A 72,089-nucleotide genomic window follows, 5' to 3' on the forward strand; every position below is an offset into this window, starting at 1 on the left:
TTTATGAGTTATTTTGGGACCCATGAGCTTAGGATGTTATTTTTGGGGCTAAATCACCAAGTGAGACCATCTAGATGTTATATGAGTGTCAAGGTCTGAACTTTACGTGATTATCATGCTTGGGAAGGTCAGATCTATGGATTTAAGGAACAAATCTGATCTCAGGAGGTCAAAGGATTTTGTGCATGGCATGAACTCGCCGAGTCTGAAGAACAACTCGGCGAGTAGGGTTAGGGTTTCCCGTAAATCACTCAGTGAGTAGACTTGCTGAGTTGGGGAAATAACTCAGTGAGTCAGAGGGGGATTAGGGGACTGGAGTTCAAGGCGGAACTCGTCGAGTTCTTCTTGAGACTCGGCGAGTTAAGTCGGGGTGGCCCCGCGATTCATGCCAGGTGTGACTCGTCGAGCAAGGGGAGGAACTCGACGTGCCAAGCGGGACTAAAGAGTAAGTGGACATGTGTAGACTCGCCGAGTCGCCTAAGTGCACTCGACGAGTCGGGTCAAAGTTTGACCGTTGACTTTTGTTGACTTTTAGGGTTTGGTCAACAATGTGGCCTTTAAGCCAAGAGAGGGGTAAAATGGTCTTTTACCCTTCTGAGGGTGCTAAGATAGGGTTGAGTATAGTATATTTATGACAGTATTTACTTTATGTGATTAGGCGGAGGCTAGATCGTATTTCTACCGAGTCAGAGATTTACCAAGACATCTGAGGTGAGTCTTCTCACTATACTTTACCTAGTGTGGTAACGGAATTATGTGGCAGAGTATTTTAGAGTTATATGCCAGTGTATTTGCATGTTATTATGTGTTGTGATTTATTGTGATATGTGAAATGCATGATTCAGAGTTTACAGAGTTAGGACCAGTGGGTCCACAAAGTTATGGGATAAGAGGGTCCCACAGAGATATTCGACCAGAGGGTCAACAGAGTTACAACCTTGAGTGGCTGATATGTGTTTATGTGGTATTTTGGGGAACTCACTAAGCAATTATGCTTACAGTGTTATGTGTGGTGTTTCAGGTACCAGCGATGATCACGGGAAGGCGCCGGCATGACTCGTACACACGCACACTGGAGTTCATATGTTTGATCTTGGGGTTTTGTATTGGGATGAAGTTGATACAATGTTTTGAAAAATGAATGTGAATGATGCTTTATGTTTTCTTTATAAAAAATTGTTTAAATTTTCCGGTGTTACAACATACAATATGACATAATACATAGAATACATTTTGGCAGAATACATAGATTTTATTCTAGCAGAATACATTCTGACAGAATACATAGAATACATTAAAAAGTATCGTATTCACTGCTAATATAATTTAGATTCCAAATATAGTATAACGGGGGACATAAGAAATTGGAATTCAAAATGACAAATTGAACCAAAATAATACACAAACAAATTAATTATCTTTTTAAACAATTACATAAAACATGTGTTGCTTGTAATTGTGACAGAATCCATACGACAATGTTAAATTCTTTAGATTCTTTTCAGACATTTCAACAAACACTTGTTACGCATGGTAGTGTCATGCTTTCAAAAGCATTAAAAAGGATGTATTGCTTCACCTACACCAACCTTCATATTCTAATGTGGTAAAAAAAAATAGGATAAAAAGGACCCACCATATAATGCAAACAAATGTACTTGTTCTCTAATTATTATAACATTATGCGAGAAGTATTATATGTGTTCATTTAAACAATCGATAATACAAGAAATAGAGAGTTCACTGTATATTGCTTTTTATCAAACTGCTACATCTTGTTTGCATTATAATTTTTATTTTCTTTCGTGTGAGATGTAAGAAGAATAAGTGGTATTGTTGACGGTAACCAACATCCAATTGGGAGTAATAAGATACCAACAATTTAACAAAATCATTGATTACTTTTTGGAAAAAAATGAATTACGTGATAAAATTGATGGAGTAGAAGAGGCGTGAAGCAGAGACTTTAATAAAATCAGTTTTTTCCAGAAAACTTGGTGATTAAATCACATCAACGGAGGAGGTGGAGAGAAATCGGGAATCTTAGGCATTGCTGGAGAGGAGGCATCGTCCGAGGTTTCCTGTCGTCGGAGGGGAGAGTCGTTGGAGGGAACGATGTTCGCTGGAGGAAGAGGCGATGATCGATACAGACGAAAAAGAGGGTGATATCTAGGGTTTTAAACTGATTTCCATTATTTAAAGGAGGCATTAAATGGTTTATTATTTTTTTACCGTAATTAGATATATACTAAGGTTTACCATTATACCATTTTTTAATTTATTTAATGATTTATTATTTCCTGAATTCTCATTGGTGCATACATGCACACAATAGTTGCTAGAAATATTTGAACCTAACTCTCTCTCTCTCTCTCTCTCTCTTTCTCTCTCTCTCTCTCTCTCTCTATATATATATATATATATATATATATATATATATATATATATATATATATAAGGTTGTAAAACTCGCTACTCGGCACCTGTTCGGCCGACTGCCGAGTAACGAGTACTAAGGGAGTACATCCGATGTGACCCATACTTCTTCTTCACAAACATGATTGGCGCACCCCGAGGAAAACTACTCATTCAGATGAACCCCTTATCTAACAGCTCCTGCAGTTGTGTAGAAAACTCATGCATCTCTGGTGGAGCTAAACGATATGGTACTTTGTCTATCGGAGCCACACTAGGAACCAAGTTGATCTGGAACTCCACCAGCCTCTCCAGAGACACTCCAGGCAAATCCTTTGGAAACACATCCGGGTACCCCCGCACAATCAACACATCATCAACCGACATTTTATCCTTCTCCCGGGTGTCCATAACATATGCGACAAACCGGAACAACCCTAATGAAGCTAGTTCCTGGCCCTAACGGCTGAGCATAGGACCGGTCCGTGCCGAGCACCCTATGGACCACCAACTCTCCCCCACTTGGGGTCCAAACATGTACCATCTGATGCTCACAATCAATCATCGCCCCAGTGGGGCTTAGCCAATCCATCCCGACTATAACCTTGTTCCTGCACAAAGGAATGAGAACCAAGTCGACCAGATACCGCTCGCTAAACATCTCTAGAACGCAATCCCGATGAATCCTCAATACCCGGACATATTGATCATGCACGATCTCAACCTTTAATGGATGGTCCAACTCACTCGGAGCCCCAACAAACCTCTTGTTGAGCGCAAGAGACACGAAAGATTGGGTAGCCCCCGAATCAAATAATATCAAAGTAGAGATGTTGTTCACAAGGAACGATCCTAAAACAAAACACACAAATATAAGCAGAGAAATCCACATAAATAAAAATTTAAGTAGAAGAGATATACCCTCCACCACATCTAGTGCAACACGCGTCTCCTCGGCAGTTGGTCGAAAAGTCCGGCTCCTCACAATAGGCGCATCCGCCTTGTCCTGGCGGCTATCAGTGATCCGTAGGGTTACTAGAGCTGGTACTACTACTTGTCCCCCTGATGCTAACCTTGGACAGTTGGCCTTCTTGTCACCCCTCTAATTGCAGTGAAAGCGAATCATATCTGATGTCTGAGTGGTAATGATAACAACAGTACAATCCTTGCTAAAGTGTCCTATCTTGCCGCACTTGTAGCATCCCGAACCACCCGCTCTGCAAACCCCATCATGCGACCTGTCGCATTTGCAATAGCGGCTCCGACCCTACTAACCCTTCGACCTAGAGTCGAAACCCTTGGGTTTCTTCGCTGAAACCCCAACCATTTGCCCAGGATCTGCTTTCCTCTTCCTTATGTGCTCCAGATCAAGCTCTCGATCCCGCACCGTGGATATCATGTCATCTAGAGTCGAACAGTCCGAAAAACTAATGAACTCTCTGATGTCAGATTTCAGCATATCATGGTATCAAGTCTTCCTCGTCTCCTCATCAGCTGCATATTGGGGTACCAAAAATGCCCTATCTCTGAACTTGGTGGTGATCTCCGCTACAGTCTCATGTGCAAGAAACTCCCTGGCTAACTGTTGCACCTCAACAACCGATGCAATCTCTGCTCGAAAGTGGGTAACAAAATTTGGCCAGGTCATGGTCTCAATGGTTGGGGCTCCCAAAGCATAGCTGACCACCTCCTACCAATCTCGAGATTGCTCCCTCAAACATCCTGTAGCGAACCTGACTTTCAACCCCTCGGGACAGAAGCTCGTCATCTGAGCACACTCAATGTTAGCTATCCAACGCATGGATGCGATGGGGTTCTTCACCCTAAAGAAATATGGTGCCCCACATCCCTTGAAATCCTTGAAAGAGATTGTACAGGCCTACGAATGGCTAGCGGCCAAATCGGACCTGAAGGCCCAAAGGCAATCCTCCATCAACTCGATGATACCCTCCTTGATCAACTCAAACATCATCAGGGTCACATCAAGGATGCCTCTAGTAACCTCATAAACAATTAGCAAACATACAAGAAGGTTCATGAAGGGTTTTAGAATACTACAACATCCTATGGTGTACAACCCTAAATGCTTTGGATCTATGTTTTCTCTAATTATACATGTAATATTGTTTCCAAAGAATTAAGCCTACAACTACCATGGAAATGACATAATCAACATAAATGAGAGTTATAGAATTACCTCTTTGTTGTAGCTTGTAGAACTTCTTGAGTTTGGCCTTTAAGAACTTAGTGCCCCAAGTGTTTCACCTCAAATGGAATCACAACACACCTAGAACAAAGGAGTCTTTTGAGAGAGTATTTTTTGCACCAAAAGCGGCTCAATGATCTCCAAGAACACTAGTCTACGATTTTGGATGCTAAGGGGTTCTTATATAGTGTGGCAAGATTAGGGTTACACCATGTAAACCCTAATGTGCATAACCTTCCATATTCCTTAGGCTTCATGGGTTTAAACCTCCATGGATCATCCATGGGTTGTCACATGGGTTTAGCCCAACCTAAAGAATCATGGATCATTGGCCCACACCATAAGAATGAATGATTTACCAAATCAATCCCCATATATTTAATTAGTCTCTTTTGATCACAAAATTAATTCCAAATTAATTCTTGATCAATACTAATTAAATATTATGATTTCATATTAATATATTAGAACTTATAATATATTAATAAATCATGAATATCCTCTTCTCAAAAGTCCATCCTGTCAAACTGTCTTGGTTATATGCAACCCAAATGGACCATGCTACTCTCGGGTCAAGTACATACCAATTATAGTTATGGGCTTAGACACTTAATCCAACAGTTCACACTCTCAAGTTCCCTAGATTCATCGTGGTCTTCCAGGCCTTGAGTATAAAGCATGTGCTTTCAGTAGTACGAGCCCAATACTACCTTCCACACCTATGTATACCCTCCTCAAGGACTACCCCGACTCCTCCAAGTCACTCCTCCCCACTGATACATTCCTCAAACTATAAGGCGTCCTACACACCAAAGCATCTCATAGGGACTCCCTGAGACTTCCTTCCTCACCCCTCTCTGCTATCAGTTGCAGAAGAAACTTCCTCAAATACTACCTAACTACTGCATGAACACAATTACATTCTACTAGTACTAGATAATTCTTCGAATGACAAGTCCCACACTACAAAGGTTGGACTCAAATAAGAGTTGCGCAATTAAACCTATCCTTCTAAAATTATCCAATCACAATAATATGCAATCCAACACATTCATCCACTAATTAGCTAGTATCAACAGAATTTACTAAAGCAAAAAGCATGCATCATTCGAGCATCAGGAAATTCAACTCAAGACATACCTATACAGGTCATCCTAACAAGTAACTGATCCGATACTAGCATGCAAATCTAAAAGCTCATACAGATAGGCACCTAAAGGCATCTCTCCTAGAATTCTATCATGAATTTCTGAGCAGATCCTTAGCCCTAATCTAGCATGCAATTCTCATATCATAACATAAAACATATAACTTGTATGGGTAGTTTGGGAAGACTTACTTGAGCTCGGCTGATTGCACGCATCACACCCATTTTCTTTTATTAAAATCCTTAGATTAAAATGTTTCTTTTTATGGAAAACCTACCAAACCCTCGACTTGAGTCCAGGAACGCCCGAGAGTATGCCTGAATCCCTCAAACAAAGGCTCTGATACCAACTTGTAACGTCCCAAAAATACGGATAAAAATCTGTTTTTGAATTCATTCAAATCATACGATATTAATATCAAAATAGTCAAAAGAGTATCATAAGAAAATGTAATCAGGGTACAAATTCTCAAAATATCTAAATGTGGAAACCATAGTGTGATGCAGTGTGATTAGGCCGAGCCTTTCCCTTTCGAACTAGAAGTACCTGAAACATAAACTGAAAATTGTAAGCATAAAGCTTAGCGAGTTCCCCCAAAATACTACATATTAAACAAGCATACAACCAAGCATATCTAGGTGCTTTCCTACCCCTTCGGTCTGTCTCAACCGGATACTATCAAGCATATCTGGGTGCTTGCAATCCCCTTCGGTCTATTTCAACCGGATACTGTCAAGAATATATGGGTGCTTGCCTACCCCTTTGGTCTGTTTCAACCAGATACCGGGTCGATTTCACCCCCTACTACTACCACATAATATCATAACAAGAAGCACAGATTCATCAAGCAAATACAGACGTAACTGAAAATTGTCACAAAGACAATCATCACACTACATCATAAACTAGTGGGCCAACATTAATGCCTTCGACCCACAGTTACAGTGAAAGAAACCTCACCTCAGACTGTCGGATGACTCGCGAAATCCTCTCCCTAATGCACAAGCATAAAATCCTAATTATAAATTAGGCCACATTCTAATCTGAATGCCCATCCCTAATTTCTAACTTAAGGCAAAAAGGGCTTCTTTACCCTTGCTTTATTGTGCCTCCCTCCATCTAAGGCCCAAATCTATATAAAGTCCAAAAAGGCATCCAAGCCCAACTACAAGGACCCTAAGGCCCAATATGTCCCAAGAACACTCAACATGGCCTTAGGCCCAAAAATGCCCTACTACAACAGGTAGGTCTGAGGCCTAACCTAAACAAGTCCAAAGCCCAACCAAAACATGAACCCAAAGTCTTCTAAGTCCATAGATTGCGTACACATGACGTACATGGCTCGTACGCCCAACGTACGCTAATGACAATCCAGAGTCGGGACACTGACCCAGTATGCACAACATACTGTAGCGTACGTCCAACATACTGGCTAGTCAGTCCCATTTTCATTCCCAAGTCTTAATGTATTCAGCGTTAACGTCCAAAACTTAGACCCAAGCTCATAATAATGTTTTAAGCCATAAAGTTGCGAACTTTATGCTTTTGAATGCCTTGTTGGGGCTCAAACTTTGAATTAAGCCCTCTAACTCACTTAGGAGGTCACTTACAAATGCATGGTTTAGTCTTAACCTCCAAGATATGGTTTTTATGACTCCAAACACTTCTAAGAGTCCAAAAGGATAACTCAAATGGCCTGGAGTAGCTCATACTCCAAGAAACCAAGTTATAGGACCAAAAGATGCTAAAATCTACTCTAAACCTAGATCTAAGCTTAGAATGATCAAGGTTCAGACTTTATACCCTCAATGGGTTAGAAATGGTGCACAAATTATGGATCTACAAGCTCTTTCTTCTCATTTGCTGCCTCCCCAACTTCATTCTCCTTCAAAACCACTAAAGAACACCACAAGCACTCAAGGCAAGCTCAAAATGCACTCAAAGAGGCTAGGGTTCGAGATTTGCACTAAAAGGACAATATAGGTTGAAAGGGTAAAGGACTTGAGGGACTTAAGATCTTTAACTAGGGTGTAACCCCTAAAAATTAGGGTTTGCCCTTGGCTTGAGTATGCCCAATGTACGTATGCATACGCCCATCGTACGCCAGGATCACCCCGATATTGCGCATGCAAGGAGTACGCCATGCGTACCTTGTATACACTCAGCATACTCACAAACCCTCCATTACCTTTTTAATTGAATTGAAAAAGATTAAGTCATTAACTTCATACCTGGCGACTTGGGTGCTACATTTATTTTTTTAGCATTTTAAGAGTTGTAAACTATCTTAATAATTTAATATTAACTTATTTTTTAATTTGATTTTACTTTTGAGTCTACCTTCATTGCCCCAAATGGAAAAGTACTATTAGATTTAGATATACAAGAAATGAAAAAAAATGCTCAATATCGCTTTAAAACATTAGTGTTCCATTTGTTATATTTAAAAAAAGAGATATTAAGTAAACTAATCATTATAAATGAGTTTTTTTTTAAAGAAAATAAGCATTTTTTGTTTTTGAAAAATGAACACTTACTCTTGATTTCCCCATTCCGGATTTGATCTTCAAATTTCAGAGTTCTTTTTTTGTTTTTTTCCAAATGTTTTCCAAAAAAATCTCTAGACTTATGTCCAAAATGTTCATTTTTGTTTAATGTCACAGTTTTTCAATCTAATGTCTGATTTCATGTCCTAATATTGTATTGTATATAGTTCATATTATTATATTTATTTAACTTTTTGTTAGATTTAAGTAAAAAATTATTTTTTTGCTAAAAATTTTGGAACTAATCGGATTTCAGATTTGTTCTTGAAATTTCAAAGTTTTTGATACAAGTAATGTTCACTTATGAGCAGCTGTATGTTGCATTGTCTAGAACTAAAAACACAGATGGATTTAAAATATTAAGTTTAGGCACTAACAGTAAACTTAACAATATAACATCTAATGTTGTATTCAAATAAGTATTTGGAAATTTGTGATTTAATTCAATTCTTTAAAATATGTCAGTAGTTTCTTTTATTAATATAAATTGAAGTACATATTTATTTATCATTTCGTTCTTATTTATTTCAAAATTTTACTTTAAAAATGTTTAATGTTTACATCTTTATATTTTAACATTTTTTTAATCAACCCGTGTAGCATACGAGTCACACAACTAGTAGATATTAAAATATAATGAGGCGTATAAATGTCATTTTACAAACATCTAACGGAGCATCTTAGATGGTAACACCTCAAGGACCACACATGCAACATTTAAATACCACAAGTACGGGTGTCAAAAAAACCCGTACCTGACTAACTCGAACCCTAATAAGGCAAATAGGGTCGGGTTTAACAGTAAATAGTGTGAGAACGTAAAAACACTATGTTTATGTTATTATTATGTAATGAATGTTGTATACGTGTATTGTTGAAGTAATTATAATATGAATATTATCGTTTGATTATTCATATATTCATTAGAATGTTATTATTCTATTATAAATTTATATATGTGTATTTTGTAGTAAATTCTAATTTTAGTTTTAATTTGTGAATATTCATTTACTCATTGTTGAATAATCACATAAAATTGTGGATATAAAATTCATTGCAGAATAATAACATAAAAATAGTATTTTTACATTTTCACACTATTTACTATTTGTATTTGAACCATATAGAGATAAGTTCAAGTATTCTAACTACATATTGTGTGGATGTAGGAATGATTATGGGCCAATCATTCCAAACGGGTAATTTGGTTATGTTAGCTAAGTATTTATAGTAATTGTTAAATAAATTAATATTCCATTTAAATTGAAAATCAATTTTACTTCATACATCGTTCTTCTTTATTAACCCTAACACGATTCCTCCACCGCCACCATAGTATCACCATCGATCCACCCCTCAATGTAACGAACCAAAGAGGTCGTAGGAACTATTGCCATCATCGCCACCAACACCATAGCCAGACTAATATTAAATGAGAAAGGGTTTGAAAAACCCTCTTGACGGTCACGGTAGCCTGAGGAAGAATAAAGCTACAGGGTCATTATGGATGCGACTGTGGTGGCGGTGAGGCGGTGCAAGGAGCAAGAGATGGCCACGGTAGCCTGAATTTCATGAAGCTCATCCCCATATCATACATTTGTCAACAACTTGGACCCTTCCCTTAACTATCCCAACATTTAATCGAGGTAATTTCTTATTCCCACGGTAGCCTGTGTTCTTTGTAACGATTCTCGTAGAAATGTAAGTAAGGTGTTCAAAACCAACAATCTTAAAGAATATCGACTTCATAAAGCTTCTAATATGAACTATTATGCAATAATGTAACATTGTTATTTTTTATTTTAGTATATTCTGTCAAAATTACTATAGTTTGTTTTTATTATTTGTCATATTAAATCATTCTCACATATTTTATTTTACATAATACGATTTGCAGTTATTTTCATAGAATGTGTGGAGGGAGTGTGATGATCAAAGGCTTCAAGGTATGCTGCATGAGATGAAGATGAAGAATGGTCATAATCTTCCAAAAAGAATACACTATTAATCGTTGTATTCTGACCGAATAATCGATGATAGAACAATAAGATATATATAATAGTATATTATGATTGAATATTCAAGTAGAATAAACTATATATTGTTTTTTTTTTAAATTTTTATTAGAGAGTGTTCTATTATAATAACTTGTTATTCTTCAAAAAGTTCTATCAATCAAAATATATATTCTGACACAACATTTATTATTGGTTCAATAATATTGTGATTTTTGAATATACTCATAAACATATTCTGTCAGAATGTCCGAACTAAAAGAATTATCATCCGTAAAATCAGATTTTTAAAATTAATAGAATCTATGATCCCTTAAAATATGCAATTTTCCTTTATTAAATTTATCTTAATTGACTAAAATACCTTTGCAATTAAATTAGATGGCATTTATCAATTAACTTTAATTTAATAATATGTGTGACATCCCCATTTTTACGGTCAGAAAAGACTGATTTTGTTTATGCTTTATAAAAATCAGAGTATCCTTTTTAATAAAAATGTTAATTGTTCCCAGAAAAACATGATAAAAATGTTATCAAAGCATTTACGAAGAAATATATTTTTATTCTTTTTCAAAACATTGGGATGTCATCATCAACACAGAAACATAAGCATAAACAGAATTTATATTCATTTACACTAGTGATCTATATTTCTTTTAAACCTCTCAGTGTAAAGTAGCTTCATATCGACACTTGTGATACAAATAAGCTTGAGTAGGTCAGGTTGGGAAACTTGGTGAGTACATAGGGATTTCAATCCCACAATGTTATATCATATATATAATTTAGAACTCACAAAATATACAATTTCACCAATTATATAAGCAACTCTTACCCCCACCCTATCAATCCTCATAACAAGACTATCCATACTCTCGGACCTTAAAATTTACCTGTTTACTTAATCCATACTACCGGATCTAATCCATACTCTCGGATCAATAATTATGCCTGTTCCATACTCTCGGACTAGGGACAATTGTCTATGTCTAAATCCATACTCCCGGGTTAATGACAATTAACTATGTCCTATCCATACTCTCGGACTAAGGACAACTGACTATGTCTTAATCCATGTTCCTGGATTAATGACAAACAACTATATCATATCCATACTCTTGGACTAAGGACAATGACTATGTCTGATCCATGCTCCCGGATCGATGACATATTTAAAAGTTCTATTGTCTGTGTATAACTCACTCGTACTCATAAGAAGATATTACCCAATATTCCTCATAATTAATTTAAGTTTACTCTTTATCCTAAATCACCATATATAATTAGGTATGTTCTTTAACATGTATTTCAGGAAACATCAAAATAACTCGCACATAAACATATATTTAATACTTCAATCAATACTTGTATTAAAATCATGTTAATGAAAGGGAGTATGCACTCACTTGTTAAAGTGATGATTCCAAACTTGGGCAGCGCTTCGCTTCTAACGATTCTATTTTCCTTCGATGAAACCTAGAATTATTATTGCTAAGTTTTAGTCTAATATTTATTGCGACTAATTATTAGTCTAGATTCATCATTATCAGAGGTAGGGTCCGTTTGGTATATGAAGTATACTGTTTGGAAATCCCACTTTAAACACCTCACTAAATCACAGCCTAGACATCATCCCCGTAAATAGATCAATCAGTACAACGACTTTGAATCACTGATAAATTTTATTTATAGGTTCATAATAACAATACTATATTTAAATCTAAACTATACTTAAAGTAGGGTAAGCATATCTTACCTACGAGGGGGTTTGGCTAGGAGCCGACTTTGCAGGGGCAGAACTTACGAGCCGAAAGCTCTTCTTCTCGGAGTCTTTCGGCGCTCCGGGACTCGCCTCTAGCACTTAGAAGTTGCTAGGGAATGGGGGAGAGGGTTTGGCGGTAATGGGAGAGAAAGAGTATGAAAGGTGTGAGTTTTGGGGGTGATCTACACCTCTATTTATAGGCTGTTTGGGCTGATTCATGTCGTGAACAAGGGTGCTCACGTCGTGAGCCTTGCATAGGCTCTAAGGTGAAGTCCGGTGTTGACACGTGGCGCCAGACGCAGGTAAAACAACCAATCTTTAAAAAGTCATAAATTTCGCATACAAACTCTGTTTTTAACGTTCTTTATATCCATGCGTAGGTATAGACAAGATCTACAACTTTCTTTTTGACTCCATCGGCTAATTCCTGATCGATTTTAAATTTAACAGTATGAGAATATGATACTGTTAAATGACTGCGTAAAATTCATAACTTCTATATATAGACTCCCTTTTCGTCTGTCTTTTTATCGTTGAGCTCCTATTAATGAGATCTTCAATTCTCATTTAGGTTGCGTTGGCCAAAAATCGATCAATCTTAAATTCGAATTTCAGCTTGTGCACTGCTATGCCAAATCTTAGAAAAAACATAACTTCCTCATACGAAGTCAGATTTGGACGTTCTCGCTCTCGTTTTAACGTATACTACAACTTTTATTTAGATCTCTAAGGCTAAAAAGTAGTTCATCAAAAATTCACTTTTTACGTCGTGCCGGTTTAACCGTAAAACTTCGACGGGTCATAACTTTTTCGTTATAACTCGGATTTCGGCGTTCTTTATATGTACAAAACCTTTGTGACATATTCTACAACTTAGTTAAGATTATTTATGCTAAATAATCTTCTATCGAAAATTCATTTTCGACACTTATTGTCTCTAAATTGACTAGCTCGAATCTGCGAGCGTTACAATATGTATTAATCATTTTCTTAAAATAAGTTAAATGATTGACCTACAATAATTCCTATATCCACACAATAATTAGTTAGAATACAATAACCTAAGTCGAAATATATATATATATATATATATATATATATATATATATATATAGGGCTAGGTTATAGTGTGGATGGACAACTATTGTGCGGACGTGTGGACAATGTTATTATACGAGAATTACTAAAAGAATAAGTTGTTTAGTAATATGAATACATTCAACATCACACGATTATTGTCATTTCCATGCATCCTCACTAATTCTTATTCATTTTTGTTCTCACGCATCGTTTTTCACTCATTTTCATTCTTACAGAATACGACTCAATAAACATCCTGACAAGATTATGACATAACGAGAATAATAAAACAAAAATCTATATTAACCTTATAGACGATTTAATTGGTGAGAATGTGTGATAATGATAGTAGTTATATAAGACTGAACGTATCCACATTATCCAACAACATATATTCTTTGTAATTCTCACATAATAACACTCTCCACGCGTCCACACAGTAGATGTCAATCCATATTTGAACCAATATATATATATATATATATATATATATATATATATATATATATATACACACACACACATATATATATATAGGGTCGGGTTTATATAATTTCGCTTAATCGGGTCCGATTAACACGTTTAAGTATCAATCCGTTTAAGTTCTTTTTTTTTTCAAACTTACCTTATTATATCTTACTAATTATATTTGCTTATGTAGCTTTGAGGGAACAAGAAGTTGCAAGTTTATAGTTTGATGATCAAAGATTAAAAATAATGGAAGATTATTTTGACAATTAAATAGTTATTTTGGATGTAAATATTTGATTTCAAACTCATTTTATTTTGTCGTTAAAATATTAATCTTGTAACATCCCAAGTTCGGAAACAAGAAGTTGAAGGGTTTAAAGAGTAAATTCGAAGAAGGGACTCGACGAGTAGGTACGCTTACTCGCCGAGTGGGAGCGGGTTTGGATCGCGAATTAAGTGACCAACTCGCCGAGTCGGAAGAGCTGGACTCGATGAGTTGGTGCTGTAATGGGAAAACCCTAGTCTTAAGGTTTGCACCCTATTTAAAGGACTTTATGTCCTTCTCCCAGCCTCCTAATCCACCAGAGAGGTTCAGTAAACCCTAGCTCGTGTGTATAAGGCCATTGGAGGGAGATTGAAGCTTTGAGAGGTGTTCTAGTGGAAGAAACTTGAAGATCAAAAAGGGTTTGCATCAAGAAGTAGTGTAGATCCAGAATCTACTACAGTTTTGGGCACATCTTGGAGGTAATGAGCTGTTACCTTTCCTTTGCTGCTTCTAGATTTATTCTTGAATGAGATTTGGGGGCCATTTTGGTATGATTGAGATCCACTTCGGGTTTGGAGTTCAGATATGAGGTTCCTACTTCAAATCTAGACTTGTATTGGTCCAGAATGTCATAAAGCTTCAGTCTTTGAGTTGTTGGTGAAGCCCCTTTGTCTAAAACCCAAGCTCTAGTATGTTTTGGGCTTATATCCCCTTTGTCTAAAACCCAAGCTCTGCATCATGGTATTTAGGATGCTGTTAAGTTAGTGACATGGTTAAGGTCGGTACCCGGTATATAGGGTAATGCTATGCTAGTGACCGGTTAGGTCGGAATCCTGGTTAGGATGTTGATATGCTATGTGATTTGTTAGACTCTTTGTTTGGTTAAGGATTTGTTATATGATTAATTGGTTTATGTGCACATGGTTGTTTGACGGGGGTTGGGTTGAGGTGGATCCTGCTTTGTGCTGTAGGCCAACATACCCAGGGCGGACCGGATATCCCGAAGGCCCAGCGAGTGGTCTGGATAGGCTGAAGGCCCCACAAGGGCGGACCAGACGTGCCGAGGCTCGGAGAGTGGACCAGACCGACTGAAGGCCCGGTGTGGGGGGACTAGTCATACTGTAGACTCAGAAAGTGGACCAGGTGGATTGAAGGCCCGGTGCGGGCGGACTAATCACACTGTAGACTCGATGTACATGGCTAGACTCGGAGGGTGGACCAAGTGGACTGAAGGCCCGGTGCGGGCAGACCAGTCACACGGTAGACCCGATGTGCATGGCTGTTCTATTTGTGATATGTTATGAGTATGTTTATGTGTGGTTGGTATTTTGGGGGTAACTCACTAAGCTTTCGGGCTTACAGTTCAGTGTGTTGTTTCAGGTACTTTAGGAGATCGTGGCAAGGCGAAGGCGTGATCGTACCGCTCCTCATGTTTTATAATATCTGTGATATGGTTCTAGGAAATACTCTGATGTTTAAACTATTTTGAAAGCAAATGTATGAACTTAATGGTTTTTGAGTGAATTAAAATGTTTTAAATTGGCTCGAATTTTATGGGTGTTACAAGTTGGTATCAGAGCCTTGGTTTGAGTGAATTGGAGGAACATTCGTGTGAATCTAGTCTCAAATCAAGGAGAGATTTTCGAAAATAGTTTTCAAAAGGATTTCAAAATAAGTAAAGGAGGACGTAGAGGGTACGATCAGCCAGAGCCAGTAAGTAGACCCCAAAATATCATACAAGTTATCTGGTTATGTGATATGTTAGAACAACATGCTAGTACTAGGCTAGGGATCTTCAGGAATTGCATGATAGAATTGCCTGATTATATGATGCCTGCTAGCCTAGGGTTCCTTTGTATGAAATTGACATCATTACTGTAGTTATTTAGTGTATGCATCATGGTTATACATAATTAAGATCTTATAGCCTGAGAATATTTGATTTGGCCTTATGTTCTGTTCTTGTATGATTGGGAGCTTAGGGTAGGATTGGATATTCGAAAGTCTATAGGGTCTAGCGTTATGTATGACTAGCATACACTCGTGCTGCAGGGTTGGTGAATGTTTCATGGATGGGAGGGTTGCGTGAGACCAGTAGGTCGATTATGAGATAGTGGTGCCCCTCTAGGAGTGAGGATCGAGTGTTCGTTATGTATATGCTATTGTTAGGGTGTTGTGGTGATACTTGATACACATATGGGTAGGTGTGGAAGGTAGTATTGGCCCGTACTATTGAAATCATAGGACCTATACGCGTATCAAGGAAGTCACAACCCCTAGGGTTTGTTGGGAGCTAGTTCTCGGGAATATTATGAGGAATGCCTAATATTTTGTGGCGTATTTTCAGTATGGCGATTATGAGACGTCTCGGGGTAGGATCCGATTCGGGATCGGGATCAGGAGAGGGTGGTTAGGAGGGATCAGTACCACCCGAGGTCATTGGTCAGATGAGTACGGATGAGTTGGATGCCAGGATTCATGAGATCCTGCATGATGAGGTTGCTGCTATGTTATGAGCTGAGTTGCCGGAGATGTTCGGGTCAATCAAGACCGCCATGGTTGAGTACTTTGATGAGCGCTATGCAGCTCTTGCGGAGGCGGCTTCCGTAGCAGCTACAGCGGCTGTATCAGCGGCAGGGGGAGGAACCGGTCGAAGTTTTCAGTATCGGGACTTTGATAATACGAAGCCCCTACTTTCGATGGAGTTCAGGATCCGATCGTTGCTATTAGATGGTTGTCAGACGTGGAGGGCTGTTTTTTCTTGTGTTCATGCCCTGTGGATCAGAGGGTGAGGTGTGCTCTGAACCTTTTGAGGCTCGGGGCGAAGGATTGGTGGAGGCTGACTACATGAACTTATTCGGATGCGCAGCGGGCTGTGGTTACTTGGGATCAGTTTCGGGAGATGTTCAGCACTCGTTATGTTCCACAGGTTGAGAGAGAGAGAGAGGTTGGCTCAGGAGTTCTTGGAGCTGAAGCAGGATTCAGAGTCGGTGACAGAGATCACCAGGATGTTCACTGAGAGGGCGATGTTTTTCCCGGAGTTTGCTTCGGAGTAGGAGATGTCCTGATATCTGAGTATGCTCAAGAGGGACATCAGGCAGTTTGTGTCCACGCAGATGTGTGATACCTTGTTAGAACTGTAGGAGGCCGCCAGGCGGTGGGAGTTAGAGATGGAGTTGTAGTTGCGAGAGCAGAGGCAGGCCCCGGTGCAGTCGTAGCCGGCGCCGAAACGGTCCAAAACCGTTGACTCTAGGGTTGGAGGTCAGAGCAGCCGCACCTGTGAGAAGTGTGGGAAGGGTCATACCGGAGTTTGTAGGTCCGGTGGTGCGTGTCGCAAGTGTGGGAAAGAGGGGCATTATGCGAGGGATTGCCGTCAGTCGGTCCCGGCTCAGGATATGAGGATTTGTTATCATTGTCATCAGGTTGGACGCTTGAGGCTCCACTATCCATAGCTTGTTGCGAGACCAGTGCAGGCTGCAGCACTGACCCCTTTGAGGATTATGGGTGGAGGTCAGGGTGGAGCGGAGCCTCCGAGGGCTCAGGGACGCGCTTTCCAGCTTACAGCAGAGGAGGTCAGGTCAGGGCCGAATGCAGCTGTGGGTATGTTTCCATTCTGATATCTTGTTATTTGCGGATTATGTGGTATTGTAAATTTGTTCTCTTCTTTTTGTATGCTTCATAGTATGAATGGGAATATAGGTAGTTAGGGGTTGTAGTTGGTTAGCGATCAAAAGGATTCTAGGTTGGAAGATAAGGTATATGATCTCGTTGCTTGGAATACCAACTGCGTCGCGACAGGTGTTCAGTTGAGATTCGAACTTCCTTGGAGTTTGGGATGTGCAATGTCGGGGGAGTGACCTGTGGAGGTTACTCACTCCGGAGGGTTTTGTTCCAGGAGAAGAGGGGGAAACTTTATCAAGTAAAGTCGATCGTGTTATGCCGATTTGTCAACGGAAGTTAGTAGCGGGTACGCTAAGTGGGGAGAATTGGGAAATTCTCTGGTGAAACAGCAAGTATCTAGAGTTGGTTAGCTGTTTAGATTTATCAGTGTTGTTAGCCGAGAGTGTGGCATGATGGGAGCAAGTGATAGACAAGTGGGGCAGGGAACAGACCATGGTTTCAGGGAAGGTAGTTGGTCGATGTGAGGCCTGGGTTTAGGCCACGGAAAGGATTCTGGGAACGGAATGGGAGTTCGGAACCCCTAGAGGGCTAGAACAGACTACATGGGAGAGATTCTCGGGAAGAATGGTTCAGGGCGACGTACATCGTTTTTAAGCGGTCCGGATAGACTAAAGGCCGAGAGGCATACCAGTCAGGCCGAAGGCTCGGGGAACGGTCCATACAGGCTGAAGGCCCAGGAGGGTGATCCGGACATGCTGAAGGTTCTCAGAGTGGTCCAAATAGGCTGAAGGCCTGGAAAGGTGGTCCAGTCATGCTGAAGACTCTGTATGTGTTAGTGGATCGATATGAGGAGATTAAGTAAATATGTCGCCATGCAATAGTAAGCGATATGGTCTGGCCCCAAGTATTGATCATGATGATGGAGTTGATTGGAGGCCGTTCGTGGGCCTAGTTAGTTATGTGATCGGATTCGGAGTATATGGGAGTTCGAGAATAGCAGTTGCTCCACATGGATAGTGTAGAGTGCAGTTTAGCTCAGTGGCACTTATAGGTGCGGTAAGGTATGTTGCTACTCCTAAAGAGTTGGCCGCCTTTGAGGCCCACGAGCGTGATGCTACGAAAGTTCACTGCATCATGCTGCCCACCATGAACCTCGAACTCCAAAAGTCCTATGAGGACATGTATCCATATGAAATGCATCAGGATTTGTTGGACAGGTATCGCTAGAGCGCGAGGCAAGAGCGCTATGAGATCATTACTAACATGATCACCGCTAAGATGGGGAGTGGAGAATCCCTAACCTCTCATTTGTAGAAAATGCAGAGGTATGTTGATCGTCTTCTCAAACTTAATGTTAAGTTTGATGAGGATTTGGCTATCGACATAATCCTCCACTCCTTGCCCTCCTGCTACAACCAGTTTAGGATGACCTACCACATGAACAAGGAGGAGGTCTCCTTGATCAAGCTCCAAGGAATCTTGAGGACTGCTGAGAGCAACCTCAAGGACAAATCTGTTGCACCATCCCCTGCTGTGTCCGTTCCTGTGATGGCAATAGGTCAAGGAAAGGGTAAAAAGAGGAAGGCTCCATGTAAGAGCCACCATAAGGGGAAGCCCCGTGATGGTTCGTCCTCAAGTGGGACCAAAGCAGGCCCTGCTAAACCCTCATCCGATCCTAAGGAAGCAGAGTGCTTCTATTGTCACCAAAAGGGCCACTGGAAACGAAGTTGCCCTCAGTATCTACAAGATATAAAGGATGGGAAGATTAAGCCCACCTTTGCAGGTATGTATTCTATTAAATCTAATAACTCATCATTTTCTACTTCATGGTTTCTTGATACAGGGTGTGGTTACCATATTTGTTCTGATATGCAGGGCCTAAAAAGAAGTAGGGAGGTGGAACATGGAAAGATGAACCTGATTATGGGAAACAGAAGATCGTTGCCTGTGACCAAAGTTGGTGTTTATTCTTTAGTGTTGAGTAATGGGTTAGGGATAGATTTAAACAATTGCTGTTATTTGCCAGATATGGCAAGAAACATTATTTCATTTCATGGGTTGTTTAGACAAGGTTTCATATATTCTTTTGATAATAGTAATGGTTCTATTAATGTTTAGTTGAATGGTGTCTTTTATTTCAATGCATTACCTTGTGATGGGATTTACGAATCTATGATGGTTGTTGATAATTTAGGAAATAATGTTTTGAATATTGATTCTTCTACTAGTCTAGACAAAGCATGCTTGTGGCATTGTCGCCTTGACCATCTCAACAAGAAACGCATAGCCCAACTCCAAAAGGATGGAGTGTTGGAGTCATTCGACCTTAGGGACGATGACACGTGTGAATCTTGTTTACTTGGGAAGATGGCCAAGTCACCCTTTATTGGCACTTATGAAAGGGGTGATGGTCTATTGGATATCATACACACCGATGTGTGTGGGCCCTTTAGATCCACCACAAGGGATGCTTGCCGCTGCTACGTGACTTTTACAGATGATTATAGCAGATATGGATATATCTACTTAATCAAGAAAAAGTCGGAAACCTTTGAAAAGTTCAAAGAGTTTAAGAATGAAGTGGAGAATCAGCTGGGTAGGAAAATCAAGATGCTTCGGTCAGACCGAGGAGGAGAGTACCTAAGTCTTGAGTTTCACGACTATCTAAAGGAATGCGGAATTGTCTCGCAATTGACGCCTCCAAGGACGCCACAATTGAATGGTGTGGCTGAGAGACGTAATCGGACCTTGTTGGACATGGTTCGTTCTATGATGAGTCGGACTTAGTTGCCAATAGCTTTCTCGGGGTATGCCTTAGAGACTGCCGCCCATATCCTTAACTTAGTTCCCACCAAGAAGGTTACCAAGACTCCTCACGAAATGTGGACATGGAAGGCTCCCTCGTTGGCACATATTAAGGTTTGGGGTTGCGAGGCTTTCGTAAGACGAGAGACTCACGACAAACTCAAACCTCGTAGTGAGAAGTGTTACTTCATCGGCTATCCGCAGAAGTCTTTTGGCTATCTTTTTTATAAACCAAGTGACAATGTTGTCTTCATTGCTAGAAGAGGAGTTTTCCGAGAAAGGGAATTGATAAGCCAAGAAGACAGTGGGAGGCAAATTAAACTTAAAGAGATTCAAGATCAAAGCGATGAAGGAACCTCTGACACTGGCACTCAACTTGAGGAGGAAACTCTTGTTGACGAGTCCTTACCTCTTCGACGTTCCACTAGGGCTAGTGTTCCACCCCAGTTGTATGGATTTCATATTACTACTGAAGGGGATACATTTATTACTGATAGTACACTTGTAAATTTGGACGAACCTAGCAGCTACAAGGAAGCCATGGCAGGCCCGGAGTTTGCGAAATGGAAAGAGGCAATGGACAGCGAGATTTAATCCATGTACGACAACCAAGTTTGGAATTTGGTTGATCATGTACCGGGTCGTAGGACAGTTGGGTGCAAGTGGATCTTCAAGAAGAAGACGGACATGGATGGGAAAGTGCATACTTATAAAGCGTGATTGGTTGCGAAGGGATTTACTCAAACTCCCGGAGTTGACTATGATGAGACCTTCTCATCAGTTGCGAAAATAAAGTCTATTAGGGTAATGCTTGCAATAGCTACGTTTCATGATTATGAAATATGGCAGATGGACGTGAAAACCGCTTTCCTTAATGGATAGTTAGCTGAGGATGTTTATATGAATCAACCAGAGGGTTTTGTCGATGCGAAGCATCCAAATAGAGTATGTAAGCTTGAGAAATCCATTTATGGATTAAAACAAGTGTCTCGCAGATGGAATCTTTGTTTTGACGAGAAAGTTAAAGAGTTTGGCTTTCTGCGAAGCGAAGATGAATCTTGTGTGTATGTCAAAGCCAATGGGAGTATAGTGAGCTTCCTCGTATTGTATGTCGACGACATACTACTCATAGGAAACGATGTCCCAACCTTGCAGGAGGTCAAGTCCTGGCTTGGGAAATGTTTTGCTATGAAGGACCACAGAGAGGCTGCTTATATTATGGGAATAAGGATAGTAAGAAACAGGGAAAAGAGACTGATATGACTCAGTCAGGATACATACTTGGACAAGGTACTAAAGCGTTTTAGTATGGAAAATTCTAAGAAAGGGGAGTTGTCAATCCAAAGCAATACCAAGCTGAGTAAGACTCAGAGCCCGAGTACAGAGGCAGAGATAGCTGATATGAGCCAAGTACCTTACGCTTCCGCAGTAGGCTCTATCATGTACGCTATGACTTGTACTCACCCTGATGTGGCATTTGCTTTGAGCATGGTCAACAGATATCGGGGGAACCCTGGTACAGCCTATTGGATTGCAGTTAAGAATATTCTTAAGTACCTGTGGAGGACCAAGGAATGGTTTCTAGTCCTCGGTGGGAGTGATGACTTAAGGGTACGAGGGTACAGTGACACTAGTTTTCAGAAGGATCGGGATAATTAACAATCCCAGTCGGGCTGGGTCTTTACCCTAAATGGAGGAGTAGTAACTTGGAAAAGTTCCAAGCAGGAGACCATAGCTGATTCAACGTGTGAATCAGAGTACATTGTGGCGAGCGAAGCGTCAAAGGAGGCTATATGGTTGAAGAACTTCATTGGAGACCTTGGAGTTATGCCATCCATAAAGGAGCTGGTGGAAATTTTCTGTGATAATGAAGGAGCGGTTGCCTTGACCAAGGAACCGAGAGACCATGGTAGATCTTGACATATTGACAGAAAATACCATTTTATCAGACATCAGGTAGAAGAGGGACTCCTCATTGTGAAGAGGGTGTCATTAGAAGAAAACCCAGCAGATTCCCTTACGAAGGGACTAAGTAGGGTCAAACACTTGCAGCACACTAGGAGCATTGGGCTGAAGGATGATATAAGTTTGGATTAGATAGGAAACATGTAATAGATAGTTTATACTTGACAATTGATGAATAAATAAAATTGTGTTATTTATGAGTAAAGTTACTATCTTGTGTTGGTTATTTATCTATTGTTTCAATTTTGCATGTTTTGACTTCCTGAATGATAGGATTATTCAAACAGTCCGCAGTCGGTCATATTTTGGAAGTAGATATGAATGAAGACTGTAATGAATTGTTTGTAGATTGTCTAAAGGTTTTGGGCATAGCAAAGGTTTGCTACAAATTTCATGAGTGCTTATGAATATGATTTGAGCATTGGAATAAACCCGCGTTTGCTGGTATCACTTCGTGGTGTTTTTCCTTAAGTGATCACAAAGCGATAATATCATATAGTCTTAAAGTTCATGAGTGCCTATGTCAAACAAATCAGAAATCGAGGAACAAATTCTGGACAATAAGCATTGTCAGCATGATATCCAGAACAGAGGATTATACGATCCCATATCTGAAGGACAAGTTGATCAAAGTTGACAGCAAAGTATAAGAGCTACGATTGCTAATCGGATTCTAAAGTCATATGTGAGATATAGTTACTAGACTTATCCAAGTGGGAGACTTTTGGAATAGTGTCTAAGCCCGTAACTATATTTGGTATGTAGTTGACCCGGTTGTGCATGGTCCTTTTGGGTTGCCTTCTCCGAAGCAACTTGACAAGGTAATTTAAGGAGAAAGAGAGAATATTATGATTTATTAATATATTATAAGAATAATATATTAAAGGAGAAATCATATTTATTTAATTAGTATTGGTCATAAATTAATTAGGAATTAATTTGGTGACTAAAAGAGATTAATTAAATAAAGGGGTATAAACTGTCAAATGTGTGATAGTTAAGTTTTGGGTTGAGGAAACCTAATGGACTTAAGGGAGAACGAAATTATGATGAGGGTCCATCATATTTTCGTCCAAGGCCTTATGCCAGAAGGCTCCTTGGGCTGCTTGGTGGCTAAGCTGTCCATTAGGGTTTAGACTGAAACCCTAGTAGCCTGCAAGTATAAATAAGACCCCTAGGCTATGGAAATCGGCTACACTTCATTCTAAGGGAACCCTAGGGCCGATTTCTAGCATCTCTCACCCTCTCTCATATTGCCTTCTTGCTTGTGGGGTTTGTGAACCATTAGAGGAGTTACAATTATGACTCTAAGCTCAAGATCAAGAAGATTACAAGGATTCAAGCTACTTGAAAGAGGTAAACCACTTAGATCTGTTTTCTTTATGATAATTTCGAATTATATATGAAAGATCTAGTTTTGTAAGTCTTGGATTCAAAGCATGTACAATAAAGAAACCTAGATCCAAGCATTAGGATTTGTATGATCACATAGGATTGTTTCTTATGCTTAAAACCCATCAAATGGATGATCGAAAGTGCTTCAGTTGCTGGTAGTAAGCACTGGGATTATACTAGATATATGGAAACACATACCGTTTGGATGCCCATTGAGGTTATGGCAATGTTGGATGATGCGCATGCATGTTTTCAGTCTCCTTGGAAGAGGAGGAGGATAGTGGTTCCAAAGTGGAGATTTGGACAAACGAAGGTGAGACAATAGGTTAACAGACTCGGGAGTAGTCTGGACCGGTGATGAGGACTGTATAAGGATATTACAGTCGGAGGTCAAGGACCTAGAGATCGTGATAGGGAAGTGTGAGTGGATTGCACTCCGTTGTGTCGAACCGAAGGGTTCGAGGGTGACGCAAGGACAAGGTCCTTAGTTCCGAGTATGGTTGTAGGCCTGAGTTATATATGTGGAGGTATCCCAATCGGGGGTATTCCATCATGAGGATAACCGGACCCCATGATTGATTGGACCTAGTGTGATTGGTATTCCAGCCCGAGGCTGTTTGGGCCAGGTACGAGTGGATACGCGATATGTTTGGTTGATGGGTTATGAGGGCCGAGGGATTCGGCATCCTATCAGCACGTAAACGATAGACCTAGAGGATGGAACAAGAATCGTTCTAGGTTGCAAGTTATCAAGATTATCGCCAATATTGGGTGAAGGAAGATGGTCTAGTATCTTGGCGGAGCACAGTGGGTGTTGTGGTACCCAGTTTTCGCAGGTGGCGAATGAATGCGTAAGACGAAAGTAAGGTAGTGTCTTCAGGTGGCACATAGTTGATGAGTGTTATTATCAGAGAGAGGAAGCCGGTGGCCAGCTTGAAGCGGTTATCAGGACCCTGCAAGGGAAGAGATGGATTTTAAGGATTCGATAGTAGTGTTTGAAGGAATCTGGGTCGATTGAGATCAGTAGATGCATTGTGGGAGTATCATCCGGAAGTTTGTGCTGCCGTAGGCTTCGAGGACGAAGCCTAATTTAAGTGCGGGAGAATTGTAACATCCCAAGTTCAGAAACAAGAAGTAGAAGGGTTTAAAGAGTAAATTCGAAGAAGGGACTCGACGAGTAGGTACGCTTACTCGCCGAGTCGGAAGAGCTGGACTCGACGAGTTGGTGCTGTAATGGGAAAACCCTAGTCTTAGGGTTTGCACCCTATTTAAAGGACTTTATGTCCTTCTCCCAGCCTCCTAATCCCCAGAGAGGTTTAGTAAACCCTAGCTCGTGTGTATAAGGCCATTGGAGGGAGATTGGAGCTTTGAGAGGTGTTTTAGTGGAAGAAACTTGAAGATCAAAAAGGGTTTGCATCAAGAAGTAGTGTAGATCCAGAATCTACTACAGTTTTGGGCACATCTTGGAGGTAATGAGTTGTTACCTTTCCTTTGCTGCTTCTAGATTTATTCTTGAATGAGATTTGGGGGCCATTTTGGTATAATTGAGATCCACTTCGGGTTTGGAGTTCAGATATGAGGTTGCTACTTCAGATCTAGACTTGTATTGGTCCAGAATGTCATAAAGCTTCAGTCTTTGAGTTGTTGGTGAAGCCCCTTTGTCTAAAACCCAAGCCCTAGTATGTTTTGGGCCTATATCTCCTTGGTTTCACGTAAAATTTGCAACTTTATGTGAGGGTTAGATTGTAGAAGGGTGGATCTATGGAATGGAGCCCTTGCATGGCTAGAAAAGCTTCTGAATGGATTAAGAAGTTGAGAGACTCAGCGAGTCACATGGGTGTACTCGACGAGTTGTATGAACATGTGCATGGACTCGACGAGTTGAAAGAACAAATCAGCGAGTCTGTTGAAGATTGTCTTGGACTCGGCGAGTCTGGTCGCAGACCCTAACCTCTTTTGGTTAAAGCCTTGGATTAAGTGAGTCGGTCGGCGACTCAGTGAGTCGGACAGGATGGGACCAGAGATCGTTGTGCTCGGCGAGTCTTGGGGCGACTCGGCGAGTTAGGTTGTGCTATGAGAGTTTTCTGGGAATGGGAACTCGGCGAGTTGACGGGTTGACTCGACGAGTAGAATCAACCAGGAAGGTTGACTTTGACTGAGGACTTTGACTTTGACCAAGAGTTGACCAGTTTGACTTCTAAGGGTATTTTGGTAATTTTGGGTATTTTTGGAATTGGTTCTTTGGTAGTGTTCTGTGGTGAAGATCGTGTCGGTGGTCTGAGTAGCTTGGTCTTATCTTTCCAGTCGGCAATTACAGGTGAGTTATCCTCATATATCGACAGGGTCTACGGCACCAAGGCCGACCCTTTATCGGATGGAAATCCGGGTATTGTTTGTTATGTTGTTGATATGCTAGATCTGCATCCTGGTATTTAGGATGGTGTTAAGTTAGTGACCTGGTTACGGTCGGTACCCGGTATATAGGGTAATGCTATGCTAGTGACCGGTTAGGTCGAAATCCTGGTTAGGATGTTGATATGCTATGTGATCTGTTAGACTGTTTGTTTGGTTAAGGATTTGTTATATGATTAATTGGTTTATGTGCACATGATTTTTTGACAGGGGTTGGGTTGAGGCGGGTCCTGCTTTGTGCTGTAGGCCAACATACCCATGGCGGACCGGATATCCCGAAGGCCCAGCGAGCGGTCTGGATAGGCTGAAGGCCCCAAGAGGGCGGACCAGACGAGCCGAGGCTCGGAGACTGGACTAGGCTGACTGAAGGCCTGGTGTGGGCGGACTAGTCATACTGTAGACTCATAGAGTGGACCAGGTGGATTGAAGGCCCGGTGCGGGCGAACCAATCACACTGTAGACTCGATGTACATGGCTAGACTCGGAGGGTGGACCAGGTAGACTGAAGGCCCGGTGCGAGCGGACCAGTCACACAGTAGACCCGATGTGCATGACTGTTCTATTTGTGATATGTTATGAGTATATTTTTGTGTGGTTGGTATTTTGGGGGTAACTCACTAAGCTTTCGGGCTTACAGTTCAGTGTGTTGTTTCAGGTACTTTAGGAGATCGTGGCAAGGCGAAGGCATGATCGTACCGCTCCTCATGTTTTATGATTTATGTGATATGGTTCTGGGAAATACTCTTATGTTTAAACTATTTTGAAAGCAAATGTATGAACTTAATGGTTTTTGAGTGAATTAAAATGTTTTAAATTGGCTCGAGTTTTATGGGTGTTACAAATCTTTTGCAAGTGTTCGAAGAAATATCTGATATTTAAGTTTTTGCCATGTAAATACATAATTTATGTAATTATAGGACCTTTTATTGTGTAAAAAATGACCACAAAATAACTAATTACTAGTTAAAGCAATGAAATTATATTTCAACATATTTGTCAAAAGTCACTGTTAACGGAAAGCATGTAAAATTGACCGAATGTAATTCAAGCGATTCAACCATTTTGTAAATGTACTGTAGAAAGACAAAATTGCACAAATGGTCCCTGTGGTTTGCTGAAAATTGCTACTTTGGTCCAAAAAGTTTTGGACTAGCACCACAAGTCCAAAGTTTTCATTTTGTTGCGAATTTGGTCCAATTTACTTTAAACTTTTTTCTAATGACGATTTTACCCTTCTTTTTTGTTTTTTTTTTCAGTTTTTTTTATTTATTTAAATATTTTTATGATTAAAAGATAATACTTCCTCTCTCTCTCTCTCTCTCTCTCTCTCTCTCTCTCTTTCTTTCTCTCCCTCACGTTCCAGACTTGATTTCCCCATCATCATCTTCATCTAAAAACTCGATTTCCCCATCATCATCTTTTTATTTATCATTAGCTCATAACATGACCATCATGAGCCACTATCACCACCGATCTATAGATTCTTACTCCACAAGTCAAATCTACAAACAAGATCTGGTTCAAGGTGGAGAAACCAAACGTTCAAATGGTGGAGAAATTGAACATGTCGTCTGGTTCAAGGTTAGATTTACAAATGAAGGTTAAGATTTACGAACCCACAAATCCGAATTTTACTTCACATTTTGCAAATCACTAGTATCGATTTCTCGATTCCAATCGTGTGCAGATGAATTTTCATTTTTGCAACTCGTTTTAGAGTTTGTCAACACCGATTCAGAAGATGCTTAGTGTAAGATCTGGATGAGTTGGGCAAAAAAACTGACCGATTTGACATTTAAACTTGGAGATCCACCATTTTTTTCTTGATTCGAACGTCGATAAGGTTAGAAACGACAAATCTGGTGAGGATTCGAGTTTCAAATCATTGGTTCAGAAACGACAAACCCTAGACATTCTTCACCATCAATAACGGAAATGGAATCATCCATTCCTGGGATAATTTTTTGGGTGTGCGACGGAGATGAACACATCCGAAAAGGGTTTTCTATCCTATAGACAGAGAGGGGTGAACTCATGAACAAACCCATATTTTGTGTAAGGTTTTGTTTTTGAGATGATTTTTAGGCGTAGATGAAGCAGAAAAAAATTCAGGTGGAGATAGAGGTAACAGATGGTGGTGGCAACGGTCTGCGGTGGTGACAGACGTTGGTGGTGGGGAAGATGTTCTTGAGTTTATGACATGTTCTTGAGTTCATGAATGATGGTGGTAACCAATTTTCTAGAAAAATTTAGATGAGAGAGAGATGTATTTTTTTTATTTTTCTTTTAACTATAAAAATATTTAAATAAATAAATTTGAAAAAAAAAACAAAAAAGAAGGGTAAAATCGTCATTAGAAAAAATTTAAAGTAAATTGGACCAAACTCGCAATAAAATTAAAACTTTGGACCTATGGTGTTAGTCCAAAACTTTTTGGACCAAATTGACATTTTTTAGCAAACCACTGAGACCATTTTTGCGGTTTTGTCCTGTAGAAACTACAAAGTGAATTTTTTAATACTCTACACTTTCGATCCCTATACTTATAGTTATTTGCTAAAATGAACAATGATTATTTTATTTCATATTTAACCGGACTAACCCGAACCTTAATAGGGTTAAGGTTCGGGTTTAAGATCAAATTTTAAAAATAAAAAACCCGACTAACTGACCCGATTAACCCGAAACCCGATTAACAACCAAAGATATGAAAACCATAGACGATCGAAACTATTATTATTCCAATTGTTGGTGAATTTTGAACGTCATTTTGGAGGAATGAAAACGATAGACGATCGAGGAATGATTGTTTTCGTGTGGATGTGTGTTTGTGAGAGAGAAAGATATGGAAGAGCTGGTCTAGCAATGAAAACAGTTGTTGAGACTTGAGAGAGGATATTGGCGACAAATTAGATTCCGGGTAACAAAAGCAACTTTAGATTTTGAATTTCGAATTTGATGCAGATTTTGCCGATACAGATGCCTTGTTTTTTTGCTTGATTTGATCCGACTATCGGACAGCTCAAAGCTGGCACCAGCTGATTTTCAGAAAGTTAGCTTTCGATTTTGTGGATTTCTTCTCCATTTTCATTCTATTTAAGTTATGAAGATCTTGTATGATCTATGCAATTACACGAACGTTTCAGATTCTCTATATCTATATTCTTAAAATTTTGATAGATTTCCATCGTCTAGATTACGTGGACCTTCGATCGTATCTGTTGAACTGAATCTCTTCTCCAATTTAACTTTTGTCTCCATATAAATACGTGAAATTCAATGTGATTTACATGGCTGTGTTCAATGGCTCATGAAGAACATACTTCGATGTGTAGCAATGGTAGATTGTCGAAAAAGCTGAAGAATAAGAAACTACCACAGAGAGGAATGGGAGTTGCTCAGCTTGAGAAGATCATATCAGAAGAACATCAGAAGAATGATGTCACTATTTTGGCTCCTAATTCAAACAATTTCACGCCGCCGCCGCCGTCGATGTCGATTGCTTTACCACCTCCAATGCCGCCTAATCACCACCGCCGTTTGATCCAAATTACCGATGCGACGAATCCTGTTTTTGTTTCTAAGCCAATGCATTCGATCATTAATGGTGGTAGATTATGGATTGGCGGCGATTACCGATTTGTACTGGAGAATCCGAATCTGAATCCGAGCATGTCAACAAATCGGAGTGATTTACAAAGATCACACCTTTTTCAGCAACCATGTTCTTCATTAATGGTATTTTATATTGTCAATTAACATTACAAGTTATTAGGAACGACAACATCATCATCATTATCATCATCTGTCATGAATTTTCAGATCGAGCTCCCTTCAAACCAAAGCAATTGTAGCAACAACTACCACCCACCATTGAAGCCACATGAAGAGAAGGTCCATGTTATCCTGAATTCGCCATTTTCAATCTTCAAAATCAATACACGCAGAGCGAACATTGGTCATAATTATTTATGAACATGATACACATTTTTTTTTGTTATTCATTTGGTATGAACAGATGATCGGCATGAAGAGACCATACCCTTTTTCAAAGGAAAATATGCCAATTCCTTCTTTCAACTTAAAATTCCCCTTCTCTTCTTCTTACAGCAATGGATTCAGGTAACAAAAAACTTTTCATTTTGATTCAAATTTCATCTTCTCAATCTCTTATCATTGGTTTTTAATGTTTTCGAATGGCTTCATAGAGAGAAGAAGAGTTCGAATTTAGTTGCCAAAGATTTTCTCACATTGGTTCCTCCTCAAATTCAATCATCAACTTTACCACAGCAGCAAGTGAGTTCTTTTTGAACAGTTTCTCATTTTGTTTGACTTTTGAGTTGACTTTATGGTTTGACTTTTTGTTTAGGGTCAAACAGAAGATGTATCTGGAAGTGAAAGGTCAAACGAGCAGCCATTTTATAGTTTCTTTCCAGCAGCAAAGAACCATGGAAACAACAATGGTGAAGAAGGTGAACATGTTGATCTCAGTTTGAAGCTGTAGAAGATTTTCCAATTTTATTTTTTTATTGAAGTTTGATTTTTTGGCTTTTGTTGCTTTTTGTGTTTTAGTCATTCATCCAAATGTCATTTTTCGTAGTTATTATTCTTTTAATTGTAATTCTTTATTGTAGGAATTAATAATTGGTCTTGTAAAAACACTATTACGTTTTGAAGTATAAATGATTTTTTACCAAAAAAAAAAAAAAAAAAAAAAAAACTTTGTTTTTAGACGTGTTTGTTCGTTGGTGTTCTATACTTATTCAAATGTAATTCAAGAGTTTATCACATTTTGAGTTCATATAATAATTTCGTTATAAACCAAGGATTATATAAAAAAGATTCCATGTTAATTAAACAATTCCTTAGAGCATACATCAAATAGGACACAAAAGAAAAAAAACAAGGAAAACTCGAGGCAAATTTGTGACATCTCCAAGGCTATTAGTGACTTGTCCCTTGCGATTGGGAAACTTGCGAGAAAGGACGCATATAAGAAGTAGGGACCCAAGAGGTCGCATCACTTGAGTTTGGTTTGTTCATGTACTCTAAGGCTAAGGGGTATATGTTATTGAAATATTTTCCCCTGAATTACTTGACTTTCATTAATCAACATATATACAAAAATTACATGAGATGAGCCGATGACCTTTATAAACAAAACATATGAGCTATACTAAATGAATAGACATATACATAAAAGATCTGCTAACAGCCCCGTAGTTAGAACGATAGTAAAATGAAGGACATTCAAACTAGATCGAAAATCTAGAAATAAAGGCGAGTGAAGACTCTTCGTGAAAATGTCAGCATATTGAGATGATGAGGGAACATGTAGAACACGAACATGACAAGTAGCAACCTTGTCTTGAACAAAATGAAGATCAATCTCAGTATGCTTCGTGCGTTGATGTTGAATCGGATTTGAAGACATAAAAACCGTATTGACATTATCATAATACACAAGGGTAGATCGATGAGGACAATATTGTAGCTCGAGAAGAAAATTCCATATCCAATAACTCTCATCAACCACATTAGCAACTAACCGGTATTCTGCTTCGGAACTAGAATGAGAAATAATGTTATGACGTTTAGAGGACCAAGATAACAGGTTGTGTCCTAAAAAGGCACAATATCCAGATGTGGAATGGCAAGCACTAACAACCAGCCCAATCAACGTCAGAATAGGCAATGATATCTCGATTAGGAGAACTGTAAAGTTGAAGACCGTGAGCAGTAGTACCTCGAACATATCGAAGAATCCTCTTGAGAGCGGCGAAGCGAGGCTATCGAGGATCATGCATATAAAGACAAACTTGTTGAACAACATAAGTGATGTCGTGTCTCGTAAAGGTTAAGTATTGTAAAGCACCCGTAAGACTATGATATAATACAGAACAGGAGGACCAGAGGCATCAAACTTGGCAAACAGATTAATAAGAGTGGATATCGGCTTGGAATTTAGTGTAGATGCACGATCAGGAATTTCATTAGCATATTTCTGTTGGGATAAGAAAAGACCATCAACATTACAAGTATCACATATACCTAGAAAATAATAAATCTCCAAGATCCGTCATAGCAAACTCAAAGCTAAGAATAGAGATAATATGCATAAGAAGCTGAGGAGAGGATCCAATGAGATCCATGTTTGTAGATAAATAATGAAGAATCACACCTGCTGTTAGTAAAACCAATATTAGTGAGAAACATAGCAAACTATTGAAACCACGTACATGGGGCGTATTTGAGGCCGTATAAAGACCGTTGAAGTAAACACACACGATTTGGTTTAGTTGGGTCTCAAAATCCAAAAGGTTGATGCATATAAACTATCTCATTAAGGATGCCATGAAGAAATGCATTTTTAACTAGAATGTTAACGAATAGGCCATTGGTGAATAACCACAATGCTCAAAATTGTAGTATCGAGGCCGATTTGACAACCAGACTGAAGGTCTCGTCACAATCAATATTGAGGCGTTGAGCACGTCCATTAGCAACGAGATGAGCTTTGTAACGAGACAACAATCCATCCACATTGAGCTTCTTTTTAGACAACCAAAGGCAATTAATAATATTTATGGTTGTAGGCATATGCATAAGGACCCAAGTTTTGTTTGAAATAAGTGTAGAAAATTCTTCTTGCATTGATTTAAGCCAATAAGGATCCTGGAAAGCCTATAAGTCAGATTGTGGTATAGGAGAGGAATCGACATGAAGATTGAGTTTATGGATAAGTTTGGTAATAGTATGTTGAGCTCTATCACCATGGGGTTAGAGGCGTAAGGTGGAGGAGGAAGATGAATACGAGAAGGAAGAGATTGAATTTGAGAGACCGGATGAGACGAAAACTTGATCAGAGGCGACTCCATACTAGGGGCATCGATGTTGATGGACTGATCTACAATATGAGGCATGACCATTGGGTCGACAGAGCTGGGCTGGCTCACATAAAGCTTTTCAAGTGAAGTGTGGGCCGGTGGTTGGGCTTTGATATGCACTGATCAGTAGACGTGGACTCAGGAGCCACATAGGGCGTGTTTGGCATGGAGCTTTTGGAAGTGTTTGAGATCTTTTAGCTTTTAGCTTTTGATAAAAACGCTCTAGTTTAAACAAAAAGTTTTATTTGGCAGTACGAGCGTTTAGATTTTAGTTTTAACAAAACGCTCCGATTCTAAAAGCTACTTCATGTAGCGTTTAACAAAACGCTCCTGAACTTTTGAAATCAATTTCCATAATCACCCTTAAAAATATATTTATATATTTATTTATTTTTAGTCAATTGTCCTTTTATGTAATTTTATATAGGGATAATGACTTGAGAGGGTAACATACTTTTTCCTTTGGTCACATTTGGTCATTGAACTTTTTTTTGTGCTCTATTAACCCTTTAACTTGTTAAATTGTGCTAATGTTCCCCTTCCAACTATTTTTTGCCATTTTCAATGGATTTATTGATCCTACGTGTCAGTTTGATCCTACGTGGCATGTAGGGTTATTGTTATTAAAGGAGGGGCGTTTGTTGTTCCTTTATTGTGCCCTAATACCCCGTTGCCCTAATACCCGATGGCTTCCTCCTACAGCTTCTCATCCTCCCTCAATCGATCAAGCAAGAAATCCACAGTGAATGATCCAAAAACTTGTGATTGTGGGTTCCCTGCACGTATTCTAACATCAACAACACCAAAGAATCCAGGGAGGCATTTCATGGTGTGTAATGAGGTAAGCAATTTCACTTGAATTTTCCCTCTTTTCTGATTCATTTATTCCAGATTTGAAATCTCCTTTTGAATTTTTTTTGTGGAAGGGTAAATGCAAATATAGGAAATTGTTGGATGTAGAACTTGTACAGATGCCTCTAATGGAAGTGGTGGAGGGAATGAAAGTTGAATTAGTAGCATTGAAGACCGAAGTAGAGAAGGTGAAGGAAGACATGGAACAAATGAAGAAGGAAAAGTACTCTGATGCCATTGCAATGAAGGAGAAAAATATATAAGTTTACCATAGGATTTCTTTTTTTGATCATCATGTATATGATGAAATGATGTCAAATGATGTATTGAAAGATGTTGTTTGAATAGAATAGAGTTGTTATCTTAACTTCTTGTTGGAATGGAATGAAGTAATATTGATTGTAATGGAATCACAAAGAAGTAATTTTGGCTGGAATGGAATCATAAAGAATCATACGTATTAACTTTCACTGGAATGGAATCACAAAGAAGTAATTTTGACTGGAATTGAATCATACTGGAATGGAATCACAAAGAATGGAGCCATTATCTCAACTTTTTGTTGGAATGGAATGAAGTAACTTTGACTGGAATGGAATCACAAACAAGTAATTTTCACTGGAATGGAATCATAAAGAAGCATACATATAACAAAGAATACATATATGATTTTGACTAGAATAGAATCACAAAGTATCATACATATAATTTTGACTGGAATAGAATCACATAGAGTTAGTTTTGACTGGAATGGAATCACAAAGTAGCATACATATAACAATGAATACATATAATAAAGAAGTAAGTGAATGTGGTGGTTGGATTCATTGAAATACTCCATTAATATTCGAAATTAAATAAGTTTTTGTCTGCATACACAAAAGTAGTTTCTAGGTAACACAAAAGATTCCTGCATAGACAAAAGAAGGGTCACCATGTGCCCACACACCTACTTGATAGTACCATAGAAAAGCATAATAAAAATACTACTACTTTGTCTTTACATCACAACTGCCTTACAAAAGATATTCCTACCCACCCATTACATACCCACTAAATTAATCAATAACTGAAGGGTTATTTGCATTGCTCCCAACCCTAGGTATCTGCCTCCTTAATGCTTGTTTGATGATCCGTTCAGAATATTGCCTCCTTCCACTTCTACTAACTGGGACCCTTCTTCTTGGCATGGGGACTGCAGGTGGTGGTGGTGGAAGTGGTTGGGCTGCAGGTGGTGGTGGTAGAGGTTGTTGGGCTACAGGTGGTGGTGGTGGAGGTGGTTGGGATGCAGGTGGTGGTGGTGGAGGTGGTTGGACTACAGGTGGTGGTGGAGGAGGTTGTTGGGCTACAGGTGGTGGTGGTGGAGGTGGTTGGGCTGCAGGTGCTAGTGGTGGTGGTGGAGGAGGTTGTTGGGCTATAGGTGGTGGTGGTGGAGGTGGTTGGGTTGCAGGTGGTGGTGGTGGAGGAGGAGGTTGTTGGGATACAGGTGGTGGTGGTGGAGGTGGTTAGGTTGCAGGTGGTGGTGGAGGAGGTGGTTAGGCTGTAGGTGGTGGTCCTTCATTGCCCCTGGATAAACTTGGGTCTGCTCCACTGCCCCTGGATGAACTTGGTACTGAAAACAAAAATTAAAATGTCAATTCTTTGTTCAAATGATGTAGTGTTTTTAAAAATATTAACTTGATGTATTGCTTTGCTGGTTAGATGGACACTTTTTCTTGTTGTGACCTGGTTCCTTACAAATACCACACTTTATTAGGCTTCCCCTTCTTGTGACAGTTTGACTACTTGGTCCAGTCAACTCTCGTTCAATTGCATCCCTCTTCCTTTTCACTAATGCCCTACCATGTAATCTTCTTCTTTTGGGAGGCAAAGGCTTGTGGTATGGAACATCTGGCCACATATCACTACTATTGAGAGGATTAATGCTATATTTGTAGCATTTTAGGTAAACCTCAGTAGTGTATGATTGGGACACATATGTCTCTGCATCATGATTTAAGTAAGAGATTGTTGCCACTCCATGTAAGCATGGTATCCCTGTAAGTTGCCATACTCTACAAGCATACTTCTTTGTAGTTAGATCCACTCCATATGCAACATCAGTGAATCTAACCTCATACTTTTGATAACCACAAGGAGTAACTCCCCACAATCTGTTTAAAGCAAAAAAAAAAAATATAAATCAATAACACATCCTCATAATTAACATAAGCATATTAAAGTAAAAAACTTACCTCTGTTTAACCTTCAAATCTTCTATACGCTTCCTAATAGTTGGACATATAAGCAAATCCCATTCCATTCCTTCAACTCTTTGAGTGTATATCCTTTCCATTACAAATAACCTAATCTCCTCCAGCATAGTGATTATAGGTCTCCTTCTAGCATGCCTAATAGCAGAATTGAAACTCTCACTGACCCCATTCTCCACTGCATCACAATCTCTTCCTTCTTGAAAAAAAATGCCTTAGACCAGGTAGTAGGATCTTTGTCTATAAGGTAATCATAAGCATGAGTATCAATAGATTTGATCTTCTCCATTACACCTATGAACTTCTCCACAGTACTAGCCCTTACAGCCCTCCAAAATAACTTCATGTATTCTTGACCAATAAACCTTTTATTAAAATTGGCCACAATGTGTCTGGCACATTGCCTATGTTCAGCTTCTGGACATATTTCCTTAACTGCTTGTAATAACCCCTACAAATCACAACATCATTATGAGTGAAAAAACATAAAAATGAAGCATAAAAAGGACCGAGTACTAACCTTGTGTCCATCAGAAATAAGGGTAATGCTTGCAACAAGACCACCATTAATGTCATCCATAAGCAAATCTATGAACCACTTCCATGTTTCTTTATTCTCAACACATACCACAGCCCATCCTAAAAGGTAGAGGTGGTTGTTTGCATCTCTCCCAGCAACTGAAAGAACTTCTCCTCGAACTATACCCTTTAAAAAGCAATCATCAAGCCCAATTACAGGCCTGCACCCTTCTAACCAACCATCCCTTACAGCTTTGAAACACACATAAAACTTGGAAAACAAAGTTGTGGAATCTGGCATGATGTCTACATCCAACCTCACAGTAGACCCAGGATTTGACCTGATAATTTCCTCAACATATGACCACAATCTCCCATAATGTTCAATTACACTTCCTTCAATCTCTTGTAATGCAAATTTCTTTGCATTTCTGCATTGCCCCACACTCACATTTATGTTGAATGCCATTGACACTTTAACTTTCATCTTCCTTGCACTCATTTTTGGGTTCTCTATAATTTGACTCATAAAATGTTACCCTATCCATCTATAAGTTACGATTGACCCAAACTTAAACACCCTACACCAATTATGTTCATTCACTGGAGATTTGATCTGAAAAGTCTTTTCTTTACTCATCCAGGAGGCCCATAGTCTGAAAGGGCAAGATGGTGACTTATTCTTTTTGCAACATTTTACTAACAATCTGTCAAAGTCATTTTTTTCAAACCATAGATCATACCCATTAGCAACTGCATAATTGCTTAACATATGTTTAAGCTCAGTAGGGTTAGAAAATCGCATACCTATAATTGGTTTCATCTGATCCCATGGTTGTCTCTCATCATACACAGGGTACTGGGTGTTAGAAATTGGGGTATAGTAAGGCTTGGAATTCTGAGAATTGTGTAAAACATTTTCAGATTAAAGCAGTTGGGTGGTACTCCCAATATTCTTTAATCGGATAAGACTCAGAGAGACAAGAATTAAGAATGCTTTGATGATAGTTTCGTCTATACCAGAAAAATGAGACCAAAACCGAATTTATGATCTTTGTCTGAAAACTGTCATATGACAGTTTCTAACTGTCATAAACTATAAAAACTGACATAAAATGGAAGTTTAGATAAGGATCAAACAATGGTCAATTCTCTGAAAATACGATTTTCTGATGCATTTTTTATATAGCAACATACCCTATATAAAAAAATTTCCCTTGGACCCCAGCCAGGGGCTGCCGCTCCTTGGACCCCGCTCCCAGGGGCGCTGCCCCCAGACCCCCATTCGTTTAGGGGCCGCCCCTAAATGACAGTGTACTTTGAAAACTTAATCAAACTTAAACAAGTGTGTACTCCACACCTTCCTTAATTGTTTAATATTTATCAAGATCACCTTTGGTCAACAAAGTAATCTCATTACACTTAAATAATACTAATGACAACAAATCACCAACACTGGGGTGGCACGTATTCATCATCTTGATCTTCACTCTCTGTAGGTTCACAAAGGATGTTTAAAAATCTATCATGTGCAGTTTTGTTTGCTGGAAATGGATAGGTAGCATCATCTTTTTCATGACCAACAGAATATGAATCTTGAATAACTGAATCCTCATCTTCATCTAAGTCTTCATTTTCACTTTCACTTTCCTCAGCCTCAATCCAGTTGAAGATAGGTTCATTATGGTGATCCACATATACATTCATTCTCTTGTCATTAGCATACGCCAAATCCAAAAATTCCTTGTAATCACCCTCGTTCACCAGTGTATGAATTCCAAGACCTAAAGACTCTCGTGGAAGGCAGAAATAGATGTCTTTGCTTCTCGATTTGGTGAGCTTGTGAAGGAATTCCATGAATTGCTCATACCCAAACCCACTAAAGTCAACATCTCGCACTGATGCTCTATCGGGATCAAAGTAAACTAAGGGATTAGGTGCGAACTGACCATTGTAGTGGAAATCCACTACAATGAAGTTCTGATCAGTAGGATTTGGAGATGATGCCTGTCTACAGAACGATTGAAGGAGACGAATGATCGATGGAGAATTTTGTGCCCTAGTCGAGTTAAGGACCAAATGAGAATTCGGAGTGAGGTTTAATGAGAAGGAGACGACAAATTAGGGCCTACATGCCACCTCTTTCGCCACGTAAGATAAAAAGTACACGTAGGATCGACAAACCCTTTAAAACCATCTAAACCCGATCATAAGGGGAACATTAGTACAATTCAACAAGTTAAATGGTTAATAAAGCAAGATATAAAGTTCAGTAACCAAATGTGATCAAAGTCAAAAGTATGTTACCCTCTCAAGTCATTATCCCTTTTATATATTTCAAAAGCTTTCAGCAACATTTGCCAAACATTCATATAACAAATAAAAGCTACAGCTTCCCGCTACCAGCTACCTGCTACACGCTACCAGCTACCCGCTACTAGCTAGCTGCTATCCACTTCCAGCAAACAGCTACTTTTGCCAAACACGCCCATAGTCCTCGAAAAAATGATGGTGAAGTCGGCGTCAGACCAAAGTTATATGGGAGATCAAAATTTTCAAGGAAAGAATAAGCAGGAAATTTATCGGGTGACATGGAGCCAAAGGGAAAAATGGTTTAATAAAAAATCACATGTCACAATATTATGATTTGTTGGGTGTCGAAATTGAGGCATTGATAGCCCTCTAATTTGTAGGACACCCGAGAAAAACGCAAGGAATTGAACGGTGAGATAATTTATTTGGGGCAACTATACTTGGAAAACACAAACACCAAAAAACACGAAAATGGAGATACGTGGGGTTGGTGCGATAAAGCTTATGAAAAGGAGTATCATTATTTATGATAGTAGAGGGAAGAATGTTTATTAGATGTTCAGCCATTTGAAGAGCTTCAACCCAATAATCGGGTAGAAGATGGGCATGAAACAAAAGGGTACAGATGACATTATTGATGGAACTAAACGTGCGTTTAGATTTACCATTTTGTTGGGATCACATGCCCATCATTCACATCGCTACCATTCATATCCCTACCAACAACATTCAAAGAGGTCCCTCCAACATCATTCACAAAGTGCCTACCAATATTCACAGGGCGCCTAGCAACATTCACAAAGGGCCTAGCAAGATTCATAGTCTCCTCAATCACAAGCTTTTCAATCACACACTCTTCAATCAAAGTAGGTACATTGTTCATCCTTCTGTTAAAAAGGATTGATAAAATACCTGGAGACACAACAACATGCAATAACTCAACAATGGAAACAAAGTCATTTAATTTTCCACATTTATAGTTATCCTATGAATAATACTTCATCTAATTTCCACCACCCAATTTTCAAGCTTACCTTTATCTTCACCATAGGCAAGCTCTAGCTTGTATCTTTCTATAGTTTCTTCCCTATGAAGTTTAGTGCATTTAACATACACCTCAACAGTGGAGGGAGCATTTGGGTTTGTTTGCTTGTAAATATCATAGTGTAACACCCCGAGATTTAGGTAAATTTCTTTCATCCTTGTTCTTTGTCGATTGGTCATGATTAGTCCTTGAGTGGAGGATTTATAGCAAGTGAGTACGCTGGGCGTACCAGAGGGGTATGTTGCGCATACTCATGCGCTTAAATTGGACGCGGAGTCGCCAAGGTATGCTGGAAGTACCCAGAGTTACGCCGGGCGTACCCGGCCCAGATGCAAACACCCTAATCTGTCTTATGCACTATTTAAAGGGTGCTAAGGCTCATTTCTTAGCCTCCATATCAATGAGTGAAACCCTAAAAGAGAGCCTCCCATCGTCCTTACTGTGTGAGAGTGTTGTTGGAGCTAATTGTGCTTTGGTGACCTAATGAAGGAGAAGGAAAGGAGCTCTTGGAAGATAAAGCTTGGGGTGCCATTTTGGATCTGAGATCTACAGAGAAAAGGGATACACTTGGAGGTATAAAGTTCAAAACTTTCCTCTTCTTTTGGTTGTTGTTGCATGTGCCATTTCTAGGGCTAAAACCCCAAAGGTGGAGACTTTATGAGTGTAAAGTGCTCCATGGTCCGAGATCTGTCCTATTTCAGTGGTATTAGTGATTTAGAACCATAAAGTTTCCATCTTGGATGTTAGTTTGAGGTCATGCTTGTGTAATAAGCCTTCTAGAGTTAAAGGATGGGACATTATGGGAGTTAGTGGCTTGTTTAGCCATGCAAAGGCTTAAAGTCATCAACTTTATGGATTAAGAGGCTTAGATGTCGTCAGATCTAGAATTTGGACGTGGGTCTTAACTATTTAAGACCTCAAGAGCTAAGGGCTGAAGCTGGGGAGTACGTCGGGCGTAACCCCAGTACGCGCCGCGTACTGGGTGGCGTTCCCCGATTCTGAGATGCATCAGGGTATGCTCAGCGTACACATCTGGTACGCGCAGCGTAACCCGGAAAGTTGACTTCTGGTTGACTTTTAGGGTATGGTCTATTGTGGGGCCTTTTGAGTTATGAGAGGGGTAAAATGGTCCTTTACCCTTCTGAGAGTGTCATAAGAGGACATAGTCTAGCCTTTGAGAGTTATATTAAATAGAGTATTTCTTTCATATGATTAGGCGGAGGCTAGGCCAGCGTTTACCGAGTCAGAGATTTACCGAGATACCCGAGGTGAGTCTTCTCACTATACTTTACCTAGTGTGGTAACCGAGTTATGTGACAGAGCACTATAGAGTTATATGCAAGTGTATTTGCATGTTATTTATGTGTTGTGATTTATTGTGATATGTGATATGCATGATTCAGAGTTACAGAGTTGGGACTTTCGGGTCCCTAGAGTTAGGGCCAGAGGGCCCACCTATAGTTGGGGCTGGAGGGCCCCACTGAGACACATTGACCAGAGGTCGACAGAGTTACAACCTCGAGTGGCTATTATGTGTTAGAGTGGTATTTTGGGGAACTCACTAAGTTTATGCTTACAGTGTTATGTGTTTCAGGTAACAGTGATGACCGCGGGAAGGCGTCAGCTTGATTCGTACACACACATGGGATTTTATGTAGTTTGATCTTGGGAGATATTTTGTGAAACAAATACATGATACTATGATGTGTTATGAATGAATGAATTTGTAAAAATGTGTTTGAAATTGCGAAAAATTGTTTTAATTTTTACGGTGTTACAAGTTGGTATCAGAGCCTAGGTTTGAGGGATTCGGGTGCACCTTCGGGCGTATCTGAACTCAAACCGAGAATTTGAGGAAATTTTGATAATAAAACAAGTTTTCAAAAGAAGAACTTACGAGACGAACAGAGTACATTCGTGTGTACGAACAGCCAGCGCCCGAACGGTGATTTCCCAAAATACCATTATTATAAGTGTTATAAGATATGATGTGATACGTTATATGATGAGCTATGATATGCATGCTAGAGTAGAATAGGTATTCTTATTAGGACTAGAGTGGCCTGATATGTGATGCCTGAGTCTAGGAGTCTTGCCGCTAGGAATACTTCAGAGTGTTTAGGTAGCAGCGAAGAGGTTGTGAGAGATCTACTAGCGAGTATCATATGATTAGAGAGAGTAGGGTACTTGGGACTTGGGACTCTGGGAGGAGGACTTGGGGTGAATGCTGATGCGGTGTGGATGGTAGTATTGGGCCCGTACTACTGAAGACACTGGGTCAGTGCACAGTCCAAGTAAGAATCCTTGGAGTACCAAGGGACAAGTAGAGTGGAGTATTCGAGTGTCAGTATACTCGGGCGAGTCCCTGATATTTATTCTTGTGTAGTGTTTCAGAGAGAGGGAGATCATGGTTGGGACTCGCCACACACCAGGGACCAGCGGTACGAGGGATGAGGAGATCCGTAGGATCATTAAGGAGGAGGTGGCTGCGGCCATCAGGGCAGAGATACCAGAGATGTTCGGGTCTATCAAGACCACGCTGATAGAGACATTTGATAAGAAGTACGCTGCTCTTTCTGAGGCTGTTGTTGCTGCGGCCACTGCAGCTATAGTTGCGACTAGGCCGCAGGGTGGTGATGCGTTGTTGTTCCAAGAGTTCAGCAACACAAAACCACCGGAGTTTGACGGGACCCAGGACCCGATTGCGGAGATGAGATGGATTTCAGACATAGAGGGGTGTTTCTTTACTTGCTCATCTCCAGAGCATTTGAGAGTCCGATTCACGCTGAACCAGCTCCGCTTGGGAGCGAAGGATTAGTGGAAGTTTGTGACGGCACACTATACGCCTGCTGAGCTTGCAGCAGTGACCTGGGAGAGGTTTACTGCTATGTTCCGAGATGAGTACGTTCCCCAGGTGGAGAGGGAGCGTTTGGCCCAGGAGTTTCTGACCCTCAAGCAGGGTACTAAATCTATTACTGTGATTACGAGGATGTTTCATGAGCAGGCGATGTTCTGCCCAGAGCACGTGTCCTCCGAGCAGGCACGTATGAGCCGATATCTGAGCATTTTGAGGAGGGATATACGAGTGTTCGTGGTGAACTCGACGTACCGGACATTTGCCGAGCTTCAGGAAAATGCCCGGAAGAGGGAGATAGAGTTGGAGACCCAGGCTAGGGAGGAGGCTGAGTCTCAAGGGAGGGACCAGCGACCGGTGCAGTCTCAGCCGGTAGCCAAGCGGGCCAAGCCCGCTGATTCGAGATCAGGGAACCAGAGGGGCCGTACTTGTGGTAAGTGCGGCAAGAGCCACGATAGGGTGTGCAGATCAGGGTCTTGCTACAAATGTGGCAAGGAGGGGCATATGGCCAAGGACTGCCCCAAGGGGTTTGCAGTATGTTTTCACTGCAACCAGACCGGACACCGGAAGGCAGAGTGTCCGCAACTGCGGGGATCAGCACAGGGAGCATCTCAGGGATTTTCCCCTGCTGCCATCAGAGCTACTGAGAGTCGGCCAGTGAAGGCCAAGGCACCGAAGGCATGAGGGAGAGCCTTTCAGTTGACCGCGGAGGAGGTCCGCGCAGCGCCCGATGTCGTGGCTGGTATGTATTCTTTCGTGTATTTATTTTGATGTTGAGATTTTGTGCTTATATTATGTTATGCGTAGGTACTTTTCTTGTGAGTTCTGTACCTGCCTTGGTGTTATTTGACTCAGGTGCGAGTCGGTCTTTTGTATCTTTGGCTTTTAGTCAGCACATCAGTGTTAGTCGTGAGGCGTTGAGTCAACCTCTGAGAGTTTCCATAGCTGACGAGAGGGTGATATATGCCACAGAGGTGATCCGAGGGTGCGTACTCTAGATTTTCGGTGTTGAGTTCCCGATCGATTTAGTTCCTATTCCGATGGGTGATGTCTGTGTCATCGTGGGCATGGACTGGTTGAGCAGATTTGGAGCGGTTATCGACTGCGAGCGACAGCTGGTGACCATACGAGACCCTAGTGGGGTAGTTCTTACGGTGTACGGTGAGGGTACACGTTCTGGGTCAGCATTTTGTTCGGCCGCTAGACTGAGGCAGTGTCTACAGTAGGGCTATAAGGGCTTTGTAGCGTATGTGATGGATATGCGGGTTGATTCAGAGAGACCGAGGATGGTTGATGAGGTTCCGATAGTGCGTGAGTTCCCGGACGTATTTCCAGAGGAGTTGTCGGGCGTGCCTCCCGTGAGGCAAGTGGAGTTCAGTATCGATTTGGTTCCGGGGGCCACGCCTATCACCAAGGTGCCCTATCGCCTTGCACCTCCAGAGATGCAGGAGTTATCATCGCAACTTCAGGAGTTGATGGGAAAGGGGTTTATTCGGCCGAGCAGCTCGCCGTGGGGAGCGCCTATCCTTTTTGTCAAGAAAAAGGATGCTTCACGCCGGATGTGCATTGATTACCGGGAGTTGAACAAGCTGACGGTCAAGAACCGTTACCCGTTGCCGAGGATCGACGATTTGTTCGATCAGTTGCAGGGATCATCTTGGTTCTCCAATATCGATGTGAGTTCTGGGTATCATCTGGTAAGGGTGCGAGATGAGGACATACAGAAGACAGCTTTCAGGACTCGTTATGGGCATTACGAGTTTGTGGTGATGCCTTTCGGACTCACCAATGCCCCAACAGTGTTCATGGACCTCATGAACAGAGTGTGCAGGCCGATGTTGGATCGCTCGGTGATCGTATTCATCGATGACATTTTGGTGTATTCGAGATCTAGAGAGCAGCATGAGGAGCATTTGAGGGAGATCCTCGGAGTTATGAGATCGGAGAGGCTTTATGCCAAATTCTCCAAGTGTGATTTCTGGTTGCGAGAGGTCTAGTTCCTAGGGCACCTCGTTAACCAGAAAGGGATATTGGCCAACCCGGCCAAAGTTGAGGTAGTGATGAGTTGGGAGGTGCCGAGGTCACCCTCCAAGATCAGGAGTTTCTTAGGGTTGGCAGGCTATTATCGGAGATTTATCAGGGATTTCTTCAAGATCGTCGTGCCACTCACCAGGTTGACCCGGAAGGGTGTCGCTTTTTCATGGGGCCCAGAGCAGCATGACTCCTTCGAGACACTTCGCCAGAGGCTATGTGAAGCCCCAGTGTTAGCCCTCCCAGAGGGAATGGAGGACTTTGTGGTGTATTGTGATGCGTCGATCTTGGGGTTGGGAGTGGTGCTGATGCAGAGAGGGCATGTGATAGCATACGCATCGAGGCAGCTAAAGCCTCATGAGACGAGGTATCCCACCCACGATCTAGAGTTGGGGGCAGTGGTGTTCGCCCTTAAGATTTGGCGTCACTATCTGTACGGGGTTCGGTGTACGATATACACAGACCACAAGAGCTTGAAGTATTTGATAGATCAACCCAACTGAAATATGCGATAGAGGAGGTGGTTGGACGTGGTCAAGGATTATGATTGTGAGATCCTATACCACCCGGGCAAGGCTAATGTTGTAGCCGATGCATTGAGCCACAGGTCGGAGAGCGCCACATTGAGAGATGTATGTTTGAGATTGATTGTGATGGATCCGGTGTTGGACTCCATTCGTGGGGCCCAGGCTGAGGCTATAAGATCAGAAAACCAGAAGAGAGAGCGAGTTGTCGGGTTGGTATGGGAGTTCGTTACCGATAGCCGGGAGCTTATGACATTTCCGGGTCGTATCTGGGTGCCGTTTGTCGGAGGGACGTGTACCATTTTGATGGAAGAGGCTCATCGGTCGAAGTTCTCGATCCATCCTGGGGCCACTAAGATGTATTTAGAACTAAAGAGAGAGTATTGATGGCCCTGTATGAAGAGGGATGTCGCGTGGTTTGTTGAGAGGTGCTTAACCTGTCGTAGGGTTAAGACCGAGCACCAGAGACCGCATGGTAAGTTGCAGTCGTTGGAGGTTCCCGAATGGAAGTGGGAACAGATTACCATATATTTTATCACCAAATTGCCAAGGACTGCTAGGGGAGTCGATGCAATTTGGGTGATTGTGGACAGGTTGACAAAGAGCGCCCACTTCCTTGCTATCAGTGAGAGCTCTTCCGCAGAGAAGTTGGCAGAGATGTACATGAGGGAAGTGGTATCGCGGCATGGAGTGTCGATCTCGATTGTCTCAGACCGAGATGTGCGTTTCACTTCCAGATTCTGGAAGAAATTTCATGAGGAATTGGCTACTAGGCTGCATTTTAGTACCGCATACCACCCCCAGACTGACGGACAGAGCGAGCGGACGATTCAGACGCTCGAGGATATGCTCCGGGCATGTGTGTTGGATTTCGGAGGGAGTTGGGACACGTATTTGCCCTTGGCAGAGTTTTCTTACAACAACAGCCATCATTCGAGCATTGGTATGCCGCCCTTTGAGCTGTTGTATGGGAGAAGGTGTCGGACCCCCATTTGTTGGGGAGAGGTCGGGCAGCGTGTTATGGGTAGTACCGAGGTCGTGCTTCAGAAGAATGAGCAGATATAGCAGGTCAGGAAGAGGTTATTGACCGCTCAGAGTCGTCAGAAGAGTTATGCGGACAGGCGCCGGTTCGAGCTCGAGTTCCAGGTCGGCGACTTTGTACTCCTGAAGGTCTCTCCTTGGAAAGGAGTGATCCGATTCAGGAAGAGGGGCAAGTTGGGGCCCCGATATATCGGTCCTTTTCGGGTGATCGCCAGGGTAGGCAGGGTAGCCTACCGGTTGGAGCTACCTGCAGAACTAGGTCAGATCCATGACACTTTCCACATGTTGTAGTTGTGAAAGTGTATAGCCGATGAGTCGACAGTGGTACCATTGGAGGATATTCAGGTGGAAGCAAGCCTGAATTATGCTGAGAGGCCAGTGGCAATCAGGGATCGGAAGATCAAGGTTTTGAGGAACAAGGAAGTACCTTTGGTTTTGGTTCAGTGGCAACATCGGAAGGGGTCCGAGATGACTAGGGAGTCAGAGTCGGAGATGCGAGGGCAACATCCAGAGTTGTTCGAGGAATGAGACTTCGGGGGCGAAGTCTGGTTCTAGTGGGGGAAAATTGTAACACCCCGAGATTCAGGTACATTTCTTTCATCCTTGTTCTTTGTCGATTGGTCATGATTAGTCCTTGAGTAGAGGATTTATAGCAAGTGAGTACGCTGGGCGTACCAGAGGGGTACGCTGAGCGTACTCATGCGCTTAAATTGGACGCGGAGTCGCCAAGGTACGTGGGGCGTACCCAGAGTTACGCCGGGCGTATCCGACCCAGATGAAAAAACCCTAATCCGTCTTGTGCACTATTTAAAGGGTGCTAAGGCTCATTTCTCAGCCTCCATATCAATGATTGAAACCCTGAAAGAGAGCCTCCCATCGTCCTTAGTGTGTGAGAGTGTTGTTGGAGCTAATTATGCTTTGGTGACCTAGTGAAGGAGAAGGAAAGGAGCTCTTGGAAGATAAAGCTTGAGGTGCCATTTTGGATCTGAGATCTACAGAGAAAAGGGCTACACTTGGAGGTATAAAGTTCAAAACTTTCCTCTTCTTTTGGTTGTTGTTGCATGTGCCATTTCTAGGGTTAAACCCCAAAGGTGGAGACTTTATGAGTGTAAAGTGCTCCATGGTCCGAGATCTGTCCCATTTCAGTGGTATTAGTGATTTAGAACCATAAAGTTTCCATCTTGGATGTTAGTTTGAGGTCATGCTTGTGTAATAAGCCTTCTAGAGTTAAAGGATGGGACATTATGGGAGTTGGTGGCTTGTTCAGCCATGCAAAGGCTTAAAGTCATCAACTTTATGGATTAAGGGGCTTAGATGTCGTCAGATCTAGAATTTGGACGTGGGTCTTAACTGTTTAAGACCTCAAGAGCTAAGGGGCTGAAGCTGGGGAGTACGTCGGGCGTAATCCCAGTACGCGCCGCGTACTGGGTGGCGTTCCCCGATTCTGAGATGCAGTCGGGTACGCTCAGCGTACACATCTGGTACGCGCAGCGTAACCCGGAAAGTTGACTTCTGGTTGACTTTTAGGGTATGGTCTATTGTGGGGCCTTTTGAGTTATGAGAGGGGTAAAATGGTCCTTTACCCTTCTGAGAGTGTCATAAGAGGACATAGTCTAGCCTTTGAGAGTTATATTAAATAGAGTATTTCTTTCATATGATTAGGTGGAGGCTAGGCTAGCGTTTACCGAGTCAGAGATTTACCGAGATACCCGAGGTGAGTCTTCTCACTATACTTTACCTAGTGTGGTAACCGAGTTATGTGACAGAGTACTATAGAGTTATATGCAAGTGTATTTGCATGTTATTTATGTGTTGTGATTTATTGTGATATGTGATATGCATGATTCAGAGTTACAGAGTTAGGACTTTCGGGTCCCTAGAGTTAGGGCCAGAGGGCCCACCTAGAGTTGGGGCTGGAGGGCCCCACTGAGACACATTGACCAGATGGTCGATAGAGTTACAGCCTCGAGTGGCTATTATGTGTTAGAGTGGTATTTTGAGGAACTAACTAAGCTTATGCTTACAGTGTTATGTGTTATGTGTTTCAGGTACCAGTGTTGACCGCGGGAAGGCGTCGGCTTGATTCGTACACACACATGGGATTTAATGTATTTTGATCTTGGGAGATATTTTGTGAAACAAAGACATGATACTATGACGTGTTATGAATGAATGAGTTTGTAAAAATGTGTTTGAAATTGCGAAAAATTGTTTTAATTTTTACGGTGTTACACATAGCATCTAAGATTTAATTGATTCATTAACATTTTCTTGTACAAACTTCTAGGATTTGTCTTTTTTGTTAATTCCTTGGCTTCAGATTATGCCATGTTCTATTTTGATTCTTCCAAATAGAACTTTTCTCCTTTGAAAATGCATTCTTATACAAATCAAAAGCCTAAACTAGTGTTGGTTCTTTTCTACTCATAATGGCAATCATATGCTTTTCAAATTTTCTTTTGCAACTTAAGAGTAAAATAAAGGCATTTCCTCCATCAAACAAAAGCCAATTGAGCATATCTACAAACTGTTTTTCAGAGCATGTTTCACGATTTGTTATTTGATTTAGGAATATATCTTCTAAAGTATCCATATCATAATCGGAAATCTTTTTGACTTATTTTAAGAACCTTTTAAAGGTCATTTCAACATTTTCAATTTATGTTTTAAACCATGTAGTTGTATCATTTTTCCAATCCTTAAAGGGGGCTAAATGTTGAGTGATTTCTATTTTAAACGAGATTCCTTTTCTATTCAAGGTTCTAGTTGTAGACAAAATAAACGAGAAAGCCCTAGTATGAAGGCGGTTAGATGTTGGATTATAGAAGACGAGATATTGTGTCTTCTAAGGACACAACCTATTATCTTGGTCTTCTAAATATCATAATGCTATTTCTCATCCTAATGTTGAAGCATAATATTGGGAGTTCCTAATGGGGTTGCCGAGACGTGTTGGATACAAAATCTTCTTCTCGAGCTACAGTATTCTCCTCATCGAGCTACCCTTATTTATTATGATAATTTCAGTGCGGTTTTTATGTTTTCAAACCTATTCGATCCCATCTCTCTCTATCTCTATCTCTCTCTCTCTCTCTCTCTCTCTCTCTCTCTCTCTCCTGTCAATGACCTTCTCCTTACATCGACATACCTTCCCATCTACGACTATATGATCTTTTTATCTCTTCTCCTTCATCATGCCAGGTGATTCTAATAAACCTTCTTCTACCATCAACATTAAGAATGAATATATACATACATTCTACCTAACTTTCCTTAATCAATATATATATATATATATATATATATATATATATATATATATATATATACAAAAAATACTGCACTAGCATTGAGGGTGTATGAGACAAGGTTTCGCTGGAACCGGCGCTCCAAAATTATCTAAAATGTCTGTAATAACCTTGATTACCTGTTACATGAGATGGGAAACTTTTCTATCAATGATTACTGCACTAAAATCACGGCTATTGCAGATACCTATTAAATAATCTTAGAGCACATGTTCTGGAGCGAACCCTTGTCTCATACACCCTCAGTGTCAATGTGGTAATTTTTTATGTATGTTGATTAATGAAATTCAGTTAGAATGCATTTGTATATTCATTCTTGATGTAGATGGTAGAAGAAGGTTTATTAGAATCACTTGGCATGATGAAGGAAAAGAGATATAAAGATCACAAAGTTATAGATGATAAGGTATGTCGATATAAGGAGAAAGACGTTGATTGGAGAGAGAAAATTGATCAACCGGATTTGAAGACATAAAAATTGCATTGAAATTATCACAACACAAGGGTATCCCGATGAGGAGAATAATGTAGCTTAAGAAGAATATTATGTATCCAACACGTCTCAACAACCACATTAGCAACTCCTCGATATTTTGCTTCAACACTAGAACGAGAAATAGTATTCTAACGTTTAGAGAACCAAGATAACAAGTTGTGTCCTAAGAAGAGACAATATCCCATCTTCTCCCAATCCAAAATCCAGTCACCTGCATACCAGGGTTTTCTTCTTTATTCTATCTACAACTAGAACTTTGAATCAAAAAGGAATCTCGTTTGAAATAGAAATTGCTTAACATTTAGCCCCCTTTGAGGATTAGAAGATTGATATGACAACATGGCTCAAAACACAAATTGAAAATGTCGGAATGAAATTTAAAAATTTGTTGGAAGAAGTCACAAAGCTTTTTGATTATAATATCGATACTTTAGAAGATATATTCCATAATTAAATAACAAATTGTAAAACATGCTCTGAAAAACAGTTTGTAGTTATGCTCCATTGGCTTCTATGTGACGAAGGAAAAGCCTTTGTCTTACTCTAAAGTCACAAAAGGAAAGTTGAAAATCATATAGTTTCCAACATGATCCGAGGAGAGATAACACTAGTGTAGGCTTTTGATTTGAAGAAGAATGTGTTTTCTAAGGAGAAAAGTTCCATTTGGAAGAATCAAAACAAGGCTATAGCAAAATCTAAAGTCAAGGAATTAATAGAAAAGATGAAGCTTAGAATTTTGTATAATAAAATTTTAACGACTCAATTGAACCTTAGATGATATGCTATCTACAAGAAAACAAACCCATATGCTCCCTCCACTATTGAGGTGTATGGTGAATGCACCAAATTTCATAGGGAAGAAGCTATAGCAAGATACAAGCTAAAGCTTGCCAATGGTGAAGATAAAGGTAACCTTGAAAATTGGGTGGGTGAAAAGATGAAGTATTATATAGAGGATAACTATAATCATGGAAAATTAAATGACTTTGTTTTCGTTGCTAAGTCATTGTCGGTTGTTATATCTCCAAGTCTTCTATTAATCCTTTTTAAAGGAAGGATGAACGATGCTCCTACTATGATTAAAGAGCATGCGATTAAGGAGTATATAAATGTTTCTAGGGCCTCTGTGAATGCTTCTAGGAGTTCTATGAATTTTGTTGGTGGAGATGTGAATGATGGGCCTGTGATCCCAACAAAATGGTAAATCTGAACTCATGTTACGTTCCATCAATAATATCATTCGTACCCTCTTGTTTCATGCCCGTCTTCCACCCTATTATTGGGTTGAAGCTCTTCAAAGGAATAAACATCTAATAAACATTCTTCCATTTACTATCGTAAATAGTGATACTCTCTTTCATAAGCTTTATTATACCAAGACCATGTATCACCATCTTTGTATTTTTGGGTATCCGTGTTTTCCAAATATAGTTTCCCTAAATAAGTTATCTCCCCGTTCAACTCCTTGTGTTTTTCTTAGGTATCCCACAAATCATAAGGGCTATTGATGCCTCAGTATCGACACCCAATTGTAACACCCGGTTTTTCGTAACAGGTGTTAATTCATGAAATATAAATATTATGAGTTGAGTAAAAAAGATAAAGCTTTGAGTTGCTTTATTTTTAGAAATAATATTTATAAAAATATAATTAAATAATGTTGTAGATCTTGTTGAGAGGATTATGTGGATATAAAGATCATTGAAAACGAATTCCATATGAGGAAGTTATGATCGTTTGAAGATTTTGATGAAAGTACATTGGTATATTAAGAAAGTCAATGATAGTCAAGTCAACGGTCAAACCTTTAACCCTCACGATGTGGGGGTGTTTCCTCACAACGTGAGCATCATGAATTGACAAAAACACATGGCGAAAGTGATGGGTTTTGGTCATAAGACATCCTATGTGCTCATACAAACCCTAATGCTTGGATCTAGGTTTCTCTATTGTACATGCTTTGAATCCAAGACTATAAACCCTAATTATAGCATACAAGTAATCATATTAGATATTAGAAAAGGTTTATAATGTTACCTTGATTGTTATGTAGCAATAACAATCCCAATTCCTCCTTTAATTGACTTTGGAAGGCTTAGAGTCACAAGTGTCACTCCTCTAATGGTTCACAAACACCATAAGCAAGAGGATGAAGAGGAGAGAGGATGGAGGCTGCCCAAAACGTGTTCTAACCCTAGAAGATTAGTTTCCCACGTTCTTGAGCCTAAAGGGTTCTATATATAGTGAGGCTATTAGGGTTATCTAACAAGGAAACCCTAATTTGGTTGCTTAAGCCCTAAGCAACCCATGGAGTCCTTTCTTAAAGCCTTGGACGACTTCATATGGGCTTCCCCCGTAGAATTCGTCCACCTTATAATAAAAGGCAATCCATGGCCCAAATTGCAATTATCTTATAATTACAATTCCAGTCCCTTAAGTTTAATTAATCTCTTTTAGTCACAAAACTAATTACTAATTAATTCTTGACTAATATTAATTAAACAATATGATTTCTCCTTTAATATATTATTCCCATAATATATTAATAAATCATATTTAATCCTTTCTCTCCATAATTCATCCTATCAAGTTGCTTTGGTGAAGGCAACCCAAAAGGACCATGCACCATCGGATCAAGTACATACCAAAATAGTTATGGACTTAGACACTAATCCAATAGTCTCCCACTTGGATAAGTCTAATAACTATTATGTGTATGACTTTAGATCCTGATCTGCAATCGTAGCTTTCCAAAGCCGCTGTCAACTCTGATCCTATCAGATACGCGTGTCCTTAGATAAGGGATCATATATTCCTCCATTCTAGATATCATATGAGATATGATTTCAAATCATTCTCTTTGTATTATATCTCAATTTCTGATTTATGACGACTGACTAATTGAACAAATCAAATTAGCCCTAGCCCAGCCGAGCATTTACGTTTGTCATCACTAAATCATCGAGGGGCCCAAAGATATCGCTTTTATCCTATTTTGAATAAAAGGAACGGATAAACTTTGATACAATGCTTGCTTGCACTCACTAACCAAATCACACACAACAATATGTTTATAACACCAAGTTACTAGTGCGTTTACATATTATCAATGTGCAACCGATTCGCAAGATACAACTCACACGTCTCGATTTCAAGAATATAAGATGTTATCGTCTCACTAATCACTCGTGATACAATTTCATGGAGTGATCCAAGTGAGCGTGGGTTTAATCCAATGCTCAAATCATATTCGTAAGCACTGATGAACGTTGCAGCAAACATTTGCTTATGTCTAATACTCTTCTAGACAATCCACACACCAATTCATGACAGTCTTCATTCATATCTACTTCCAACATATGAACGACTGTGGCCCGTTTGAATAATTCAATTATTCTTAATAAACTCAATTATTCTGGAAGTCAAAACATGCAAATGTGAAACACAAGAATAATACTAATCCCATATGGCCTCAAACCTTTGAGTATAAATAAAACGCCTTTTATTTATCACCATATTGATTACTCATTATTTGTCGTTTCGGGTAATCAACTTCTTACTCGAATTCCAACACTTGTCCCATGCTCCTAGCATGCACACAATGTTTACCTATGGTTCTTACTTTTGTGAAATAGATCTCATTGGACACATTTCCATTCCTTCTCATTTCACAACTCCAAATCCGTTTTTCATAACTCAAAGAATATCAAATTCTTGCTACTTATAGAATATGCTAGATTCTAACATTCTATGCAACTATCCTTTCGTAATGTCATTGCACCAAAGTCACAAAGACTATTGCCCATGATATTACAAAGTCCTCTATCGGAGATTGTTACAAGACAATTCCATAGACGTGATGTCTCTCACTCAAAGTACATTCTTTGAACATCCTTTTGCATAGAAGTTTCTAATCTAGTCATAGATTTCTCAATATTCAATTCCCAATATGGACACGCTTCCATATGTTCCATATGACAACTCATTCTTAATAGAATCTTATCTATTCGTAATGATGTCGATACTCATAAGCGACCAATCCTCGTCGAACTTTGGGTTGTCCTTTGATAGTTGTTTAATTGTTTTAGTCAAAACCAATTCTAGTCCCTTTTCCCTCTAAATACGCTCGACATTTGGAAAATTTTAGAATGGTCAAACATTAAAGCATTTGCAATCGATCCTATACCCGAAGCGTATGGGACACGACGCATAATGTTTTATTTGCTATGTTCTCAAAATTCGAATTGTGAAGAGGGATGCCATAATCATAATCGAAATTTTAAGAACACACTATGTACCTTTGACTAAATTTTATTAATATTCCACAACCTAAGCCTTTAGATTTGAAATGAAGCATAATATTCTCTCCCTTAATTATAGCAAAACAATTCTTCAACTATTGCGACTTTGCAAAGTATGACTCTTGTTTTCTATAATTAATATTGCTAACCTTGCAATACTTTCCTTAATAATCATACAATCATAACTTTTATGCTCCCACTATCTTGATGATTATTATAAAACATAACACTTATGCTCCCACTAGCTTCGACATGTATTCTTAAACATCTTAACTTCCAGAAAGACAATACCTATTGAATTTCTTAAGTCCATGTTTCTAATACATAGTGCTTTGATAATCTTTTATCAAGGCTTCTTGAACTTATACACCTTTGCCTTCGATAGTTCATATGTGTGTCTAAACAATTAAGACTAATTGCCAAACCTCTCAATTCAAATTATGGAAAGGGATACCGTAACCATAATTGAATTCGAGAATGCAATTTTACAATCACTATCTTCTTAAAATCTTTCTTAGTGAAAGCATTTCCTCACAATCATTTTCATGAAGGAGGAAATCTTATGACACTTAGATTTAAAGTAGTGTATTTGTTCCTATCCATGTGAATTTGTTAAAACCAAGGTTTACGACAAATTCAAACTCATATGGACCGAACTTTCTTAATCTTGATTTCTTGCCTTATGGTAGCACAGCTGCCCACCATGTCTTCCAAGTAGTTAAGCAGCTCACCCTTTCCTATCAATGTACCTTTCATTGATTAAGGTGCTTTGCCTTTTATGCATTCAAAATGAGAACTCATAGAACTCTCATGCATAATTAACTCGATTGGATTGGCACAGAAACAAAATAATGTCATTACAATAGGTTGTAAACCTCAACTCGTGTGCTAGTGATGATCGATAAGGTTTATTTGATTTGTTCTTGAAACCTTTCAAGACCATTAAGACTCCCACTGACTCCTTGACATATAAGATTCTCTTTGTCAATAACCATTTCTTGACAAACAAATATTCAAGAGTTAGTGTAGCTTTTATCAAAATTCTTCATAAATTGGTCCTAGTTGGTCTTTGTCTTATCTAAGACATCACAACTTACCACATTTAATGAATGTTTTAAACCTTCTTAATACTTTTCACTCATTGTCACAATCTTAATTCTAAGACTTGTTTTTGGAACGAAGTATGATTGGCTTCTTGATTTGACCATTTCTTCAATCTTTGATTCCTCTTCTTGGACATATAATTGTACCAAGACTCACTTAGAGGATCAATTGAGATATGGTTCTTAATCATTAAGACCTATCATAAAGCATAAAAGGTACTCTCCCTTCTTCTTAGAATGGAGAAACTTTTATCTCTCTGCCTACTTGATTCTTGTTATTCGTTCTACTATTGATTTAAACTTTTTCAATCAATTCAGAATTACACTTAATCTTATAAGTATAATTATATTTACTAAACCTTTAGTAAATCATGACGAATATCTCGTTACTCTTATGGTGGACTTTGATCAACACACAACTTTGTGTACTCGATCTCCTAGTCCTTCACTTGACACTTTGTCAATGAATTAGTCTAATTTCCAAATACGAAATTTCTCATTCATCGTGCATCCACGTTGCATGATTCCAAGTTTCTGTCCAATTGAAACTTGGGCGATGAGAAACTCTCCCTATTTGGTAAATTCTCGACTTTCCATAACATAATAAGAACCAAATCCATTATTGCTAATAATAGAAACATTTTAACATCAATTTTTTTTCATACACGCCATTGTAAGGATAAATAAATAAAATTTAAAATCAAAATTTATTTTATTGCGGAAAAATTTGTCCTTACAATGCAACTCATTGAAAAACTTATGCTAATACATCTTTCTTAGCAATCTAATTCTAACTCTAAGTAGTAGCTCAAGAATCTAATCTTCGAGAAACGCGATCGAAATCCATTCCTTCACGGTTAGATTCTTCTCACTTCTTCCCTTAAGCTTCCTTTCTTTTCTTCGATCCTACAAAACATCAATTGTAATCTTATCACATTATGTATTCAGAATCTAGAATGAAGCTTAAAAGAGTTAGTCAATGGATTTTACCTAAAGCAGAGCCATACGTTTCGACTCTCCCATCTCTTCGATCTCTTAGGTAAATAGGGCAGCTTCGTCTCCAATGCCCCTTCTCTTGGCAATAAAAACAGATTGACTCTTTTGGAACAGCACATGGAACTACTTCAGACATTGCCTTTCTCTTATGATCAAACTTTTCGATCATAGCATGTCTTTCGTTGCCATTGTCTATATCCATAGAGGTCTCGAAGGCAGATTCACCAATCAACATTGCTTTTCTATTGCGCCAAATCATTTATGATTCAGCAACAATAAGCATATAGGTTAGATCTATAAGGGTCACGTCGTAGTTCATCATATAGTACTCTCTTACGAACTCACTATATGAGTTAGGAAGTGACTGAAGAACCCAATCAACAGCCATTTCCTCACAAACAACGGATCCCAACATTCTTAACCTATCAATGTGTGACTTCATCCCTAGGACGTGTGCACACACCGGCTTTCTTTCTTTATGTTTACTTGCCAAAAGGGCTTGAGTGATCTTGAACTTTTCAAGCCTTTGAACTTGTGGGTTAGGGAGAATAATTGGAGGAGGAGGAGGAAGTGAAGCATGATCTCTTGTTCCACGATCGAATTGTGGAATATCATCTTCATGTGGAATGCTTATTCCACGAGATTTGAGAAGACCATAGTTGTCAAACTTTGACATCTACAATACGGGAGAAAACAAATTCAAGTTAGTTGATTGATTGAGTCCTTAGTAAATCACCCAAATGAGATACTAAGGCTAGGACCCAACACAATATTCTACAACTCGGGAGAGGGATGTCGTAACCCTAATTGCATAATATTTGAAGGTAAGTGAATGACGATTCACTAATTTTCACCATGAAAAACGAAAAAGAAATTTATGTTTTAAATCTATGAAAACTCCTAGATCCTTTGAGATTCATTGAACTTTCAATGGCATGTTTAAATCTCGATATGCCCCTCTTGTTTGTGACTGGGATGCCGAGGATCACAAAGCGGGTGTGAATAACCATGCAAACTTACATGGTGCCCTCACATGTTACAGTCACCTATTCGATGTGCCGGTAAACCACACACGCTCCACCGAAATATGACAAACATTGAGTCACCCTTTGCTACCTTTGCTTAGACCCATTTAGTGTGCCGGTTAACCACACACGCTCCACTAACGTCTTCGCAAGGGCACAAAGTGTAATTTCATGGAATTGCATCCATTCACTTTTGCCTAAGTAACTAAGATTGGGAATTTTATGAAAACATTTAGTTACTTTTATACTTCATTATACTTATAATGGAAGGTTTCGTCCTATCCTACCCGTTCAGCTAACGACCCTCCACTAGTCAAGAGTGCGGTGGGTAAGAGTGGATACCCATTCAATCGCCATTTTATAGGCAATTTCCTTAAACACCCCTTATAGACCAGCTTCGTGAATGAGGCCTACTAACGGTGAGACTGACTTTTACTCATACATATATATATAATGTTAGACTTTTAATGTTATATATATAGTATAGGGTGTATTTTATACTTTTAAAATATTAGGTGGTCTAATTTAACAATTATACTTTTAATTCAATTAAATTGTAGACCTAAACTTTTATGGATTTATTAAACCTCTTTTAATTATACACCTTAATTAATTAATAAAACCATAAGGGTGTGATTTGAACTTTTTCAAAACTATACTAGAGTTTTAGAATTTAACATTCCTAATTAAACTTTTAATCAACTTTTAAATTCCAAAACTTGAGGGCAAGTTTTGAAACATTTCAACACATTAGGGTTTCAACTATTTAAATTTCAAAACAACAAAACTTTTGGGTTCAAATTTAAACTATAAAACCTAAAGGGGAAAAATATGAAACATTTCATAACATAAGGATCAAATAACAAATAATCTAAATCACATAATTATCCATATTTGATTTATTTAGTGATTTCATGCAAAACAATTTATCAATTTACTCAAAATAATTAATCAATTATCTTATAAGGAAACAATTATCTTATTAATTGATAAATATCTTCAATTAGATCAAAAATATTGTCAAATATATCATATAATCGGATTAATATTGATCTAACATGATAAGGTAACTATCCCAATGCAAAAACAGCAAGAAATCCCGAATATCCCTTTGTTTGACGCACCGACTCGCCGAGTAGCCCTCTGGAACTCGCCGAGTAGGGGCAACTCGCCGAGTCCACAGTGGGACTCGCCGAGTCCATCATGCAGAACACCAAAAATCGAATTTTTCAAACATATCAAGCATCAATACAATAGAAACCAGTCAAGGCTCTGATACCACTGATGGGTGTTGGTCATAAGACATCCTATGTGCTCATACAAACCCTAATGCTTGGATCTAGGTTTCTCTATTGTACATGCTTTGAATCCAAGACTATAAACCCTAATTCTAGCATACAAGTAATCATATTAGATATTAGAATAGGTTTATAATGTTACCTTGATTGTTATGTAGCAATAACAATCCCAATTCCTCCTTTAATTGACTTTGGAAGGCTGAGAGTCACAAGTGTCACTCCTCTAATGGTTCACAAACACCATAAGCAAGAGGATGAAGAGGAGAGAGAATGGAGGCTGCCCAAAACGTGTTCTAACCCTAGAAGATTAGTTCCCCACGTTCTTGAGCCTTAAGGGTTCTATATATAGTGAGGCTATTAGGGTTATCTAACAAGGAAACCCTAATTTGGTTGCTTAAGCCCTAAGCAACCCATGGAGTCCTTTCTTAAAGCCTTGGACGACTTCATATGGGCTTCCCCCATAGAATTCGTCCACCTTATAATAAAAGGCAATCCATGGCCCAAATTGCAATTATCTTATAATTACAATTCCAGTCCCTTAAGTTTAATTAATCTCTTTTAGTCACAAAACTAATTACTAATTAATTCTTGACTAATATTAATTAAACAATATGATTTCTCCTTTAATATATTATTCCCATAATATATTAATAAATCATATTTAATCCTTTCTCTCCATAATTCATCCTATCAAGTTGCTTTGGTGAAGGCAACCCAAAAGGACCATGCACAATCAGATCAAGTACATACCAAAATAATTATGGACTTAGACACTAATCCAACAGAAAGAGCACAACATGTGGCAGAAACCTATCTAAACATGTCTCACGGCGTGAGCAGGCCCAAACTATAAAAATGAGTCCTTTGTGTTACTTTGGAGGATTTTGGCTCACGGGAGGAGAGATGCTGCTCGAGAGCCGTTCTCGAGAGTCTATACAGGAGATGTTATACCGTCTTATGGGGGATGTGGAGCCGAGATACGAGATTTGTTGTGGTATATTTTACCCCGTTAATTAGTATTTGTGACATATGATTATTATTAGATATATTAGACTTGTGTAAGGGTTACGGATATTTGTGATATGGAGCTATTATGAACTATTTGGTGAGACTAGTGAGAAGTCTCATGATTAAATATTGAGTATGGTTTATAAGGGTTATAAACCTTATTACCCGAGAAATACCTGATATGTGAGATTTAGTCATGGACTTACGGGTTTAGCCTATTAAGATAATATTATGATATTTGGTTATTATTGTTATAAGAGGTCACAGGGTATAATTATTAGCGAGTCTGGATAGGTTTTGAGGAACTTGTTCTTTGATAAATAGGTGTTACCATGTGACGAGCGACTAGATAGTAGAAAAGAAAAGTTGAGACTGGAATAAGTCTATCAACTAACCAGGTGAGTAACACTACTCTAACATCCATTGTTGTAATAACTGTGATAATTGTTATATAACTGTTTATTATTTAGAATATTAATTGTTGATTGAGAGATTGAGGAAATGTTGAGAAATAGAATATAGATGAGAGATTGGATTACACTAATAGATTAATATTTGATATATATATATATATATATATATATAATGATTAGAAGATATAATACATATGATATATTGGTCATTGGGCATGAGATTTAATATGAGTGAGATATTGATTATTGATTGGACATATATTTGATAGATAGATTATTACTGAAGAAATGAATCATTTGATGAAATGATTACATATGTGACAATTATATGGAATATACTTGATTTACATTATTTATATGATATATGGTTTATTTGATTATGTTTTAGTAGTTTTTATTCACTAAGTCGTGAGACTTATGTTTTGTGATAATCTGTTTTGCATGTAGATTTATTGTGACGCCTGACTTGATCATGTGCTTGTTGCTAGCATGATCATTGTGATAACTTCTTATATGCCAGAGTGTCACTGTACACCAAAATTAATTGTAAAACTTTTAAATGATTTTGGATAAATTTGGGTGTACCTTGGTAGAAAAAAAATATGGGCGTTACACCAACAAATCATCATATCACGACATGTGATTTTTGATGAAACCATCTTTCCGTTTGGCTCCAAGACACCTGTAACATCCCCAATTTCACGGTCAGAAAAGACCTTTTATTTATGTTTATTTAAAAATATTGTTTATTTATATTGCAATATATTTCCCATAAATGTTTTTCCGAAGAAATGTTTTTCATTTATTATTAAAAAGTTTGAATGTCATAACTAATACAAGAAACATGAGCATAAACATAATCATTATTGGACTTACAATATCTAATGGCCCATATTTCCTTTAATCTCTCATCATATCCAAATATCAAATACATTCCTATCGATACATGTGGTACAAAGAAACTAAATAGGTCAGGTTTGGAAACCTGGTGAGTACATATGGTTTTCAACCCATAATAATATAGTTAATATGTTTAATTATCAAACAGTTAACGCAATTACCCATACCCATTTTATTCTATATTCATTTCTATGAAACTATCCTAAAGATCATCGCCAACATCGCATTTTCTTAATTTTTTTCATTGCTAAGGACCTCTTCTAAGTATCATCACCTAACATCGCATTTTTTTTTATATTTTCATTGCTACGAACTTCTCTTAAGGTTCATCGTCAAACATCACATAGATAGTACTGCTTTGCAATACATGTCTGTAAGGGGTAGAGTACATCACATGAAGCATGAACTTATAGGTTATGAGTCTGCCAGTGTTCCACGGGACTGTCTTTAATAGCCCAGTGGTCGTCATCTATACTCTATTAGATGACTACATCGCAAACATCGCAATCATTACAAGTAAAATTCTTGGCATCTCCTAATCATCTCTCATCTCTCGTCGCCCATCACTACATTATATATATATATATATATATATATATATGTGTGTGTGTGTGTGTGTGTGTGTTAAGTACAAAATACTTATGTAATTAAATCAATTAAAATCATGTCATATAGGTTCATCCAACACATATTGTAGATAATAGGCACACATAACATTCAATTATTTAAATACTTCATATCTATATGTAAGATGAAAGTAACTATGCACTTACCTTGTTTTAAGGTGAAAAACTTTTAGTTAGATCGATGCTCCAAATACGTTTCAACTTTTCTTTTAAAAGAACATAGATATAAATATTACTACATTCAGTCATTGTTTATATTATTCACATCTATAACGATAGTTTCTTTAGATTTATCAATACTACCAAACGAAGCAAATACTTATAGCTGATAAGAAACAAACAAGTAAGATTGTATCGGATGTAGGATATGTTTGGCATATAAATATATACTGTTTGTAAAATCCACTTTGAACACCTCACTAATCTTACATTGGCATCATTCATGTAAATAGATTGATCAGTATAAGACTGGTATTACTGATAAATCTTATTTATAAGTGATGGGTTTTATGCATAAGAAACATTCCTATGCGCTCATACAAACCCTAATGCTTGGATCTAGGTTTCTCTATTGAACATGCTTTGATTCCAAGACTTACAAACCCTAATCTAGCATACAAATAACAAAAACAACATATAGAATCAGATCTAGATGTTTACCTCTTCAAATATTGGCTTAGATCTTCTTCTCTTCTTTTCTTGAGCTTAGAATCACAAATGCAACTCCTTTAATGGCTCACAAACCCAACAAGCAAGAAGGCAATATGAGAGAGGGTGAGAGAAGCTATAAATCGGCCTAGGGTTCTCTTAGAATCAAGTGGTAGTCGATTTCAATGCCCTATGGGTCATATTTATACTTACAGGCTACTAGGGTTTCAGTCTAAACCCTAATGGACAGCTTAGCCACCAAGCAGCCCAAGGAACCTTCTGGAATAAGGCCTTAGACGAAAATATGATGGATACCCATAATAATTTCGTTCCCCCTTAAGTCCATTAGGTTTCCTTAACCCAAAACTTAACTATCATACATTTGATAGTTTATACCCCTTTATTCAATTAATCTCTTTTGGTCACCAAATTAATTCCTAATTAATTTATGACCAATACTAATTAAATAAATATGATTTCTCCTTTAATATATTATTCTTATAATATATTAATAAACCATAATATTCTCTCTTTCTCCTTAAATTACCTTGTCAAGTTGCTTTGGAGAAGGCAACCCAAAAGGACCATGCACAATCAGGTCAAGTACATACCAAATATAGTTATGGGCTTAGACACTATTACAACAGTCTCCCACTTGGATAAGTCTAGTAACTATATCTCACATACGACTTCAAAATCCGATTAGCAATCGTAGCTCTTATACTTCGCTGTCAACTCTGATCAACTTGTCCTTCAGATAAGGGATCGTATAATCCTCTGTTATGGATATCATGCTGACAATGCTTATTGTCTAGCAGGTGTTCCTTGATTTCCTATTTGTTTGACATAGAATTTAGTTGAACACATCAACTTCATTCTGACCGGGCCCGACACATGAGTCAAACCAAATCATCAAGTGGCCAGTATATCACTTTTATTCTCATAGAATAAAAGGAACATATCAACTTCGACTCATATGCATCCATTATTCACTAATTGAATTACACACAATAATGCATTTTATAACATCAAGTTACTGATGCGTTTACACATTATCAATGCATAACCAACCAGCAAACAACAACCATATCTCTAAGTTTTAAGACTATATGATGTTATCGCTTTGCGGTCACTTAAGGTAAAACACCACGAAGTGATACAGCAAACTCGGGTTTATTCTAATGCTGAAATCATATTCATAAGCACTCATGAACATTGCAGCAAACCTTTGCTATGTCCAAAACCTTTTAGACAATCTACAAACAATTCATGACAGTCTTCATTCATATCTACTTCCAAAATATGACCGACTGTGGACCTTTTTGAATAATCCTATCATTCAGGAAGTCAAAACATGCAAAATGGAAACAATAGATAAATAACCAACACAAGATAGTAGCTTTACTCATAAATAACACAATTTTATTTATTCATCAGATGTCAAGTACAAACTATCTATTACACGTTTCCTATCTAATCCAAACTTATATCATCCTTCAGCCCAATGCTCCTAGCGTGCTGCAAGTGTTTGACCCTACTCAGTCCCTTCGTAAGGGGATCTGCTGGGTTTTCTTCTGATGATACACTCTTCACAATGAGGAGTCCCCCTTCTACCCGATGTCTGATAAAATGGTATTTTCTGTCAATATGTCGAGATCTACCATGATCTCTCGGTTCCTTGGTCAAGGCAACCGCTCCTTCATTATCACATAAAATTTCCATCGGCTCCTTTATGGATGGCACAACTCCAAGGTGTCCAATGAAGCTTTTCAACCATATAGCCTCCTTGGACGCTTCGCTTTCCGCAATATACTCTGATTCGCACGTTGAATCAGCTACGGTCTCTTGCTTGGAACTTTTCCAAGTCACTGCTCCTCCATTTAAGGTAAAGACCCAGCCCGACTGCGGTCGGAAATTATCCTGATCCGTCTGAAAACTAGCGTCACTATACCCTCGTACCCTTAAGTCTTCACTCACACTGAGGACTAGAAACCATTCCTTGGTCCTCTGAAGGTACTGAAGAATATTCTTAACTGCAATCCAATGAGCTCTACCAAGGTTCCCTTGATATCTGCTAACCATGCTCAAAGCGAAAGCCACATCAGGGTGAGTACAAGTCATAGCGTACATGATAGAGCCTACTGCGGAAGCGTAAGGTACTCGGCTCATATCAGCTATCTCTGCCTCTGTACTCGGGCTCTGAGTCTTACTCAACTTGGTATTGCTTTGGATTGGCAACTCCCCTTTCCTGGAATTTTCCATACTAAAACGCTTTAGTACCTTATCCAAGTATGTATCCTAACTAAGTCCTATCATTCGTTTTTCCCTGTTTCTTACTATTCTTATTCCCAGAATATATGCAGCCTCTCCGAGGTCCTTCATAGCGAAACATTTCCCAAGCCAGGACTTGACCTCCTGCAAGGTTGGGACATCGTTTTCCTATGAGTAGTATGTCGTCGACATACAATACGAGGAAGCTCACTATACTCCCACTGGCTTTGACATACACACAAGATTCATCTTCGCTTCGCAGAAAGCCAAACTCTTTAACCTTCTCGTCAAAACAAAGATTCCATCTGCGAGACGCTTGTATCAATCCATAAATAGATTTCTCAAGCTTGCATACTCTATTTGGATGCGGTTTTCACGTCCATCTGCCATATTTCATAATCATGAAACGCAGCTATTGCAAGCATTACCCTAATAGACTTTATTTTCGCAACTGGTGAGAAGGTCTCATCCTAGTCAACTCCGGGAGTTTGAGTAAAGCCCTTCGCAACCAATCGCGCTTAATAAGTATGCACTTTCCCATCCATGTCCGTCTTCTTCTTGAAGATCCACTTGCACCCGAATGTGTTACGACCCGGTACATGATCAACCAATTTCCAAACTTGGTTGTTGTACATGGACTAAATCTCGCTGTCCATCGCCTCTTTCCATTTATCAGACTCCGGGCCTGCCATGGCTTCCTTATAGCTGCTAGGTTCATCCAAATTTACTAGTGTACTATCACTAATAAATGTATCCCCTTCAGTAGTAATATGAAAACCATAAAGTTGGGGTGGAACACTAGCCCTAGTGGAACGCCGAAGAGGTAAGGATTCGTCAACAGGTTCAACAGGAGTTTCCTCCTCAAGTTGAGTGCCAGTGTCAGAGGTTCCTTCATCGCTTTGATCTTGAATCTCTTCAAGTTCAATTTGCCTCCCACTATCTTCTTGGCTTATCAATTCCCTTTCTCGGAAAACTCCTCTTCTAGCAACGAAGACAACATTGTCACTCGGTCTATAGAAAAGGTAGCCAAAAGACTTCTGTGGATAGCCGATGAAATAACACTTCTCACTATGAGGTTCTAGCTTGTCGTGAGTCTCTCGTCTTACGAAAGCCTCGCAACCCCAAACCTTGATATGTGCCAACGAGGTAGCCTTCCCTATCGACATCTCGTGAGGAGTCTTGGAAACCTTCTTGGTGGGAACTAAGTTAAGGATATGGGCGGCAGTCTCTAAGGCATACCCCCAGAAAGCTATTGGTAACGAAGTCCGACTCATCATAGAATGAACCATGTCTAATAAGGTCCGATTACGTCTCTCAGCCACACCATTCAATTGTGGCATCCTCGGAGACGTCAATTGCGAAACGATTCCACATTCTTTTAGATAGTCGTGAAACTCAAGACTTAGGTACTCTCCTCCTCGGTCTGACCGAAACATCTTGATTTTCCTGCCCAGCTGATTCTCTACTTCATTCTTAAACTCTTTGAACATTTCAAAGGTTTCCGACTTTTGCTTGATTAGGTAGATATATCCATATCTGCTATAATCATCTGTAAAAGTCACGTAGAAGCGGAAAACATCCCTTGTGGTGGATCTAAAGGGCCTACACACATCGGTGTGTATGAGATCCAATAAACCCTCACCCCTTTCACAAGTGCCAGTGAAGGGTGACTTGGACATCTTCCCAAGTAAACAAGATTCACATGTGTCATCATCCCTAAGGTCGAATGACTCCAACACTCCATCCTTTTGGAGTTGGGCTATGCGTTTCTTGTTGACGTGGTCAAGGCGACAATGCCACAAGCATGCTTTGTCTAGACTAGTAAACGAATCAATATTCAAAACATTATTTCCTAAATTATCAACAATCATCACAGATTCATAAATCCCATTACAAGGTAATGCATTGAAATAAAAGACACCATTCAAATAAAAGTTAATAGAACCATTACTATTATCAAAAGAATATCTGAAACCTTGTCTAAACAACCCGTGAAATGAAATAATGTTTCTTGCCATATCTAGCGAATAACAACAATTGTCTAAATTTATCCCTAACCCATTACTCAACACTAAAGAATAAACACCGACTTTGGTCACAGACGACGATCTTCTGTTTCCCATAATCAGGTTCATCTTTCCATGTTCCACCTCCCTACTTCTTTTTAGGCCCTACATATCAGAACAAATGTGGTAACCACCCCCTGTATCAAGAACCCATGAAGTAGCAAATGATGAGTTATTAGATTTAATAGAATACATACCTGCAAAGGTGGGATTAATCTTCCCATCTCTTATGTCTTGCAGATATTGTGGGCAGCTTCACTTCCAGTGGCCCTTTTGGTGGCAATAGAAGCACTCTGCTTCTTTAGGATCGGAAGAGGGTTTAGCAGGGCCTACTTTGGTCGCACTTGTGGACGAACCATCATGGGGTTTCCCCTTATGGTGGCTCTTACATGGAGCCTTCCTCTTTTTACCCTTTCCTTGACCTATTGTCATCACAGGAGCGGCCACAGCAGGGGACGGTGCAATGGATTTGTCTTTGAGGTTGCTCTCAGTGTCCTCAAGAGTCCTTGGAGCTTGCTCAAGGAGACCTCCTCTTTGTTCATGTGGTAGGTCATCCTAAAGTGGTTGTAGCAGGAGGGAAAGGAGTGGAGGATTATGTCGATAGCCAAATCCTCATCAAACTTAACATTTAGTTTGAGAAGATGATCAACATACCTCTGCATTTTCTGCAAATGAGAGGTTAGGGATTCTCCACTCCCCATCTTAGCAGTGATCATGTTAGTGATGATCTCATAGCGCTCTTGCCTCGCGCTTTGGTGATACCTGTCCAGCAAATCCTGATGCATTTCATACAGATACATGTCCTCATAGGACTTTTGGAGTTCGAGGTTCATGATGGCTAGCATGATGCAGTGAACTTTCGTAGCATCACGCTCGTGGGCCTCAAAGGCGGCCAACTCTTCAGGAGTAGCAACATCTGGGATGATCTTCTCAAGCTTTTCATCGAGGACATATTCTTTGTCCTCGTAGCGTGTGATCATGCGAATATACCTCATCCACTCATTGAAGTTTGAACCATCAAATGTCACTTTCTGACACAAGTTCATCAATGAGAATGACCCAGAAGTGTTGTTGTTGTTGTTTGCAGACATCTGAAAAAAAAAGGGAACAAAGTTTGATTAGAAATGAATCCCTAATTAAACACCCAAATGAGAAATTAGGGCTAGGACCCAACAACATTATTTACAACTTAGAAAGGGATGTCGTACTCTAAAAGTAAATAATTTGAAGGTAAGTGAATAACGATTCACTAATTCTCACCATGAAAAACGAAAAAGCAATTTAGGTTTTAAATGTATTGAAAGCTCCTAGATCTTTGAGATTCATTAAACTTTTTCAATGGCATGTTTAAATCTCGATATGCATTTCAAATTTGTGACTGGGATACCGAGGATCGCAAACAAATTGTGAATAACCATGCGAATCAACATGGTGCACTCAATGTCTCTATCACCAAATCAATGTGCCGGTAAACCACACACGCTCCATTGATCTATGACAAACATCGAGTCACCCTTCGCTACCAATGTCATCCCCAAATTGATGTTCCGGTTAACCACGCACGCTCCATCAATGTTTGACAAGGGTACAAAGTGTAATTCCATGGATTAGCATCATTTTCACATTTTATCCTAAAGTAACTAAGATTGGGAATTTGAAAAACATGTAGTTACTTTGTATCTTACATTATACTTTTAATGAGAAGAGGGTTGTCATATCCTACCCGTTCGGCTAATGACCCTCCACCAGTCAAGCAAGCGGTAGGTGTGAGTGTACACCCATTAAGCGCCATTTTATAGGCAACAACCTTATACCCACCTTATAGACTGGCTTCGTGAATGAGGCCTACTAACGGTAAGACTAGCATTTTAAGTTATACATATATATATTAATTAAACTTGTAATAATATATAATAGTATAGGGTTGAATTTTAAACTTGTAAAATTCTAAGGGTTTGAAATTTAAATTATTCAAAATTAAACTTTTAATCATAAATTCAAATTTCAAAACTTGAGAGCAAGTTTTTGAACTTTTCAAAACATAAGTGATCAAATAACAAATAATTCAAATTAAACAATTAATTTCATAATTATCTATATTTGACCTAATCTTATTTTAGTCATTAGATAATTACCAAATAACTTTAAACAATCCATATTTATCACATAAACAACCAATATTTAAAAGATTTGAAATTATCTATTGTTTTGGCAAGGATAATCATTTAATTAAGATAAAATTCGGATTTTAACTTCATAAAACAATTTAAGCATCAAATCCAAGTCAAAACAGCAGCTAAATCCCGAAATACCCTCTGTTTGGTGCACAAACTCGCCGAGTCAGACCTGGACTCGCCGAGTAGGGCCAACTCGCCGAGTCCAGATACTGACTCGCCGAGTTGTGTCGGGCAGAGGCAAAAACTCGATTTTTTAGCAAACAAAATAGTTAAGCATCACATACAATTGAAACCAATCAAGGCTCTGATACCACTGATGGGTTTTATGCATAAGAAACATTCCTATGTGCTCATACAAACCCTAATGCTTGGATCTAGGTTTCTCTATTGAACATGCTTTGATTCCAAGACTTACAAACCCTAATCTAGCATACAAATAACAAAAACAACATATAGAATCAGATCTAGATGTTTACCTCTTCAAATATTGGCTTAGATCTTCTTCTCTTCTTTTCTTGAGCTTAGAGTCACAAATGCAACTCCTCTAATGGTTTACAAACCTCACAAGCAAGAAGGCCATATGAGAGAGGGTGAGAGAAGCTAGAAATCGGCCTAAGGTTTTCTTAGAATCATGTGGTAGTCGATTTCAATGCCCTAGGGGTCATATTTATACTTACAGGCTACTAGGGTTTCAGTCTAAACCCTAATGGACAGCTTAGCCACCAAGTAGCCCAAGGAACCTTCTGGAATAAGGCCTTGGACGAAAATATGATGGATACTCATCATAATTTCGTTCCCCCTTAAGTCCATTAGGTTTCCTTAACCCAAAACTTAACTATCATACATTTGATAGTTTATACCCCTTTATTCAATTAATCTCTTTTGGTCACCAAATCAATTCCTAATTAATTTATGACCAATACTAATTAAATAAATATGATTTCTCCTTTAATATATTATTCTTATAATATATTAATAAACCATAATATTCTCTCTTTCTCCTTAAATTACCTTATCTAGTTGCTTTGGAGAAGGCAACCCAAAAGGACCATGCACAATCGGGTCAAGTACATACCAAATATAGTTACGGGCTTAGACACTATCCCAACAATAAGTTCATCATAAGGATTATAAACATAAATATAAGTTATACTTAAAGCACGGGAAGCATAACTCAACTTACATGCTGTTTAACGTAAAACTGGATATTACGTTGGCATAACTTCGATACTGAAAACTCTATTTCTCGGGGCTCTATGGCGATCCAGAGCTTTGCTACTAACGCCTTAGTTTTTCCTATCAAAATACATGGTTTTCTAGTGAAAACTTAGAACTTCGTGGTCAGAACTTCGTTGTTGAATCTTTCTTCCAAAAAATTCTTGCAGTGCTTCAGTGCTCAACTTACTATACTAAAACTATAGAAAGATAAGTCGAATCACAAGGGACCGAAATGCTCAAGGGTATAATGAGAAAAGATCTTGGAAGAGACTTAGTGAAAGAAATATGAGAGCCTAGAGCCTCATATTTATAGTAATTGAAGTTTCAAAAAGCACCATTTATAGTTACTTAAACGACCAATCGACCCTTTATAATACTACTTTAAATAGATTTAATGATATTTGTACTAAACTAATATTGAAAGTATTCAATATTAGTCTTATATCGACCACATCATCGACACCTTTCTAATGATAGATAAATATGTATATAGATGTGTGTGTGTGTATACATACATATATATATATATATATATATATATATATATATATGATTTATACTTTATGTTACTACGTAATATGATATTATAAATCATAACTTCTTCATACGAACTTTTTTCTCGACCATCTGTATATCGACATATTTATGTTTAGGAGGACATCAACTTTCATTTACACTCAACCGGCTAATTCTCATTCTATCTCAAATTTACAAATCTATATCGAATTCGTCGCGTTAGAAGAGTAGGGACCATGTTTCGTCCATATTTTTTTCATACGATTTTTGTTCTCAATGTTCTCTATATTGACGAATTCATAATTTCAAAGACATAAACTTTCGTTTAGACTTTGCCGGCTAATTTTCACTTTATTTTTCATGATCGGTTCGAAGAGGCTTAGACTATAATCAACGTTGCGAAATTTATAACTTCTTCATACAAATTTCGTTCTTTACTGTCTTTATATGATTATCCTTGTGTAGACAAGTACTAGAACTTTTATTTACATCACTTTTACTAAAAAGCAACCCATCTCCGATTCACTTTTTATGACATATCTTGCAGTATCGATTTAATCGCGAAACTTCGAAAAAAATAACTTCTTCATACGATGTCGGATTTCAAAGTTCTTTATATGTACGGAATCATTGTCACATATACTATAGCTTTAATTAATTATATTTATCCTAAATAACATTTTATAAAAATGTCATTTTATCGCTTATTTTTTATTAATTGTCTAACCCGAATCTATAGGTGTTACAACACCCGATAAATCTACCTCTTATTCTTTCCTTGAAATTTGTGATTTCCCTTATAATTTTGGTCAAATGCCAACTTCACCAACATTTTGCGAGGACCATGTGGCTCCTGATCCTAGGTCTACTGATCAACGCATACCGTAGCCCACACCACCGACCCACACTTCGCATGAACAACCTTTCATGGGCCATCCTGGCTCCGTCAACCTTATGGTCACATCTCCTGTTGTAGATCAGTTCAGCGCCAACACACCTAGTGCGGAGTCGCCTCCGATCAAGTATTCCTCTCATTCGTTTTCTCAAACTCAATCTCTTCCCTCTCATGTTCATCTTCCTCCTCTACCTTCCGACTCTCATCCCATGGTGACTAGAGCTCAACGCCATATTACCAAACCTATCCATAAACTCAATCTTCACGTCGATTCCTCTCCTCTACCTCGTTCTTACTTACAGACTTTCCATGACCCTCACTGACTTAAATCAATGCAAGAAGAATTTTCTACAGTTATTTCAAACAAAACATGGGTCCTTGTGCCTAGGCCCACAAC

The 72,089-nt window shown here is 39.1% G+C and overlaps 3 protein-coding genes across 4 annotated transcripts; 1 reads left to right on the forward strand and 2 right to left on the reverse strand.

Annotated features, from left to right (window-relative positions):
* The first annotated feature begins 28,868 nt into the window (after window positions 1-28,868).
* On the forward strand, window positions 28,869-30,764 carry LOC145062263 (uncharacterized). Of its 2 annotated transcripts, XM_079009896.1 has the most exons (6): window positions 28,869-29,029; window positions 29,445-29,847; window positions 29,932-30,003; window positions 30,128-30,231; window positions 30,318-30,405; window positions 30,479-30,764. In XM_079009896.1, exons 2-6 carry the CDS (start codon window positions 29,497-29,499, stop codon window positions 30,611-30,613), a joined length of 750 nt encoding a protein of 249 aa, XP_078866022.1. In that variant the 5' UTR covers window positions 28,869-29,029; window positions 29,445-29,496; the 3' UTR covers window positions 30,614-30,764. The 2 variants fall into 2 exon arrangements, with proteins under 2 accessions (XP_078866022.1, XP_078866021.1); XM_079009895.1 differs by having other exon boundaries at window positions 28,869-29,847.
* A 4,756-nt stretch (window positions 30,765-35,520) lies between these two features.
* Window positions 35,521-36,210, reverse strand: LOC145064619 (uncharacterized). The gene is made up of 2 exons (XM_079012031.1): window positions 36,083-36,210; window positions 35,521-36,001 (listed from the first exon to the last, which is right to left on the reverse strand). Exons 1-2 carry the CDS (start codon window positions 36,208-36,210, stop codon window positions 35,521-35,523), a joined length of 609 nt encoding a protein of 202 aa, XP_078868157.1.
* Window positions 36,211-36,215: 5 nt separating this feature from the next.
* LOC145064620 (uncharacterized) lies at window positions 36,216-37,121 on the reverse strand. The gene is made up of 2 exons (XM_079012032.1): window positions 36,621-37,121; window positions 36,216-36,551 (listed from the first exon to the last, which is right to left on the reverse strand). The coding sequence occupies exons 1-2, from the start codon at window positions 37,119-37,121 to the stop codon at window positions 36,216-36,218; spliced, it is 837 nt and encodes a 278-aa protein (XP_078868158.1).
* Window positions 37,122-72,089: the final 34,968 nt, after the last annotated feature.

This window comes from Lactuca serriola, chromosome 7 (assembly GCF_051521515.1).
Source record: "Lactuca serriola cultivar US96UC23 chromosome 7, Lser_US96UC23_V15, whole genome shotgun sequence".
NCBI lineage: Eukaryota > Viridiplantae > Streptophyta > Magnoliopsida > Asterales > Asteraceae > Lactuca > Lactuca serriola.

Excerpts from the sequence above, each read along its gene's own strand:
- LOC145062263 (XM_079009895.1), top strand. The coding sequence starts at position 29,413 with ATGGCTCATGAAGAACATACTTCGATGTGTAGCAATGGTAGATTGTCG. Across the intron at positions 29,848-29,931 it reads AACCATGTTCTTCATTAATG|ATCGAGCTCCCTTCAAACCA; the intron begins GTATTTTATATT and ends ATGAATTTTCAG. Across the intron at positions 30,004-30,127 it reads TGAAGCCACATGAAGAGAAG|ATGATCGGCATGAAGAGACC; the intron begins GTCCATGTTATC and ends TGGTATGAACAG.
- LOC145064619 (XM_079012031.1), bottom strand. The coding sequence starts at position 36,210 with ATGCTGGAGGAGATTAGGTTATTTGTAATGGAAAGGATATACACTCAA. Across the intron at positions 36,002-36,082 it reads GATTTGAAGGTTAAACAGAG|ATTGTGGGGAGTTACTCCTT; the intron begins GTAAGTTTTTTA and ends TGCTTTAAACAG.
- LOC145064620 (XM_079012032.1), bottom strand. The coding sequence starts at position 37,121 with ATGAGTGCAAGGAAGATGAAAGTTAAAGTGTCAATGGCATTCAACATA. Across the intron at positions 36,552-36,620 it reads TTATTTCTGATGGACACAAG|GGGTTATTACAAGCAGTTAA; the intron begins GTTAGTACTCGG and ends TGTGATTTGTAG.